The sequence below is a fragment of the Python bivittatus genome, unplaced genomic scaffold (assembly GCF_059951505.1).
Source record: "Python bivittatus isolate LINGU-HERP-01145 unplaced genomic scaffold, Pbiv_v1 ctg000840_np1212, whole genome shotgun sequence".
NCBI classification, from domain to species: domain Eukaryota; kingdom Metazoa; phylum Chordata; class Lepidosauria; order Squamata; family Pythonidae; genus Python; species Python bivittatus.
Window position 1 is genome coordinate 26,980,380 of NW_028277113.1, and position 72,089 is coordinate 27,052,468.

The window sequence follows — 72,089 nt, forward strand, 5'->3', positions numbered from 1 at the left end:
AAAATTATAAGAAAATGCTCCTGTGCTGATTTGATATAATTGTTTTTAAAAGGATGCATCAAGTATTCAGTGAGTCTCACCTGTCTGCATTAAGGTGCTACTAAACTTCCTGTCCTCGGAAACACTCCTTGCCAAGTCTCTGAGTGTCCATATAGCTGGGTCACTAGTAATAATGCCTTATACTTTATTTATAAGAGGCATCTCTTGATCTGTAACATTTCATAAAGAGCAAGCCCCTGCCCAGAGACAGTCACTGAGGGAAGGAATAACAGAAATGATGAAAAACAGAGTTGGAATTTTAAACGTTTCAGTTGACTGCATTCTACATTAACCTTCAGAACACCTCAGTCTTGTAGCATCGGAGAGCTACTGTTTGTCTGTCTGCCTTTCTTTTTCTACTTCCCCTCCCCTTTTGTTCTCCCTCACAAATGATACAAGTGATTGGTATAAATTTTAAGGTCATTTCATTTTGTGCTTTGTAACAAACATTTTGATTTGATTCTGTCATTTTTTGGTTTGTTTTAGAATGCACGGGCTTCAGTGTATATACTGATCCCAGTCATCAGCATGAATGTGCAATTTTAGCATTATTCTGTGCTATATTAGCAAAAAGAAAAGAAAAAAGAAAAGAAAAGAAAAGGGGCGGAGAATCAAGGTGAGGTGCAATAGTCACCAAAGATCAGAGCATGGTGTGGAACCAACTGTTTCCATGGTTACTACAGAACTAGATGTCAATGGCAGTGGCTTTTCCAGGTGCGAATCGTGGTGTGTGTATGCATGATTTTGTAGTGATCATGGTCTGGAAAACAGATTCAACCTTCTATTTTTTTTCATCCAGGGCTGCCCTGATAAAAACTATTAACTCCCATACTATTACCCTAACTCATCTGCAAAGTTACTTAATTAACTCATAAAGCAAAAGCCAGTGTGTATTAATAAAAAATTGTCTAGTTACTGAGTGACATCATTTGGTCATTGGTAACTGCACAAATTAAAGCATAAGTGGCATTGGTACCTCAAACTGCAGGGTTCAGTTCAAGATCTAAATTTGGTTGGGAAATTGCACATATGTTTGATGAAGATGGGGTAAGCAAGGTGACTTGGACTAGAGTAGATACCCCTGGTAATATTAAACTGATACAGGAGGCTACTGAAGTGCAACAATGTGTACTTAACAAACATAGGTTTGCAAATATATGTGGCTTGGATCAGCACACAGCACAGTAGTACAGTTGTGTAACTGTAAACCCTGGATGACCTGCACGTTGTAGAAGCTCCATGAATCATAACTAATGTTGCTCTTGCTCTTTATGAAATATTTAGTGGCTGGGATCATCACTTATGGCAGTGTTGTCCAAACTTGGCCACTTTAAGATGAGTGGACTTCAACTCCCAGAATTCCCCAGCCAGCATGGCTGGCTGGGGAATTCTGGGAGTTGAAGTCCACTCGTCTTAAAGTGGCCAAGTTTGGACAACACTGCCTTATGGTAACCCATGGACTGTTTTAAACACGGGTATTGAACAAGCCATAATAGCCTCCTCTAGAAAGGCAAAGTAGCTATGAATTTTCTTCCTGCTGTATCTCAGGCCTGCTTTCTGCAAATTATGTAATGATTTCTACTTGTGAAAACTCTGTTGTGCCATGAAATCTACAATACATACAATGAGAATTGCATTTAAAGATTCCCACAGCATCCTTCAAATCAACATTTTTAGGATAATTTATATGTATTCCTGCCTCAAAGTAATATCTGGCATAAAGTTTTGTGAGGTGAGATATTTCCAGTAAAGTTTTATTGAGAATTGAGTTTAAATAGAACTCAATTCTATTTCTTTTCCTGCACGCTCTCAGCCATAATTTATTTGCTGCTGACTGGAAACAATAGTCCGCTCTTTTTAAAAAGGCTACTGTTTTAGAGGAGTTAATAAATGTTTCACCAAATAATTAATGACCATGTGTTATTTAATGAAAGAGGACACTGCTCTATGAGCACATAAGTCTTCTCTTGTGCAGCATTTTTTTTTTTTAACATTTATGACAAATACCTTGAGGCAACGTTGTACCAACATGCTCCAGTAAGCCACCCTATTAAAATCAGCTATAAGCCATTATCAACACCTGTACTATAAACCAGCTGGACTGCATGGACAGCATAGTAATACAGATAAAATTGTGCACTCCTGCTGCATTTTACTGTATCATTTTTGAAAGATATGGAATTTATTACGGTGTTCTTTTCTATTTTCCCAATACTGAGTGGGAACAAGCAACCTTCAGCATTCAAGTTTATATCATAAATATGTGATCAGAAGGGCCTAGGCAATTTAGATGCAGATGCATCATGGCTTCATGGTGGATATAAACTTAGTTAAGCACATTTTTGTTCTTAAACACTGTTTTTCAAGCTTTTGGATCCCACAGTTTATTGAACAGAAGGCCCAGTCTTGCATGTATTCATTTCCTTTCCATTTATTAATCTATCTCTGCATTTGTGCAAGTATGAATTTCACCTCAGGGGTTCCCTTTATAAAAATAGGTTCATCTGTAAGATGTTTAATATTTTTTTTCCTCAAAAATAAAGATAATTTCCTTTCTATCCCATCATAATCCCCACCCCCACCCCAATCCTTGGAATATGATCCTGCACCTTACATATACCATCATGTTTTTGATTGTTTATGTGTTTGCTCAGCCCACAATTATCTATTTATTTTACTAACATTTATCAGAATTTATGTTTGATCTTGAACTGGTGCAGTGATTTCAATGGGTAATGTGCAATATGCTATTCACACTGGAAAATTAAAAGCATACCAAAGTATTATGGATTATGACTGTGATCTTCCAAAATTGTATTAAACAGCCTGAAAGTTTCCTTTCCCAAATTAATAATTGCTTTCTCTATTGCTTGCTTTTCACTGATAGAAGAAAGACACCAATTATATTGCGCATCAAAAATGAATACAAAACTGAAACAATCTTCAGATTTGTTCTTCAAAACAAAGAATCTTCAATCCTGAAACAAGGATGACTACTAGGAGTTATGCCATATATCAAAGGTCACATGTATTGATGGGTTTCTCATAAGTTCATTTAAATAATTCTCAAATGAAACTCTGACTAAGCCTCCCTCCATGCCAACATTTTCAAAGAAAGAATTAATGAGAAATTGTATTTCATCTAATGAGAATTCATTAGTTTGTACATTTTAGGCTAAGTTTTAGGAATTTTTTTCAGGGCAAATTTATATATAATCAAAGAGTTAGAAGGCATTTCATGTAATGAAGCATGAAATAATGTTGGCTCTCGTACATTGCAGTCCATTATTGTAAAGAAACAGACGGTGCATAATGACAGAGTCATCTGTGGAAGAGATTTCAGCTGTCACACACAAAAATGAAGTGATTTTTTTTATGCTGTGCCTGCCATAAATTTGGAAAACCTAAAAAAACAAAACAGAACAAAACAGAACAACCCTTGAAGTATTTTTAAAAAAAATCAAAATACCAGGAAGCAACTTGTCTTTTATCTTAAAAAAATAAACAAACCAGAGTTCACCTATCACAGTCAAACAAAAACAAAAACAAACCAACAGATGAAGAATGTATGCAACTACTAGGAAGAAAAGTACCTCCTTTCATAAGCGGATGCATTTACGTGGTCAAATGAAATGTTGCTATAATACTATTGGATTCAAAGCCTCTGAGATTTGAAAAGGCCCATGACTTTCTAGACTTAGTATTAGCTTATTAGCCTGCCACTCAACTGATGAGAAGAATGCAATATGAAGTTTCCTCATTCAAGTCTATCTAAAACAGAATTATTATTACAAAGGTAACTGCTTTTTCATAAAAACATCCTTATAACAAGAAGGGATGGTTTTGTCCATTTTTCCCTTAACAGAGACATTATGAAGCTAGAACCTGCTCCCTCACCAAGTGTCTTGGCAGAGCCTTTGACTTGAACTTCTGGTACAAGTCAGACCATCTTGGCATCTGGATCTTTGCTTGTGACATCTATCATAGAGTGAATTCTGTGCAGAGACTTAGAAATAAGAAACCAGAAATACCTATATGCCCCTAGGGTGGCTCATTTTAAGTTCATTCTCTCTCCTTCCTGCACTGGTTTCCAGTCTTTGTTTTAGGAGTCTGCATGGACATTTGAATGCATTTTATATGCATTTTTTCTACACACATTTTATTTAAATTTATCACAGTCAGTCTAATATATACTGCTGTTTTGTATACTTTCCCACATATACATATATTTCAATTACAATTTTCACCCATATAAATAAGTTTGGATTCCTTATTTCATTGGACAACTTTACTACACAGTTTTGAGACAAGCAAACTTTGAAGGCAACATTCTCGCACACATATTGCTTTGGGAAATTTAATTTAAATTATTTATCAGCATGGAGTGGAGTTGTTAAGAAAACTTTACACCTCAAATGTAATGAATTATTCTATACTTCTTAATGGAGAAAAGCAAGTTTCCCGAAAAGGGTCAGGTACAATGCAAAATAAACTTTTCTTTCCAGATATTATTTGAAAATAAGTACTCCACATTGTGAAGTTAATTACTAATATGATTAATTACCAAACAACTGAAATATTTCCTATCCCCATCATCTGATTATAATGGGAATGCTTCTATCCATTTTACTGGTATAGTTGATCTTTTAAATCACCGGTATTTCTTGGCTGGGATATTATCTGATTAATATATTGAGGAAAGTTCCATTTTTAACTATATTAAATATATTGAGCCAGTTCCATTATTAAAACTGGACAAGAAAGTGGAATGTTAAGGAAGTATGATTACTCTGAAGAATATAGTTAAACCTAACCATCAACTTCAAAATTACAATTAAAATGTTTCATGTTCTCCATAGACAAGCAGAATGAAATAAACTACCATTTTTGAATACAAAAATGGAATAAAGATTTAAACAGTCCGTAGAAGTCATTAGAATTCCTTTTGACACCTTTTTGCCTTGGTGCTTGCAAACAATGTCACCCAAAGTTCTATCCTATCTTTGAAATCTATTCTTAAGTTTCCACTATATCTGATTAACATTCTATAAATTATTTGAATGCAAGTCACCCATTATATTCAGTTCCACTCAATACAGCTCTGGAAAATAGTTTTACTACCCAGCATACCTACTAAGGACTGGTTGATAGCAGGATGCAAAGTTCTAGTCTGTCTGCCAACGATGATCTCCTCTGCTGAAACATTTTCTCATCACAGCACAGAACCCACAGTCTGAGCAGCAGACCTTTCCCTCTTTTAGCAGATAGCACCAAACTGGATTACAGGAAAAAGTGAAGCAATGTAACAGTAAAGATGAGCTATGAAGATTTTTGACTTTAAACACAGAGTTTTCTTTTTCAGGATAATATGTTTCTTCAGTAACGTTGTACTGTCAAGGGAAGAAAGGGTTGTGACACCTACGGAACTAGATGGTGAGGAACTCTAAGCTATTCAGTCTTTATTCTCTTCAAATTATCTCCTTCGTTTGCTGTAGAATAAACAACTGGTATTACCTGGATTAGGTGCCTGGAAAAAAGCATTCAGATGTTAAGATTAGGACTATATTTCTCCTCACCAGGGGTTTCTCCATATTTTCCATCACACAAGTAAATTTGCTCACCAAGTAGAAGTCTGGTAGAATTAGCTATAAATAAATCTAATATAATCTAGGCTTGCATTTCAGAGGATTGTTTGTTTTAGGAGTTAAGAACTAGAACTTTCCCACCCCTGAATTTGCTGATTTCATTTATAAATAATGAATCTACATCTTTCTTCAGCCTCTGCTTGAATATTTAAATGCTGCCATGGGTCCATTTTCCATGAACTCTTGGCGTATCATCAGAAACTTGCTTCCCTGTTTTCTTTCTTTTCGTGTCTCATAAAATCTTGATGTTTAATCCATGCATTTTGTTACTTACATAAATATTTCATATAGAACATGGCACACTTTACTCTTCTGTCCTTGTCAATCAGTGGCTTAGGCTTTGTTATCAGTGGCAAAAGTCAGATTTATCAAATTGCTTTTACTTATTAAGCTTATTGTTAGCAATACAACTTTTCTTAATTTGTATTTTATCTGTTAAAATAATACGAGTTTGTATAAATATTCTCTGAGATTAAAATAATCACAAACCAACTTTCTTCCTTCCTTTTTACAAAATTATAGGTTGGCATGGGTTCATGCATTCACCTGTATGAAGACAGTGCCCTGACATTCCATGTAGAAACTCATATGTTCATTTGTCTGATTTACACATAATTCTTCTTTCACACAGAGCATGTCTAAACTCTGAACATTACTTAATTTAAAATATGGGTTATAAAGTACTCCTTTTTCCTTTAAGGGGTTGTAAATAGGAGCTACAGTACATTTGACCCAATGTGCTCTGAAACATCTTTTGGGAATCAGATCTGAAACCTTGTATGACCCTAAGAAATAGAATCAATGATTCTCTCTTTTGGGTAGAAATGTTTTATATATTTTATATAAACTGGCTTAAAACTGCTGATTACAAATACAATTGAAATTTTATTTATGTGATCAAAGAAAGTAATTCCTGCAACACTAGCCAGCAAAGGGCATCTGGCAACTAACAGCTGTTCTGAAGTAGCCTTACTGAAAATGGCAGGACAAATGTGGTTATAATACTGATGCCATGCTTGAATGCCATCCTGATGTCATCTTGAATAATAATCGATTAATGCAAAGTTTCTACACCAAGATATATTTCTTATTTACATATTAAATTTAGATCCTGCTTTTTTCCTAGAGGGTCTACAAGGTTATTTCCCTTCCTTTTATCACAATAACAGTCTTGTGGGGAAGGTTGGGCAGATAGAACATGGCTGGCCTGAAGTTTCCAAATAAATTTCCATAGCTGAAGGGGGACTTCAACCTGGATCTCCCTAGTCCTAATCTAACACCTTAATCATTATACAATACTGGCTACTAAAATAAATAAATGGAATAAAAGTCAGTCTGATGCACTGCACAAATGTAGTTCACATCTGTATTATACTCCTTCTTGTACATCCTCTATATGTCTTTTCAGAAATAAATCCCACTCAGTTTAATTAGCTTTACTATTGTGTTATTTAGGCTTACATCCTTAACAAATTACAAAGCTACATTACAAAACCTTTATCCAAAAACCCTCCTATAATTTAAATGGTTTCTCTACTGTCAAATAAAAACTGAACTATACTCTAAAAGTTAAAAATGAAAACAAGAAACATACAGCAAAAGGCTGAAGTTGAATGACCATGTCTATTTCAAATTTATATGTAGATTTACCTATATGCAGAAGTAATAGGTATAAATATATGCAGTGGCATTTATTTTTAAAGAAGTATAAAATCATGAGTGCTGAGCATGAATTTATCATTTCCACTTCATACAATATTAATTGATGATCACAATGACTTTAGATTTCTTTTTAATATCCATTTCATAATCACTTGAATATAAATGAATTATATGACAGTCTGCATTCTTAATGCTAAATTTCAAACAGTTTCAGAGTTAAACTATTTTATACACATATTTGGAAGGATATTTGAAAGTGGCTAGATTGAAATGTAAATAAGAATGTTGCCTTCATAAAATGAAAATATATCTGAAGTTCATGAAACAGAGTCTTGGAAAAGTTCAGATCAGCTAGCGGAAATAACTGATTTAGCCATAAATCAAAGTAGAAACCTTGAATGACTCTGAGACGTTCGACGCAGAATATGAAAAGCTTTGTGATGGAAAAATATGCAACTGTGACAAAGTACACAGAAAACAGACTGTGTGGTACAGAAATCTATCTCATATATTTTTTTACAAATGATAATGTAAGCTTCACAAATGTTTAAACATTACAGTTTTAATGAACTTCCATTTTCCCAAGGGTACAGTGGGGCAAAAAAGTATTTAGTCAGCCACCAATTGTGCAAGTTCTCCCACTTAAAAAGATGAGAGAGGCCTGTAATTTTCATCATAGGTATACCTCAACTATGAGAGACAAAATGGGGGAAAAAATCCAGAAAATCACATTGTCTGATTTTTAAAGAATTTATTTGCAAATCATGGTGGAAAATAAGTATTTGGTCAATATCAAAAGTTCATCTCAATATTTTGTTATATATCCTTTGTTGGCAATGACAGAGGTCAAACGTTTTCTGTAAGTCTTCACAAGGTTTTCACACACTGTTGCTGGTATTTTGGCCCATTCCTCCATGCAGATCTCCTCTAGAGCAGTGAGGTTTTGGGGCTGTTGCTGGGCAACACGGACTTTCAACTCCCTCCAAAGGTTTTCCATGGAGTTGAGATGTGGAGACTGGCTAGGCCACTCCAGGACCTTGAAATGCTTCTTACGAAGCCACTCCTTTGTTGCCCAGGTGGTGTGTTTGGGATCATTGTCATGCTGAAAGACCCAGCCACGTTTCATCTTCAATGCCCTTGCTGATGGAAGGAGGTGTTCACTCAAAATCTCACGATACATGGCCCCATTCATTCTTTCCTTTACACAGATCAGTCGTCCTGGTCCCTTTGCAGAAACACAGCCCCAAAGCATGATGTTTCCACCCCCATGCTTCACAGTAGGTATGGTGTTCTTTGGATGCAACTTAGCATTCTCTCTCCTCCAAACACGACGAGTTGAGTTTAGACCAAAACATTCTACTTTGGTTTCATCTGACCATCTGACATTCTCCCAATCCTCTTCTGGATCATCCAAATGCTCTCTAGCAAACTTCAGACGGGCCCGGACATGTACTGGCTTAAGCAGGGGGACACATCTGGCACTGCAGGATTTGAGTCCCTGGCGGCGTAGTGTGTTACTGATGGTAGCCTTTGTTACTTTGGTCCCAGCTCTCTGCAGGTCATTCACTAGGTCCCCCCGTGTGGTTCTGGGATTTTTGCTCACTGTTCTTGTGATCATTTTGACCCCACAGGGTGAGATCTTGCGTGGAGCCCCAGATCGAGGGAGATTATCAGTGGTCTTGTATGTCTTCCATTTTCTAATTATTGCTCCCACAGTTGATTTCTTCACACCAAGCTGCTTGCCTATTGCAGATTCAGTCTTCCCAGCCTGGTGCAGGTCTACAATTTTGTTTCTGGTGTCCTTCAACAGCTCTTTGACCTTGGGCATAGTGGAGTTTGGAGTGTGACTGTTTGAGGTTGTGGACAGGTGTCTTTTATACTGATAACAAGGTCAAACAGGTGCCATTACTACAGGTAACGAGTGGAGGACAGAGGAGCCTCCTAAAGAAGTAGTTACAGGTCTGTGAGAGCCAGACATCTTGCTTGTTTGTAGGTGACCAAATACTTATTTTCCACCATGATTTGCAAATAAATTCTTTAAAAATCAGACAATGTGATTTTCTGGATTTTTCCCCCCATTTTGTCTCTCATAGTTGAGGTATACCTATGATGAAAATTACAGGCCTCTCTCATCTTTTTAAGTGGGAGAACTTGCACAATTGGTGGCTGACTAAATACTTTTTTGCCCCACTGTATGTAACTAATGTTATCTGTAAACATTGTAATATTTCTCCTTATCTTTCTTTACTCTGGTTTGTCAAGAATGAAAGAAATGATTGGTGAGTATCCATTGTTGAGACATTCCTAACCAGCATTATACTATTGCTGAGGGCATTACAAGTGTCATGGTCACAAGCTCCACTTTGACCTCCTTGAACAAAGGTACAATATACTGTTCATCTTGCTGTTTTTCTTCTGGGACTTAAAAAAATAGAGAAGAAAATAAGAAAAATTCCCAAGGACCAGTGAAAATATTGTCTGAAAGCCCAACCCATTTCAGATAAGATCCTTTGCATATTGCAAAAACATATTGAAGAATTCACTTACCAAATCTATTTTATTCAATAACATATGTTCATTGGCACATGGAATTATACCAAATCTATAATATCCTCTAGACTGTTAATTGTTTCATTTTTGCTCCATTTGTAATGACTAAAGAGATCTCTATTTCATTTTTGGTTATATAAGTAATGTGTGTCTAACCATGTTCCTGATGGTAAAGTGACATTTTAGATAGTGGACATATAGCTAGAATGCTACTTGCTATACCATAGAAGGCTTTAAGCAACTCATGGTTAGGTTTCCTCCCAATGGTTTACATTACCGTACTATGTTCAGTGTAAAACGTTTGTAAAACAGGCATGGCTTCAAAGATAAAGTATGAATTACAATGATTGCAAATATAATTTAGAAAACTATTTTAACATACATAAGAATATTCATTCAAATGATTTATTTCCTGCATACAGTCTGTCATATGAGTGCCTAAATGTTGGGTATGTAAAATTTGCAAAGGGCTGCATAAAACATTTTGATTTCCATATTTTATGTCTCTAATAAAATACAGTAAAAGGCACATTTTCTACAGACTGTTATAATATATTTGGGGGAAAAAAGCAGCATGGTAGTATTTTCTTAAAGTTTCAAGTACAGTATAGATTAGATTTGACACACATTTTTCATGCAATCAAGGCAGCTGTCTAAAAACCTTGGCAGCAGAGCTGAAGGGAAATATGATATATACCACTCATAGAACTCAAGATGGGAAGGTGGAAAAGTAATAATGTATTATTCAACCACGGTATAGGAGTTAACCAAGACCTTGTTAAAATAGCACTCATATCTTCCTTTCAGAGTAATGAAAAGTGTTGGTGTAACAAATATCTCCATATGGAGAAGAAAAGTGTACTAAGGGTCCAAATTCAAATGCAATGTAATCTCCATATTTATCCTCAACCTGCCTTGCCCCCAGTGAGGTCAAATATGAACACCAGCTCATTATAAATTATCTATAGAAACAACAGTAAAAACACTCATTAAGACCATTTTTCTTAATGAGTCAATGACTACAGCAAACAAGATACAGAATCAAGAAACAATTGAATAATCTCTTTGGGATACAGCATATTACTAGAAGGTATGTTTACATGGTTAGATATATATTAAAATATCAAACTAATAAATAATCTATCTATGACTGTTTTGAATTTTAGGTGGATCCAGTATAGAAACCAGTACAGTTAAGTGAAGCAATTCCAAGCAGTATTTGGTTATAAAAGGGCGTCTCAGAACTACATCTTCTCTCTTAAAACAAATTTTATGCCAATTATCTGATCAACACTGGTGGCTATTTGAGACAACAACAATAGATTGGACCACTCACTTCATTCACTGAATCCAAACCAGGAGATTCAACATTCAGTGGTGTGGATGGATTTTAAGAAAGAAATCATTGGCATGGTAGGCTGAGCCAGAATGATACTATAGCATGTCTATAGAAGACCTTTCCCTTCTCTTTTTTTGGATCTTGAGCTAGAAATAAAGCTGCAATTATACCTGCCTTCAGTGAAAATCGCAGGCACAACTGGAACCACAATGAGGCAAAGGATTATGATCAACCAACAGTGTCCATCAAGATCTGGATCAGGTTTCTTATGAATAATGTATAAAATTGCAAGAAACACTGTATAAGTGCTCCAATTCCATATTTGCCACTACAAGGTCACGAAGATTATTTTGTAAATGTGCATGGAACTTTTGCTTTTACCTTGCTGATTTTAATCTGACATAGTTTCATCTTTTTCTCCCTAAGTAGACTCTCCCTTCCTCCAGTTTTTGCTTTACTGTACTTACCGTATCCTTTCATTTACCCCCTCATCTCTCCAAATTCTTATTGGGATTTTATCATCTTGCTTGGAATATTGTCATCATAGGACTGTTTGTTTGATGAATCAATTGCACACTCCGTGAGTTTTGGTTGCTGGAGGCTATACATCTTATTATATATGTCATCCTTCATTTCTAGCATTATATTTTCCCTATCCATTTCAAAAATAACTACAGCATTAGGTTTTTGATGTATTGTGAAAAGAAGGGCATATGTAGGTGGAAAATACCCATGTGCATCCTTACCTCTTCTTTTTCAAGGGCTGTATCCATGAGTTGTGGCATACCAGGCTTTGAAAGGACTCCATAGTTTTGAGCATGGGTTGCTGGAGGAGGAGGAGCATTTGGGACACTGTCAGAAGAACCAGTCACAGCAAAGGCTATATGAAAGAATGGAACATCAGAGAAGATGTCAGTGGTGGACAGCGATAGTGGAGAACAGGCTGCAGTGTAGCAGGAGGCAAGGAAGATGCATCAGCAGAGTCAGGGAGGTAGCAGCAACAGTATATCAGCCAGAAAAAAGGTGGCATGTAGCAACAAGAATAGATTGGCCTGGAAAAGACATTAGGCAGTTGTTTGACATGGAGTTTACTTCATGAAAGCTAGAACACTGGTTGCTAAGTTGTTAAAAAGACCCTGAATATTGGCCCCTCAAACCAAACAAGTCTAGTAGAAGGAGACAGAAGCCAGGACTGTAGGAAGAGTATAGTAAGTTATAGTAAGTTTATAAGAAATTAGAATAAGTGTATAGATATTAGAAATAAGATAATAGTGAATACCAAGATAGGTATCTATATCTATATATCTATCCTCTCTCTGTCTCTCTCTCTCTGCATAAACCTTGTAAGTGTTAAGGAAGAGCACTAGAGGTAGAGTTTAATAATTACTTAGGATGAAGCCTATGCAGACTCTTGATTTTGTATATAAAGACTTTATTTTGTATAAAACTTTGCTGATAAACCTCCAAGATTTCCTTGCATCTGCTGCCTGTGCCTGGTGCTATCCTAAACCAAACATACAACATGTATATCTAGAAAAAAGCTCATTTTCTAAATTCATTTGTAGCAAGATCCAGGAACATCTTGACATGCTGGAGCAATGGGCAGAAGCAACAAGATGAACTTCAACAAGGACAATTGTAAAATACTTCATTTGGCTATGAAAACTCAAAGGCATGTTAAGTATGGGATGGGGAAGACTGGGCAGCAGCACATATGAAAAGGATCTGAATGTCTTCATAAATCACAAGCTCATCATGAGCCAAAATGTAATGCAATTATGAAAAAGCAAATGCAATCCTAGGCTGTATCCACAGAAATATAGCGTCAAGAGTAAGGGAAGTCTTGCTTCCTCTCTGTTCTGCATTGGTTATGCTACACTTAGAATATTGTATCTCTTTTTGGGTATCATATTTTAGGAAGAACATTGACAAATTTTTAGGTGCTTGTTTAAAGGTTTGCAACAGTCTAGAAGAAAAATCTAATGGGAACAGTTGGGAGCATTATGTGTGTTTAGCTGGAGAAGAGAGACTGGAAGCCAGACAACAGTTGTCTTCATCTGTGGTTCCAGGACACAGGAAGAAAAAAACTCAGTGGGTTTAAACTGCTAGTACGTTTCAGTTCAACATCATGAAAAAACATCTAACATTAAAACGTTATTCAACAATGGGACAGACTGGAGGTATTTAAACAGATGCTGGTGTTTCATCTATCGGGGATACTGTTATAGTGTTTGCTGCATTGGATATGAAATTGGGCTGGATGATCTTTAATGCTTACTATGATTCTACAGCATTATAGTTTTGCTCAGTTCCTATTTTCCCAGCCTTAAGTTCATGCTATTTCCACAATGTGTGTATGTTTTAAATAAATGCATACAAAGGTATGTGCAGCTTCATGAGCATTTATTTGATTCCACATTGATTGTATATATTTTTGAATATCTGCATTCCAAACACTTCTGCATACTTAAATATATGCATTTTTCTTTGTGTATATACATTTTTATACACACTGTTTTCTAATGTATGCATTTTCCCAACAGTTTTCTTTGAAATGTATACATATTTTGAGATATAAACAATCTAACAAAATTTGGGGAAAAAAACGAAGGTACAATTGGTACAGAAATCTGTTCTAGTTTGTATATAGCTTCAGAACATCTGAATTTGAAAGTTAATTACAATTCCAATGTGAATGCAGAAAGGGGGATTTTTCCCTCCCAGAATTGACCTGTTTATAAACCCAAAGCTTTTGAGCTAGCATCTGGCACAGTTGGGCACTGACACCTCTCATTCTGCAAATAAAACATTGGCAATGCAGCCAACGAAGATAAATTATCTTTTGCTCATGTCACCTCTGTATACATGATTCATCTTGTCATTCCACCTATTCCCCTCCCAACAATTTGATGTAGCTGGGCTATCAAAGACAGTACTGAAAAATGAAATCTAACTATATTAGAAGCATTTGATAGTGGGGTTTGAGTGCTAATACAAAATTTATGGCAGTGAAAATCCTTGGTAAGATTTTGAAATATCAGCTAAGAGAGTGTTCTTAACAGGACAAATAAGGCGTAAAGTAATAGAATCTTACTTCAGAATTCCAGCCACCTGTGTCCCAGTCTGTCTCCTGAGTGGGCATACTGGTGATAGAAATACCACCAGTGATAAATTTACAATAATGCAATTCAAGGGAAGAGCTTGACTAGTGAATGACCTGTGTAGGATGTCATCTCAGCTAAATTCCCCATACTGCCAAAGCTCCCTTACAGTTTAAACTAAGAGTGGGTGACCTATGACCCCAGGGCCATGCACCACTGACAAGTCTCTTTATGCAGCCACCAATCATGACTGCTGAAAACTGAAAGCACAATTTCCCACTAAGGAGTGAAACAGATGAAACCTGTAGCAAAAGCGCTATAACAGGAACATACAGTTAAGAAATAACCCCACAAACCTATTCTCTAACCCTGAGCTCTGCCTCATGTGTGTACCCCTCCCTTAACCTGCAGGCCTAAACTCTCCCCAAATTAAATGAAAGGTATTTCCATTTTGCAAATAAAGCACTGGTGATACATCTAGCGAAGACTGATTGTATTGTGCTCATAGGACCTCTGAATACTTTATTTATCTGATCATTTCTTCCCCATGTAAAAGATGCCCTAGTTTAGAGGAATACCTGGGTAGCAAGATAAATTACCCCCACCCCGCAAATTTAATTCTTCCCTAGGAAGCCTGCTTTGTTCCTCTGTCCTAGGAAGGTTCCGGAGGGGTGTGTGTGTGTTCACAGTTTTCCCAAAACTGATTCCACTGAGCCTGCATCTCAGTTTGATTTCTTGTTGGATCACAAATAATGTGTCAGAAGCCCATGTGTTCAAACATCCACCCCACTAAAAGCAATGCAGAGAAATGTCTACCCTAAGCTACATTTGGATGTGTGCCTGATTACATTACCTCCAGCAAATTATATTTACACATGCAGAAAACAACTTCTGAGCACAAATGTCCTTATCTGGACAGATAAAAGAAAATGGAAGTTTGTGAATGAAGAAAACGGCAAATGAAAGGATAATAGGAAAAATGGCAAAACGGAGTTGAAGTTTCCCTTTTGCTTCCCATTTTTCCAGATCATGTGCAAAAATGTAGTAACTTCATTTTTCCCCTACCTAAATTATTTTAAAGCATTATCTGGAAGCATTATAAACAAAAAGTTTAAGTTCCATGAATGGCAAATCAAAAGCAGTAATAAGAACCTGATGCCTGATTTTAATTAGCTTCATCGCTTTCATCAGTTTTACATAGCAGAAGTATCTTTCAAAAAGTGCTTGAAGAATTCTCAGACTGATCCTACTGTCAGCTTAGAACTATGCAGCTGCTTCTTAAGCCAAATTACACTTTTCCACACACATAAAGGGATAGCAAATTTGTTATTTCATCATTTACTCATTTTACTGTTTAATTCTTTAACGTTTGGTTTGATGTGTATTTTTGCTCCATATGAAAATGTATATTGAAAAGCATGAACATTTGTATACATACATACGTGTATGCCCATGCACACATAGTCACAAATGTTCAGGCATGCACACTTCTTATAAGTAATTTTTCTTTACCATAATACATTCTATTCACATTGGGTTTTAAAACCTCTTTCTGCACATACTTTAAAGTATAAATCACATGGAAACATTCTGAAAGTGCAGATTTTGTACTCCAGTGTTTTCTGGTTGCGTATAGGTTTGGTAAGTGTGACTGGATGAATTCACATACAAGAAATGGAAGAAAATTCTCCACCATCACTAGTCATAAAAAAGAAAGGCTCTTTTGGGTCTAGGGAGTTGAGCTGAACTCCTGGTAACTTCATGGAAAGGTCAGTGTAGATTTTCTGGCAATCACAAAGAGGTGGTTATTTATTTGGTTCCCCAGTCTAGCCTGCAGCCCATTCCTTATTGTACCTATGCCGATTCATACAGTCTAATTTTCATGAATTTCCTATATGTATGTAATTTATTTTCCAAATTATGAGTCCTTTTAAATTTTTTAATACATGTCAAATTGAACTATTGAATTTTCATACCAAAGTCATCACCATAAATCTAATTAAACTGTTTGTTTAAAAACAGGAACAAAGAGCAGAGAACTTCAGACAATCTTGTGAAATAAGAACATTAAAAAACTATTATGAAGCAAAAAGAAAATGCATCACAGTTTAGCCTGGACACTGGCCTTTCTTCTCATATCTCATTTATCAAAAACAGTTCATGCATAAAACTGCCACTGTAGAAACAATCAATTAATTTCTGATTTATTGGCCATCCGCCATCTTCCCCCAACTAACAGGCAAAACTGGTAATGTAAGATAACACTATTAACTGAGTTTAAACAAGGTTTGTATTCCTGTATTGAGCTGCTATATGACAATTATACTTCTCATATGCATAGTATGGCATTTTGATATGAAATAATAATGCAATTAATCATACTAAATATAGAAATTATAACCTTGCAATTAATATTTTATGCAGAAAAATAGCACATGCATACGTGTGTGTGTGTGTACATATATATATATATATATATATAGAGAGAGAGAGAGAGAGAGAGAGAGAGAGAGAGAGAGAGAATGAGAGAGAGAGAGAGAGAGAGAGCGAGCAACTAAATTCTCATCAAGGGGCAATACATGTAAAAACAGGCTTTGACCATCAGTTCCATGTATAACATTCATGCATTAAATTATGAGAGATTCCATCCACTTTCTCTTGAAGGTGTCCACAGATAACATATGGATGTTGGAGGCAAGGCTGGGGTGCTAAATGACATTAGAGATAAGTCTATTACAATCCAAAATTTTGTTTTCATTTTTCCTAACTAATATACAACTAAGTAGCTGACCCTCATACCTTCTTTTTTTTCCAGCAGTATACTATATGGCAGGGTTCCTCAACCTCAGCAACTTTAAGATGGGTGGACTTCAACTCCCAGAATTCCCCAGCCAGCATCAGGTCCTCACAGCAACCCTTTCCCCCAAGTCTCTCTCCCTGGGAGTTGAAGTCCACCCATCTTAAAGTTGCTGAGGTTGAGGAACCCTGCTATATGTATCTTGACACTGTCACCCCAATGAATTGCAGACAGTTTACTTATTGTTATCTTGGAGGTCTTTCACCTTGGACTTCACTTTTCTATTCCAGCTCTTGCTTTTCTGTTTCAAGGATTGTTTTCGTTTTCCATTTTGATAGATTTTCAGAAATGTAGTTTCTGTGGCTGAGAAAAAAGTGAAGGGAAAAAAACATTTTGGTCAAAGAAACAGACTTGAACAAGAAAAATATTTTAAAACCCAGAATTATTACAAAAACACCCCCACAACTTGTGACCACCCATGCAATTGTTAGAGGTTACAGGTAAAATTGATAGCAAGAGTGTCTCCTTTTGTACTCAACTGGATTTTGAGTAGAATTGCAAAAGGCTATGCTGCTAATTTAGGGTTCTTCACAGGAAGAAAAAAAGAAGAATATGTCCATGGCATATAGAAAAAACTCTGAAACATTAACCTTAATATTTTCTCTATTTTGGTTGCAAAAACCCACTCACTTCTACATTTAATTAACAAGGAGGGCAACCTGCAGACCATCTTTGTCTCCTGAACTCAGTTTCCAATTCCAAGGATTGTGTCTGTGAAATTACAGAAACATTGACTTTGTTTTAAACAAAAGCAAATTAAGGTTTGGAAGACATGATTGAGATGCTTACTGCATTTGTTTTGTGTAATCCATATCAAACAGAAAAAAATACAGATATTCATTATGTCCATTCCAGTGACATCACCATCACTGCTGTTGCTTCTATGGCTTTCAGAAGCTTTAACAGGAATAGATGAAATGTTGATGGCTGAAAAAAGGAAAGATAAGTAACTATAGCCCATTTTACTCAACGTTCAAAATGTTATGGTGTGCCTTATTGACAGGATCTAATGTAGCAACAACATTCATTTATGAAGTAAACCTCTTGGGGAAACCCTGGAAGGTTTTATGGCCATTGTTATGGTTTAATTTTTCTGTAGCAAAAACTGAGTAATAGAGTGAAAATCCAAGTAAACTCTTTTCTCAATTAATGTAGTCTGGGGATAAGAATGCCCTTTAGAGGACAGAATAAAGGCATGATGTTCTGTAATCTTTAGACTTGGTAGGCTTCACAATGTTAATCCATGTTCTACAGAAAAAAGCCAATAAACAAATTCAATACATAAATAATAAAGTACAACATAACTGAAGAGTAAATTTATATATTTTTAAGGCTACCTGGGAGGAGGTTATGTCAAGGTTACAACTAATTATTTTCTACAATTCTAGAAAGAGCCATAGTCCAGAGAAATTGATTTTGTAGCTAAAATCTGATAACAAGTGCTTATCAAATGCCCTGAAAACATTAGAAACAAGAAAAAGGAAGAATCTTATCAGGAAATGGAAGAAAGAGTCATTAGCAGAATCAGTTAATGTGAATACTACTATTTTTTAAAAATGATACGACAAAATATATTATTTAAACGTCTAGAAACTGATCACTGAATTTAAATTCAGAGTTTTATTTAAGGTAATCAAATTTATGTTTGTATTAAATAAGTTGATAAGATATCAGTCTTATGTTTGTCTCAAGCTAAAGTAAAGATAAAGCATGTAAGAATTAAAAAGAGTTTAATTAGATAGATGTTTCCTTTTCTTAAGTGCACAGATGGCACATGCTGTATATTTGTATCATTATATGTTTTTGAAGATGGACGGTGCAAAATTTGGATCATGAGACTTTTCTGAGAAAGACAAGACAGAACTGTCAATCAGTGGAATACTGATACCATTACTGCATGGAATGGTTTCTTCCCTTTTACTGGAGGTTTTCAAACAGAGACTGGATAGTCATCTGTTGGGGATGGTATAGTGCAGTGTTGTCCAAACTTGGCCACTTTAAGATGAGTGGAGTTCAACTCCCAGAATTCCCCAGCCAGCATGGCTGGCTGGGGAATTCTGGGAGTTGAACTCCACTCATCTTAAAGTGGCCAAGTTTGGACAACACTGGTGTAGTGAATCCTGCAGTGGACAGGCGGTTGGGTCTGATGACCTGTTATGTCTCTTCCAACTCTTTGATTCTATGATTCTCCCCCTGTATCCATCCCTCCCTCCCTCCACCTATTGAATGTGGGAATGAGTTTTGAAGTATAAATTAAATCTACATCAACTGGATTCGTGCTGTGGCTAGTTTGCTCCACTGATTTCAGTAAAACTATATATGGTGTGACTAACAACCTGTAATTACTAGACTAAAGTAGCTTGTATTTCCATGACTCATAGAATTGGGGTCAAAGGAAGGAACATGTTGTAAATAAAGAAAATAGAGTGCGTCTTATTAACTCTTGTGTGAATAGTGGGAAGTTCTTCAGAAGCTTATAGAAACCATGTCCTAGAGAAAAGTGTGACTTTCATAAAAGTAGTTTACAAATAAGTAGTTAGTGAAAATGAGAAACATGAAGAGTCACAAAATGATTGCTAAGCCAAAAGATCAACTTTAGTTCCAAACAACACACACCAACTTTTAGAGTAGGAAGATTCATAAAGAGGTAGGAAGGTGCAGAGTGTGTTGAGCGGCTGCAGGTATTATCCGGAACTGTGGCAAACTGAGCAAGGTTGTGTGGAACACTACACATCACCACTGACATGATTTGCTTTAGTTGATGTTATTAGTGGCATATACTGGGAAGGATTACTGTTTCTGCTGTCTTGTGATGTCAGGAGCTTTCCTATGACTGGCTATTTTCAGAGAAGAATTTTCTTCCTTCAAGAAATCTTGAGTTCAAGTGACTATATGAATACATTCATTTAGTTTTCTTTTGCAACAATACAGAAGTACAGGTAGTCCTTGTTTAGTGACCACATTTGGGACCGGCAACTCAATCGTTAAGCAAAGTGGGCGCTAAGTGAAACTGCACTGTGCTTATCATCTTACTTTGGCTTTCCTTTCCTTTCCTTTCTTTTTTTAATCCGCCCTCAATCGTGACCAATTCTGCAGCGACTGCCTGGATGAGTTCCTGCAGTTTTCAAGGCAAGGTGTTTCGGAAGTGGTTTGCCAGTGCCTCCTTCCTAGAGCAGAGCCAAGCTGGCGAGTGCAGGAGGCGGGGTTTCCATTGCTTCGCACCTTTTTTGGGCGTGCGCGGCTTCTCCATTACCGGCAACTGCTCCCGTCTCCTTTGCAAGGTGCCGCCAGCATTTTTCCTCCCACTGGGGTGAGAGTACCCATTTATCTACTCACGTAAGTTTTCAAGCTGCTGGGTTGACAGGAGCTGGGGAGGAAGCAGGAGCTCACTCTGCTGCGTGGTGCTGGGCTTCAACCGCTGAAGTGTCGACCATTTCTGGCCGGCAACTGGCCGGATTTGGATACACCATAGAGATATGGTGTGGTTATCACAATTGCTCTGGGAATATACTATTTTATCAGCGTCATTAAGCTGCTGTGCCACCGCGTCCCCATACTTCCTTTGTTTTACAGACCTGCAAAAGTTGTAAATGTGAGGATTGGTCATAAAGTTACTTTTTCATCACCTTTGTAACTGTGAATGGTCGCTGTACAAGGCAGTTGCTAAACGAGGACTACCTGTAACCTTCTGTCTTGCCTTCTTCTGTTGTTGTTTTTTCCCACTTTAGCCTACAACCCTGGGATCCCCTGGTGTTCTTCTATATAACTGCTAACTAGGTCCAACCCTACTTAGTTTTTTCCAAGATAGGCTAATCCTAGGTAATAAAATATTATAATAATTCCACAAAAGCCTGAAAAAAAAGTTTCAGGTGCTTTAAGGAGTTGACCCATTAAGTTAATGCAGTTCTCAAAAGTATCCACAGCTTTTCTTTGAGGCTGATGCAGAAGTCTGAAAAGAGCTGTTTTAATGAATAGCAGGGAGGTGCTATGCACATGAGGTCTGAAACTATTGTTCTGAATAATTTTCAAACTGTGCACTGCCCTTTTCATTATTGCAGATTTGTTTATTAACTACTTTTTCATGACTTCCTGGTAAAAAGTCCATTGCTTTTTCTTTTTTGTCCCAAAAAGCGTATCAGTCTGATGTGGCCTAAAGACTTCCTACTTCAAATGATTACGAAGTCTTGTTAAAGAAAACAGATGAATGCCTCTGGCTACCTTGCACAACTAGCTGAGGAACAGCTGTTTGAATTTAAAGAGCTCAACAAGAAAAAAAAATCAATATAAAACTAATGGTGTTCAAAAGAGCAGGATTCCAACTGCGCAGATTTCAGATGAGAGAAGAACAGTCATATATGCTATGTATTGCTATATTATTTTGCAACAAAATGGCTATGCTTCTAGAGGGCACATTAAGTTGTTATCCATGAAATCTTGATACCATTCAGGGGTAGTTTTATTTCACCCCACTCTATAACAACTCTTCCCATCTCCACAATTTAAAAAAAAAAATCAGACAAATGGTAAGTCTTAATTGTAAACTCACCTATTAGTTCAATTAAATTAAGTTGCTGGCAACTGTGCTATTAAGAAGATATGGAATCTGGTTTCTGGATTATTTCATTCAAATTTGGGGGGCTGCAATCTATTGGAGATACCTGCTGGTAGGAGGGTGTGAGAGGTACTACATCAGTTAGAAAATAGTTGCAAATCTCTGTGTTCCCACAATATCAGCAGTACTGGTGAGCAAAATTGGTTTATTTCTGACTTAGCTGCAAAGTAATTGAAACTGCTGCAAATTTAAGATTTCCCCCCCCCCACGGGGGTGAGATACTGTGGCTCTATTTCCTCATTACAAGGAACTTTCTGCACCAATTCTTGAGCTTCCAATAGGCTTTGTAGCTCCCTCTCTGTTTTGTCAGTTTCTCCATTTCCAGCATGAGACAACCCAGTATCCCGTGCTATAAGTTTCTGAAGTTTTTTTTTCTTGTGTACAATGGGGTGGGGGGGTGGGTTTAGAGTTGCTGGCTGTGCAGCAACTTGGGATACAGCAGTGATTTTCATTTATTTTTCTCAGAATGTAGAGTCAGCAGAAGTGAAGACTGACAGATTGCCTTCATAATGCTTTTGAGGAATTACAGAGCAAAAACAATGCTGGTATGAAAATCAGTTTTACGACTTTTTAAAAAGATACCTAGAGACATCTAGACTCCAAAAGGCAAATAGAAGTTCTTTATTAGTATTTTTGCAGGTAGTTCTTCCATATAAAGAGTATTTTTTATTAATAAATGCCAAGCATCTGACATGTCTGGCAAATTTATTTGGAAAAAAAAATATTTTAGTGACATGAACAGGATTTATTTACAGTATCTATTTTTAGATTACATATTTAGGAAAATATATGAAGGTTACACTAAAAGATGTATAAACTCCCAATTTCATTTCATTCTTTAGAAATTTATTAATATACCTCTGTTTGTAAGGGAAACATCTTGGGATCTGGCTTCTGGGCCTTCCTCTAAACCTCTCACAGTTCTTTCCATTTTAGCCTCATGAGGTTTTCCATACTGAAAGATAAGAGTTAGATTAATTACTGAAAATTAGGCTTCCATGAATGTAAAGTAGCATATTGATGTATGCTCCTGAATAAAATACAAATAGATCCTTACATGAATGTAGATGATTGGGTATCTCAGTGGGACTTCAGTTTCCACGTATCTGTGTTCAGGATACTGAATCATAAGAAAACTGAATGATACTGAATCATAAGAAAACTATGACACTAATGTAACTATAGTTATGCTATAGCGCTCTACACAGGGCTACCCTTGAAGAGTTTCCGGAAACTTCAGCTGGTGCAAAAGGTAGCAGTGCGAGCAGTTATGTATGCTTCTGGTAGAACACATGTTACACCTCTGCTTTGCAAGCTGCATTGACTACCAGTTTGTTTCTGGGTCCAATTCAAGGTGCTGATGTTGATCTTTAAAGCGCTTCATGGCATGGGGCCAGGTTACTTGAGGGACCACCTCTCCCTGATTTCATTGGCCTGTCCCACCAGATCCAGCAGAGAGGGCATGTTACAGGTTCCATCGTCTAGCACGTAGTTTCTAGACATTTGGCAGGCCCCAGCGGCAGGCCTCTTTTGCCGTGGAACCCATGTGGTGGAATCTTCTCCCCCCCGAGGTGAGATTGGCCTCATTACTTCTGCGTTTCCATAGATCCCTCAAGACCTGGCTATGCCAGCAGGAGTGGGGACTCCAGGGGACGGGTAAACTGGTGCGGAGGCGCCATTATTATTAACAACCCTTTGTCTACTATTCTCTGTTTTAGCTTTGTTTTTTATAGTTTTTACTTTTTTAAAAAAATAACTAATAATGATAATGGTTTTAGGTATTTATTAATTGTTTTAGCTTGTTGTACGCTGCCCAGAGTCATTTGTTTTGTGAGATGGGTGGCTATTTAATTAGACAAATAAATAAGTAAATAAAATGGTACACAAAGAATTACTCATTTACTTTATTTCTGAACTTTCTGGTGTTCAAGAGGTCCATTTTTTTTTTACTGTGTAATGTTAATTGTTATAAGTCACACTGAGTATTGGAATAAACAGGCAGCATATAAATTCGATAAATAAGAAATTTTTTAAAAATCATTAGATTTAAAGAGGCTGTTGAAAAATCCAAAGTTAATATTTGGCACAGAACTCATTAGGCATATGTTGAAAGTATCTTTTTTTTTTCTTAATTTGCTCAGAGTTTAACACCTATTCTTTGGTGATAAAGTACTTTATTTTTGGTAAATAGTAGGTTATAATTTATTAATTATACTGAGTATATACCATAAGCCAGGTATAAAAGTATTGTATCTAAACAGTAGTAAAATCCATGCTGCTTTAAAAGGAGGGTGGGCTTGCCCCTCATGAACCCCACTAGTCTAGAAGCAAAATTGATGCACAGAGATATGCAGGAACAGAGGCACACAGAAGATGTCTATAAGTCACAGAATTCCCAACACTTGAGCCCCGAGAGAAAGGATGCAGATCTTGAGAAACCTACAAAGAGTTTGAGATCCAAAATATTCCTTCTGTCTGCATGCATTCCAGCCAAAGCTGAGGAGCAAAGAGTTGCTAGGCAACACCACTCTCTGGTTGATTATTGCAATAGTGATCAGAAAAACATGCATTTTTGGTCTTCTCCTTTGCTTCATGAGAAACTACGTGCTAATAAAATGTTATCATCCAGAACCTGAAGTATATTATGTTTCTGTACTCCTGACAATGACATATAAATAGTTATACTTTTCTATTTTTTATTTATAGTGAAATATAAACAACTATGTCATAAAGAAAGATGATAATTATAAAGTAAAAAAACCCCTAAATATATTTTAGAGTTTAAAATAAACTAAATGTGACAAAAAACTAATTAAGAGAAAAAAGATCGATATAGTAACACAGATAACAATATAAAATTAATTCAATCCTTAAGCTTATTCATTAAATCTAGACCACATAGAAACATATTGCACTATCTTCTCATTTTTAGAATACAGAAAAATATTTCGAAAAGAGATAACGAACTCTTATTCTGGATCCATTCCGTAAAAATCAGGAGAGTAAGTTTCTTTCATTATTGTAAAATTATCCTCTTTGCTGTGCCCCAGGCTTGATAGAGCCAAAGTTGTTCGTGAGATGATAAATTCAATTTTTAGGAATATAGATCCACGTCACATTAAGATCCTTAGCTATAATATTACTTTTTAAAATTGTATTGTTATATGTAATGATTTGAAACCAAAACAAAGCTATAGCTGGGCAAGTCCAGATCATATGAATTAAAAAACCTTCAAATTCTTCATGTCTTCTGACTGCTAGTTAGTGTTCATGGATGCACTCTACCAGCCTTCTGCCTATCTGTCCTACATAGTGTACAACCATGTACAACTCCTTAATCTCACAACACATGGACAGACTTAACCATAGTTTCAACTGGGAAACTGTCAGCATCTTAGACCAAGCTAAATCCAAAAATGCGAGGGAATTCTTGGAAGCTTGGTATTCAGACAAGGCAGCCATCAGCAGGCACATAGAGATAAACAACATCTACACACTATTCAAAAGAGACAATAGAAAGGAAAACAAAAGACCAGAACATCTCCTCACCAGTAATCATCACCCAGATAAGCAGAGATTAACACCAAGATTACCATCAGACATACAATCAAGCAATAAACAATACATTAATCAAGGAACTACCAGAGGGAAAAAATAAAACAATCAAAACCCCCAACCCCACCAACACTGGCAGGGCATGCCACAGTGTATAAACACAGAACAAACCCCATTCCATTCTAGCACTGAAGATGTTACCTAGCATGGTAATGAAATGTTTGCAGGAAAACAACCAAGCTCAGAGAACCCCAAGGACTCCACAGTTCAACCCTGAGCTACGTACATTTGCTTCTATTGGTTTGATTATAGATCTCCAACAATATAGGTAAGAATAAATCTATAAAGGTTCTGTACCATTCAGCTGGAAGTTCACCCAGTCTGGGGGCTTTCCCTGATTTCATAGATTACAGTGTCTCTGTGATTTCTTGTAATGTCTGTGGTTGTGCCAATTTATTTTTATCTTCCTGGGAATTTTCTCCATGTCAATATTTCCCAAGAAATTAATAATTTGCTGTTTGGTTTTAGTAGTTTCTAATTGATATAACTCAGTATAAAAAATACAAAACTGATGATTAATAATTCTGTCTCAGTAAATAATGGTCCATCATTGACCTAAAGTCCAGATATAAAATGTTGTGGGTTTTTCTCATTCATGCAATAAGCCAATAATTTTAGTTTCCTCACCTAATGCCCAATATTTCTAGTTAATACATTTCTCAGTGTAGAAGTCCCAGCTTAAACTTTGCAGCTATAAATGCTTGATATGATCCATTTGTGGGGCTTCTAGCACATAACAAGAATGAATCTTTAATCATCCTTTCCAACAGCATAAGATTAGAGTATCTGAGTCTCTCTCTCTCTTTCTTTTTTTTTTGCTGAGATAAAGGCAATAATGGATCTCCTGATGGATGCCTTAAATGTATCCCAGAGAATTAATATATTAATAGAGTCCCAATTTATTTTTTTTAAAGACCAAATTTCCTTCTTAATATATTCCACAAAAAGATAATCTCTTAGGGGAGAAATATTCAAGTTCATCTAGAATTGGCTGATTTTTAATTGGCAGAGCCATTGGAGCATGGTCAGAATTTGAAGTGGAGCCTATTGAAGAGTTCATAACTTCATCCAGTAAAGCAGAAGAAATTGAAAAACAATATAATCAGAAACAATTCCAATGTACGTGTGAAAACAGGATATTCTCTACATGTTGATTAAAAACACCACCACCACCAAATTAACTTAAATCCCAAACTATATTATTGTACTGCCTTTGAATTTGGAGAAATAGAAGTTATTTTTGAAACACTTCAATCTGAGAATCTTGACTTAAAATCTCTAGCACAGGTTATAAACTGATAATTTGCAGAATATAGTTTAAAGAAACAGCTGTGAAATATTCTTAATGGATCTATAAAAGTTCATTAAAACAATAGTGACAATAGCTATCTTTATAGTAAAAAGTAAAGTCTCAGTGTTCATATTCCATATCAACTTTAAGATTGCTGTGAAATGTAATGGCTACCCATAGGCTTTATTTTATTTGATTATATGCCACTGAGTCTGTGTCAACAGATAGATTTTCTCCAGAACACTCTGTCCCCAACCTGGTCCTTCCAATGGTACACCCATCATCACTGCAATTATTTCCATCCACCTTGCTGCTGGTCATCCTCTTTTACTCTTTCCTTCTACCTTCCCCAGCATCAGAGCCTTCTCCAGAGAACCTGGTCCTTGCATAATGTGTTCAAAATATAATAATTTGAGCCTGGTCATTTGTGCCTCAACTGAACATTCTGAGTTTGATTTATCCTATCGTACATTTGTTTTTCTTTCTATCCTGCTTCTTCAAAGGCCCAGTTTCACTTCTATAGTGTCACAGGGAAAACAACTGCCTGCATGATTCTGATCTCTGTAGGCATAGACACATCATGACATCTGAATATATTTTCTGAGGCCTGTATTGCCACTCTACCAGGTGATAGTGTGAAACTGCCATTTCCTTTACTGTTGATAGTTGTTTCTAAAAGGCAGAAACTATCCACTACTTCAGTGGTTTCACTGTCAGTTCTAAGGCTGGTTGCTGTACCTGTTGTCATTAGTTTAGTCTTCTTTATATTTAATCTTGGCCCTATTTTTTCAATGTGCTCCTTGACTTTTATTACTAGAATTTCCAGATATTTGCATTTTCAGCTCTCAGGGTAGTGTCATCAGCATAGTGCAGGTTATTTATGTTTCCTCCTTCAGTTTTAAAGGCACACTAATCTTTTAATCCAGCTTCCCTTAATATATATTCAGCATATAGTTTGAATAAATAAGGGGGGAGTATATAGCCTTGTCTCTTTCCTTTGTTTATTTGCAGCCATTTTAACCATGTTCTGTCCAGACTATGGCTTCCTGATGTGTCTATAGGTTTTATATGAGGAGAATGAGATGTTCTGATATTCCCATTTTCTTAAAAAACATTCCATAGCTTGATACAGTTGACATAATTAAAGGCTTATAATCAATGAAGCACATTTTGACTGCTTTTTTGGCTTTTTCAATTATCCAGCATGTATCAGCAATAATAGACCTTGTTCCTCAGTATTTTCTAAAACCAGCTTGAACACCTGGCATCTCTTTTTCCATATACAAGCTCTTTCTGTAAAGCTCTTATCTGCATTGTAAAAACATAAAGATTATTTTGCTAACACATGACATCAAGGATATTGTATGAATGACACTCTATTAAGTCTCCTTTCTTTAGTATTGGTATGTAGACTGACTTCTTCTAATCTGCTGGCCATCGTATGACTAGATTTGCTGAAATAATTTGGTTATAATCTACAGATTCTTCTTTGGCTGGTTGCCCTATTTCTTTATTTCAGTATCCACTACAGGTAGTCCTCACTTAAGGACCATTCATTCAGTGACTGTTCAAAGTTATGGCAGTGCTGAATGAAGGGACTTGGCTGGTCCCCAAAGTTACAGCCATTGCAGTGCCCCCATGGTCACGTGATCAAAATTCAGGTGCTTGGCCTGCCCACACTTATGACCGCAGGGGCGCTTCAACTCCTATCTCTCATCTATGCCCTTTTGGCCCCCTGAACTTCACAGCCCCTGCTGCCCTAGCTGACCTTCATTGTTTTCTTGCTTCGTGCCGGCTTGGCCCTTTGCGAGGCAAGTGCTGGCCGCACGAGGCTTTGTTCCCCTGGTTGCGCATGGTGGTTTCCTCGCGAGACCTGGGGAACATGGCCTCATGTGGCCAGCAACTGCCTTGAAAAAGGCCAGGGCAGGCATGCCTCATCAGCAGCAGGGGCAAGAAGACTGCTTGGGCAGCAGAGTGCAGGGTGGCAGGGGCTTTGGAGTGCAGGGTAGCGAGGGTGACAGCAGCTGGGACTGGCTGGGACAGCTGAGGCTTCCTGGGTGGCTGTGGCTTTGCACCATGCTGTTGGGGTGGCTGGGGCTTCCCAAGGCAGCTGCAGCTTCATATCACTCTGTGCTGCTTGGCCGGGCTGGGGCAGCTATGGCTTCATGCTGCACTGTGGCTTGGGGCTACTTGCAGCCCCAGAGCTGCAGTGCACCAAGAAGCCCCTGAACCGCAGTGTGGCAAGCAGCCCCAGAGTTGTGCAGTTCTGGGGCTTCTTGCTACCCCACAAGGCAGGGTGCATGGCATCCAAAAGGGGAGAGATGGGGGGAATAGGAGGTTGGGGGGAGTTGAAAGGGAGGCAGTCCCTTACCTTGGAAGAACTGAGGCTTGGTGCTAGGAGGGACCAAGCCTGGAATGGCTTGGATTGGGGTGGGTCCTTGGCTAACCACTGGTGGAATTTGGTTAATGGCGGCAACGGGGAGTGCCGGGGTTGTCATTGCTAATTGATGTGGTCATGTGATATTCGGCTTACAAGCACATTGCTTAGTGATGGAAATTCCAATCCCAATTACTGTCGTAATTCAAGGACTACCTAAGGTAATTAGTCCAATCTAGCTCTTATGCCTCAAAAAAACAAAAACAAAAACAAAAAAACCCTCCAGCTCTTATGCCTCAATAATGGAAGGAAGGAAGGAAGGAAGGAAGGAAGGAAGGAAGGAAGGGAGGGAGGGAGGGAGGGAGGGAGGAAGGAGGAAGGAGGAAGGAGGAAGGAGAAAGGAGAAAGGAGAAAGGAGAAAGGAGAAAGGAGAAAGGAGAAAGGAGAAAGGAGAAAGGAGAAAGGAGAAAGGAAGAAACCTCTGTTCATTATGTAAGCTGTTCTTGCATTATAATTGTATCTGGTTGTTATTTTTCCAGGTTGTAACACGTTTGTCTTTTTTAAATTTAAGTTTACATTCCAGTTGATTATTTGAAAGTGGCATATCTCCATGTAGACAAATAGGCAGCCATGAAAATCAGAAGTGACCTATAAATAGTAATACTGCTCACATTAATAGTGTAAAAGCTCTGATGAGAAACTTGATGTGTTAACTTTCAGTGTTTAATTTCTAAAAAGAAAGGTTCTGGAGCCTAACTGGGAGTCATGCCAACTGGACTAGACATGCCGCTTTTGAGCCTTTGAATGCCTGGGCTATATTTAGACCGCACCCAGTGATATTTCCTTCTTAATTATGTATAGTCAGGGTGATAGGCTGCTACTACTTAGAGAAGGAATTGATTTTATATATAATTACTTATCTTTTCTTTGGGATTAATATAATATTATGTGAGTAGACTTTCCAAAGCTTTCTAGAAAGCCCCCAATTTTTTGCAATGGATATTGGGGTGGAAAGTAGTACACTAGAATGTTCCAGCCACAGATTATAGGATATAATCCTTCCCCTCTCCCCTATTTCACACTGCCAACATTAAGTTAAGCATTGATTAAGTTTTAGCATTGGAAAAACATTCTGAAAATTAGCATCTTCTGTAATGGAATACTATTTATGTTGTTTTAATATACTGAATAGAACCATGTTTTCACAGCATATCCAACACCATAAATTCACATATTAACTTGATTCAGCTTGATTGATAATCATCCACAACTCATCAGAGAAGTAATAGAACCCTCTGGCACTAATTCCAACTCATATTTCTTTAAAAAATCGATCAATAATATGCTTGTTTTGGTAGCTGATTGGATTATGGCAGAACCAACAGGGTGGGAGTAGTAATAGGTTATACAAACTCAAAACTCTGTATAAATAAAAAAAAATGTTTTAGGCAATAAAATTTATTCAAATTTAATATTAAACCTCTAAAGGGCAGCTGCTTTGGAGCATTCTGAACCAAAAGATTTGAATGAGATTTCAGCTCTTAATTTCTGTCAATGACATTCTTATTTCATTAGGAAATCCCCCCCCCCCAGCAAAATTCATTCATTCCCACATGTACTTCAAGGTTTCACAGCAGATGCTTGATTTACATTTGAGAGTATTATGCCACGCTTCTGTTTAACACAACACTTCAGTATACTTGAAACAGGATAGTATAACTAGAGCTTGTTGCCTCCTCTTTATAAGTAATGTGAAAGTTAAATCATGTATTAGATTTAACTAAGATTTTTCAACATGGTCTTATTCCAGCAATATGGACCGTTGACAGGCATTGCAGAGATAGAGCTGCTATTGCAGTTGTTTTTTCTTATTAAACAACTGATGGGTGTATCTTTCTCCTTTCTCTTTGGGCAGCATAGTGCCGTAGGCAAAAAGGATAACAGGTTTGAATCAGCAGAAATCTGATTTGCAGCCAAGTAAGGATTTTAACAATGAACTAAAAAGGGCAGAAGAATGAAGGTAGCAGAACATTCAATACAAAATAGATAAATAGAGATATTGAAAAGAGTAAGGCTACATAGCATTCATTCATTGGACAAAGGGCGATACTGCTCTTGAGTCTGGGCCACACTTCCAAAGGGGTCAAGAACAAGGAAAAATGAGGAATGACCACAACAAAATAAATTAAATATTATAGATGGATGGATGAATGGATGGATAGATAAACCCTATCTCTAATATTAATGGATATGTCATCTGAAAACCAATTGATGGTTGTTTTTTTAACCAGTAGGTGACACTTAGAAGAAGTGGAAACAAAGCCAAGTGGATCTATCAAATGCTTTCCTTAACTTGCATTTTGTTAAAACTGCAACTTGTTGACCTTATTACTGAGATAAATCAGGGCCTAGCTATGGGGGCACAATATTTTATGCTATTCTACTTTTCTGCTAAGTGTTGAATTGTACTTTAATGTGCCCTAAGTGCCCTATTTTAGTCCAATTTAACTATTACCTTGGAAAGGCTTATTTACAAGTCTTTTTAATTTTACAAAAGAAAAAAATGAACAGTCAAATGATTCAGAAAAAGCATATCCCATTGTCACCCAATTAACTTTCTTAAAACTAAGGAGCTGAGCCAGATCAACTTGTGCTGAAAATTAATCAGGAGAAATAATGCCCAGTTTAATCTCTTCAATGGCTTTCTTTCTATAGAGGCATTAGTGTAGGATTACCATGTCTGGGTTGAAAAAATTCAGGCAAACACTGGATGGCAGAAAAGGCAAACAGAAAACTCTTAACTCTTTGCTGCCATCTAATATTCATTTGGATTGTTTCCAGCCCATATCTGATACTTCTAAAACAGCTAATTCTTTCAAAGCTGAAATAGTTCTACATTCTTTCTAGCTTGATTGGAAATGTAAAAAAAAAAAAATGTTTCAGGGTCTACTATAAATGAACAAATCTAAATGTTCTTTATTCTATATAATTAAGCAGGTGTAGATATATGTTTACGTTTATAGCAGGTGTGAACACTTATCTGAACACTGTACACTGAATTTCAATGCATGATTGCAGGGTTCTGTGTTTACCTTCTATTTGTCATGTGAAGCAGAAAATTACTTTTAAATGTTCACCCTACCAAGAATTTAAGGCCTCCAAATGGTGGGCCTTTTGCACCCCCTACTGATTCTTTTCCATGTCTTGTTTTTTCAGAATCAGTAATGTTCACAATACCTACAGTTGTGCCGCCCAAAATCCTATAGAAAGCTTTCCAAGCTAGTCATACTAGTTGAGGCCTTTCTAGTTCAGAGAAGAATAACAAAATATTTCATTAAAAAACAACATTTGAACATAGTACTGAAAGATAGGGTTCAAATTGTTTTATATACCCAAGTACTTACATGGAGATATTCATTCATTCATTCATTCATTCATTCATTCATTCATTCATTCATTCATTCATTCATTCAATTTATATAGCTGCCTGTCTCAGACCAGTAACTCTGGGCAGCTAACAATAAAAACAATCAACATTAAAAACAGTACAAAAATTAACTATAATATAAATGCAGCCAAGAGATCTTAAAAACTGTTGGTATCAACACAACCATGAAATGTGCCCTTCACACACTTGGAGCCCCAGGCCTGGGCACAAAGCCAGGTCTTCAAGGTCTTCCAAAAAGCCAAAAGGGTCGGGGCCATCCTAATCTCAGGAGGAAAGATGTTCCAGAGGGCAGGTGCCACAGCAGAAAAGGCACATCTCCTGGTCCCCGCCAGCCGACATTCCTTGGCTGATGGGACCTGGAGCATGCCCAACCTGCTGGACTGGATTGGACGGGTAGAAACAACTGAGAAAAGATGGTCCCTAAGGTAACCCAGTCCCAAGCCATGAAGGGCTTTATTGGTGACAACCAGCACCTTGAATTGCACCTGGAAACACACTGGCAACCAGTGCGGCTCCCAAAGCAGTGGTGTTACATGTGCCGAGTAGTCGACACTATTTACAACCCAGGCAGCTACATTCTGTACCAGCTGAAGCTTCTGAATGCTCTTCAAGGGCAGCTCCATGTAGAGTGTGTTGCAATAGTCCAGACAGGAGGTCACAAGGGGATGAGTGACAGTGAGTAGAGCCTCCTGGTCCAGGAATGGGTGCAACTGATGCACAACCCGAAGATGTGCAAAGGCCTCCTAGCCACGGCTGCCACCTGCTCTTCCAGCAGGAGCCATGAGTCCAAGAGGATCCCAGACTGTGCACCAGGTCTGTCTGGGGCAGTACCACCCCATCCAGAACCAAAGATGGAAGAACCTTGGTACTGGGAGGCCAAAACACCCAAAGCCACTCAGTCTTGCTTGGGTTGAGCCAAAGCTCATTGCACCCCATCCAGGCCCCTACAGCCTGCATGCAGTGAGACAGGATATTCATGGCATCACTCAGGCAGCCCAGGGAAGAGATACAAGCTGGGTATCATCAGCATACTGATGATACCTCACCCCGAACTGTCGGATCACCTCACCCAGTGTAGTAGGAATTCAGAATTTCAGGAATCATGGCACATATTCAGATACCTTCTTTCAAGGATCTTTGGAATCCTCCCATAGTATACAGAAACTTTCCAAATTTGGCTAATATATTAGAATTTTCAGTTGTTAATCTAATGTGGGGATGAACAATTTGCATATCTCTAGTAAGACTCTAGGGTAGCCTCCAATGTCTCTTCCTAAGATGACTGGGTAATGACTAATCTGTGTTATTTTTATCATTGTTTGGGACTGCACAGTAACAGTTTCAGTTAGGAATTAAATATTAAATGAACCCCCCTCCCATAATAAAGAATCTCCCTTATTTTTACACATCTTTTTGACCAACACTGAAGAATCTCTAAACACACAATGTTTTCTATTCTCTTGCCACAGATGAAACTGCAATCATTAATAATACAGTCCAGTTTGTAACTTTGTGTGTGTGAGATAAATGAGGACTTTGAGATGAGTCAGCACTGGATACAGTGCATGAAACATGATTTTGGCTGCATTGAATTACTACAACCCGACCCTCAATAATGTCCATGGTCTTACCATCGTGCATGGTAGTGTCATGACTGGCTCACAGAAAGTTTGCTTGCGTTAACGGATAAAGACTGGACATTGACTTCCCTCAGGTAAATCAAGTATATCTCTCTTAGCAGCATTTACACACACAGTCCCTTTGGACAGCAGGGTAATATCAACTGTAGGAAAACTGTAAACCATATTAACAACAGAGAATGACACAGCTGCCAGTTCCAATAGTTATTTGTAGAAAGCAGAATGTGTAATTAAGTGGCTATTGTGATATGCACTGTTTGAATTGAGGCCTCATGTTGCAATGTTTTTATCTACAAAGAAGCAATACTTTAATAGAGGATAAAGGAAAGCTGATCACACAGCTGAGTGATCAGAATTGGGCATGTAACTTCACATTCATGGCTGACATCGTGGAACACCAACAGACCTCAACAAGGAGTTGCAAAAGGAAAAGACAAAAACTTCTCAGCACTTTATGTATCCAGGTAAGGATGCAGTCATGGACGTAATCAAAAACAGACATAGAGGATCAACAGTAGAACATGGAGCAAAATGCCAGAATTTATTTCATAGAAGCTGAAGCCCTAGAACCTAAACTTAGACATCTTTAAGATGCAAGTTGGAAGGGAAACTCTAGATTGGAACCTGAAACTGAAAAATGACAAAGACAAAAAACTGTTTGCAGCAGTATGAAACTGCTGGAATTCTGCAGAAGAATTTCTGATCATTAGGAAGCTAAGGAATTAGCACAGGAAATATCACTCTTTGGAACTGCTAAAGCATACATACATTATGTATGTACAATGTCAATCATGCAATTCTCTTTTGGGTAAGCAGTGTTATGTAGAATACAGAAAAGCTGTAAGAAATACAGTAGCAAGGCAAAGAAATTAAAGGTATGCAATTAAAACAAACATAAAAGAAACACAGCTAAATCAAGTTTACACCAAACCATCGTTGCTTCTACAGCATTCAAACACTGCTTCATATGTGGCTTTTTGTTCTTTAAGACTCTCACTTTTCTCTTTTTCAGGATCTCATCAACTCCACCCAACCACAACTTTCTTGGTCTTCCCTCCTCCAGTCCATTCACTGTTTCTTCATGTTTTCATTTTGCAATTCGGTCCTCGTTCTTTATTCTCTCAATACGACCAAACTGCTTCAATGTACTTCTTTGATACTGGTTCCTTACGTTTGTATTTAGCAGCCATTCATTCTGGTCCCTATCTCTTTTTGCTTTATCACACACATCTTTTAGTATTCCATTTCCACTGCAAACAACTTACTTTTGTGTTTCTTCTGTCATACCCAACTCTCATTTCTATATAGCAAGCAGGCAGAAGTCTGCTCTTATACAGCTACTGTCATTTCTTTTTTATTCCTCACAACAAACCATCTACAAGCCACTACATTTCCACCAACATTTCCACATTTTAAAATTTCTCCATCCATTTGCATCTCTTAGTAAGCATTCAATCAAGGTATACAAATTCATCTACCTGATCTAGTTTTTTGACATTTATATATAACTTGCAGTTGCTTATTCCATTATCTCTGTCAACCATAACTACCTTGGTTTTTGATGTATTAATTTTCAGATCCCTACTCCTCATTACAAGTGAACATTCAATGCAAATCCTTCAGGTTCTCCGCCAACAACATAACATCATCTGCATATAACACACTTTAACCTCATCAACAGCATTCTATATTTATTTAGCAAATGGAGAGGAGATCGCATGTTGAGCTCCATGTTTAATGTTGAATTATTTACTAAGCATTTCAAATTCTCATGCATGCTTAGCTTCCATACTGTTCTGTTCTTATTGCATTCAGAAGGCAATGTTCAACTCCATAAGCAAAAGGATCCATACACTTTTTCTAAATTCACAAACATAATACAAATTTCCTGTAATGGTATGTGGGAATGACCTTGGGAGACAGGAAGAAGAGTCTACAGAAGGAATAGGGGCATGGCAAATGTCTCAGAAGGGACCCCCACCTAGTTTCTTGGACTGTAAAGGTTGGGGGAAGGGGAGAAATGTATTTTGAGACTTGCCATTCTATTAATGTAACCTTACAATAAAGTTACAGCTAGTAGTTCTGGGTGTGCTTTTTGTCTGGACTATCTTGCAAGGCTGACACTTCCTTTCTCACACTGAGCATTTCGAAGAAGAAGAAGAAGAAGAAGAAGAAGAAGAAGAAGAAGAAGAAGAAGAAGAAGAAGAAGAAGAAGAAGAAGAAGAAGAAGAAGAAGATCTATCCACCACTTGCCTGGCATAAAGGTACACTGTACTTCCCAACTTTTGCTTGTCACTTTTGCCAAATATCTTCCTAGGCATACTTACAAACTAATCCCCTTACAGTTACCACATTTAATTTTGCCACCTTCCCTTTTGCATAGGGGAACTCTCTTTTTTTGCCAGAAATATGACTCTTTCCCAGAAATATGACATTTTCATCCTATGCATTTTCACCTGCTTCTCCTCCAGGCCACAACTAACCATTGGCATAATTAGAACATCATCTGCTTCTGATGTTTTACTGGTTCTTTTACCCAAATTTTAAAAAGCCACTTTTTCCAGTACTGAAGGCTCAATAAGGGTGGGGTGTTTTTTTTTTTTGGCTCATCAATTAAGAAAAATAAATGCTCCCATCATAACCAAAACAGCTGAGAGCAAAAAATAAACGATCATATAATTGATAAAAAAATCATCAAACTATTAGTATTTATTTAAACTTAATATAAAACTGTAGTATAATTGATCAGCTGTAATTACCTGCATTGAAATGGCACTGAAGAATATTATGAAGTTAAACATTTGCTGGTCAACTAGGTCCCTGCATATAGCAGGCTTATAAACTAAAGCACTATTAGGCCAGCATCCTAGCTGGAGAAATTCCAGGAACTAATAAAACTTATTTGTGATATTGAAATATTCAACAGCTCACCAGCCTAGTTGCTAGGGAACACTGTATTTAATAAGGCCCTCTACAAACTCAGGTCTTTTGCATCAAAGTTCAAACAGCTAGCAACAGACTAAAAAAACCCCAATATAATTAGTTCAAATATAATTTAAGTTTTAATTGAAGCTTTGGTATTGTCTGTGTCATTGCTGTTCCAATGCTAAGGGCAGTGTGCAAAAATCAATGAGCAACAAATTTATAAACATTTGTTCATAACAATAAATACATACACCTATTTTAACTTTAGCTTGTAACTATAATAACTCGAGTCCCAGTTTCTTTTTTTATCTTCCCTCCTTTATTCTAAAAGTGGGCATTACTGTCCTACTACTAATATTTTATAAACTCTTCTGAATGCTTTTTTGAATAAAGCACAGAGTAGAAATTCTCCAAACAAACACAGAAGTGAATATCCTTTACCAGACCACTGGCAAGATGTCCATGTTAAAACAAAATCTAAGTGCAACTTGCACAGACTAGATAGACTTTGTAAATGCTAAGTGGGTCCCGACTTCCAAAACATCTGACACTTAGATATGGAGAAATCACCCAGTAATTTGACACTCCATTCATTCATTCATTCATTTTCTTCCATCACAATCAAAAGATTCTACTGTATTACTGTCTCTTACAAATAATATGAATACAGATACAATTGTTCCTAAAGCACAGTGCCTGAAGCCATTCTATGGAACCAGTATGATAACTCAATGCAGAACATATATTTGTTCATCAATTTATTCAGAGACAATCTGGACACAGATGTAGTATTTTCAAAATATTATGCCAGATATATCCTCCTTAAAACAAATTTCGGAAACATTACCTATCATGTCCATGTAATCTAGTTGCATTTGCTATAAGATTCACTGGAATACAAAATGTTACATCATCCACTAAAAACAATTATTTGATATTATATATAATTTAGTTGTAATAGTCAACTAAAAAGACATTAAAAAATAAAGTGATATAATAATGAATAAATTAATTTTAGGATTCTTTTTTTCTGGGAAAAAAGCATTAAGGTTTCAAAAAGCATTTACAAGTCTACACTGCTGACAAGTGGACACTAAGAGAACCTGCATATTTCTGTGGCAACAGTGAAACATTTCTCACTTTTCACAGGTGGGCATATGGCAGCACAGATGACAACACACTCTAATGTATTTATTCCAAATCCAAATATATTCAGGAAGATATACTGCTACTTTCATTCTTGTGCAAGTGTCAAATCCAATTCATTAATTCCACAAGGAAATCACTGCATAAGTCATCATACAACTCATTAGACTTTGCTCATGTGCATTAAGTATTTGAAACTTGAGCACATTCCTTGGAAAAGCTATATACCTAACTTTATTTGCAGGATACTAGCAATATTCTGTTTTGCTTTAGAGTGCCAGACTTTATACAGTATTGCACATACACAGTTTGTCAAGTTTTCAGTTACCTATATTCATTCTTCTGTACCCCATCCTCCTGTTTAGATTTTTAATGCGCCCAAAAGCATTGGGTAACTTCATGTGCTGCATAATTGTATTCCTTATTCATCTTCGTATGGTGTTTTTTTCAACACGCATCCATGACATGGATGCAAATAGCCAAACATGAAGCATATGAAAGTGGTCTAAGTCAATATTGGGGTTAATTTAAGAGATAAAGTAAAGCTTCCTTCAAGACAAGCTCAACTCCTGGTTACTTCAGAAACATGTCTGTAGTTTTCTTGGCAACAAAAGTTGTTTGCCCTCACCTTTTTCAGGATGTAGTTTGGACTTCTCCATCAAGCCAACAAACCTTGTATTTTCTGATAGTCTCCCACCCAAGTACTAACTAGGTTCAATCTTGCTTTGCTTGTCAGAAGCAGCCAAAGGCAGCCAGGTGCTGCTATTTACCTGGACTGATTTAGATATGCCCCAAGTTAAATCAGAAGGCAGGTAGGCTGAAGGCAAAATAGAAATAGAAAATAATACTGGGAAAAATACTGAAACTGGGAAAATATACTAATCCTCACTTCAACACAATCCATAATTTTGGGGGAAGATAGATAGATAGATAGATAGATAGATAGATAGATAGATAGATAGATAGATAGATAGATGAAAACAAAACAAATTACCTTTTGAATCATACCTGCTTTAAAGTTCACTGTTTCGGCCTTTTCCTCATATTTCCATTTCTACAGAGATTTTTCTGATTTCTCTTTTTCTATCTCTTTTTTCAGGGACAAGCAGACCCTGCAGTGTTAAAAAGAAGTTGCAAAACACTTGTTAAACAGATTATGATATCTCAGGAACAATGAACAATCTGTGGTAGTTGTTATGTGAATAGGAGAGGAATGGTATTTTCAAAAGTAGTTAGGAGCTGAACGTTGAATTTCTTGGTGAGCCAAACTCTGGTTTCTGCCAGACTGCATCTGAAGCTGAAGCAGACATGTTTATTTATTTAACAAACTTATTTAGCAATACACAACTGAAATGACTCACAGATCATGGAAGCTCCATCCGTATAAGGTAGAAACATGGAAGCATGTATAAATCTATGCTTGTACAACTGGAATTATTCTGGTTGTATTATAAACAAGATAGTTGGACTGTTCCAAACAGCATTAAAAAAGTTAACATTTGTATCTGGACATTATTCCAGAGGAAAAACATATTTTTCCTCAGAAATCACAAAATGATTTGGTGCTTTTCCTGAACTTATATAATTTTAAAATCTAGGTTTTTTGAAAAAAAAAAAAATCATTGAAACCTTCAAAGTTCTGATCAAATGCTGTGCTTAAGCACATTTTTAAAAAATACATTACCAAAAATACATACCAAAAGCACAAATGTTACTGCAATCACGTTTATCCAGTAGTTAATAAAATACTTTTAATATTAGTAGTAATACCATTAGTAAGATGCTATCAATAATATGATTTGAAAATATTGCCAAAGCATCTCTATTTCATAGCAGTTAAAAAAGAATTTCTGGAAGCAGTTTAGAAAGATATGGTACATATCTGGTACATATGGTTCCAGATTATTGTCAATTACCCACTTGCAGACATAATATGGACTTTTAAGGGGAAAAGAAAAATATATCTCAGGAAATTTGGAACAGAGACTGTTTTCCATCCTACTGTATTCAATATACTCTGTACTTTGATTCCAAAATGGACTGTTAAGAGATCCATCTCAAAGTATTTCTTCAGAAAATATTGATTGAATAAAATATTTGAATATTTCCACTTACTTTTGTTACTTCTGTGATATTTTCTCATTTTACTGAGGTGGAAATGAAACATTGATATAAGTATAGTTTCATCTATAGCCTCCACATGACTTCTGATTTTCCAGGAAATTTGAAGCATATTTGCATCAAGAATTGAGAATTTCCAAGTCAGTTCTTATACTTTGTTTATCTTCTAAACATTTTTCAGAAGCATAAACTTCCTAAAACAAAAATATGCTTATGCATCATTTGCCAGGAAACCAGTGACATAGATACAATTGGTAGCATAGTAGTGGAAAACTCAAATGATTTCTTAAGCATTTGTTTCTATGTAGTTTGGCGATAAGCAAATTAACTTTAGATTAATACTAAAACATAATTCAATATTTTTCCATATTATAAAAGGGCAGGAGTAAAAATAATAAGAGCTCAAATTACTTTAAGAATAGTTGATGTAGATCTCCCCCCCCCATGTAATCTTATATCTTTTCATCAGATGCCAATCCCACTGAATTCCTTGAAGCATACTATTAGGTCATAGGGACTACAGTTGCAATTAATTTAAAATTTCAGTTCACCTTTGCAATTAAACAGATTTTTGTATCTGGTTATCTGACAGTTATTTTGTACCTCAAAATTCTTCTTATTCTGCACATGTTTAACTGGCTGTTTCTCTAAAGACCTGAAGAGATCCTCATTCATCCAGTACATATTAGAAGAATCAAAGTTCTTTTCCCAAATATACTTTTCTTCATATCCATTAAGTAAATCCTCATTGTTTTTTTCTTTTCCCCAGGGTACTTAGTTCTTTCAATGTAGCTTCCAGCTTGAGCTTCAATTACTGTCCCTCTTCATGAGCTTTATTTCTTTCAGCTCTAACTTTACGCCATTACTCGTGCCAGTTAGCTGTACGGTTTGACCACCAACACATAGTCTTCTCCATTTGGGTAGCCTTTGCTTTGGTTTCTTCAAGCTCTCAAAGTCATAGGTATTCACAAATTTCCCAATCACTATTGTCACAGATATAAATAATGGGATGGCTGGAAGGAGAAGGAAGGACTCCTGATGATATTATATTTGAGTTGCAAGTACCCCATGTTCTGGTATAGTCTCTTGATTGAATTTTATAAGGAACCTTTGCTTGCTTTCTCAGAATTGCTTGTCTTCCATTTTGCTGCAGATTAAGTCAAAATTAACTTGTTCTTGCAGGAGCATTAATTGCATCATTAATTAAACAGATTTTTAAAATTATTTTATATTTAAGGCTAGAATTTTCACGGAAGGCAAAAAATGGAGCATAAACCTAAGGAGGAAGTTCAAGGCTTTATTGGGACAACAACCATTGGGTTCCAGCTTACAGAAGAAGTGGAATAGAGAACAATGAAAGGTAAACACTTTTATAAGAATTTTTAATTATAGAGCAGGAAATTTTAAGGCTTTGATTTGCCATCTGGATTTTAGGACCATAGAAGGAAGCTGAATCCGTTCTGGTTGTGTAAAGATAGCCATTTTATTGTTTAAAAAAAACTACGCCTTTTAGAGGTGGCAGCAGTGCTGGACTTAACAATTGTCTCTTGTTAACAAGTGGAGGAATGTTGATGGGATTAGGTGCATGCCCTCAGTTATGGAACATTTGCAGTTTTGCCCAGTTATATTATTGCCTCTTTCTTATTAGGTTTGACTTAGACAATTGCACCAGGCTGGATCTCTGCTCCCCATAATCATTTTCACTCTACTTTTGTTAATATGAGCCATATTTCTTTCTTTTCAGCAAGAAAAGGATGATGGGTATGATGGGATTATGCAAATGGTGATGCTGAACCTGATCTCCATCATATCCACAGGGCATGGGGAGATGTCTTAAAAGTAAATCTCTTTTTAGTTCATCCATAACACAACCATCACTAATTTAATTCCTATAATTAAGATTATGACCTTTGTTATAACAAATTTAATTAAAGAAGGCAATAATATCAATAAAATGATAATTGCTTAACATAATTGTATTCTTTTTCAATCACCTATAGGAATTTGATCTCTCTCCTCAATCTTCTTGCTTCAAGTTTCAGATGGAACAAACTTTTTAAAGATCTAGCGTTATAAAACATGGGGAGTCCTTGGGGATTTCTGAGCTTGGTTGTTTTCTTGCAAATGGTTCAGAGAGCCCCAAGGACTCCACAGTTCAACCCTGAGCTACACATATTTGCTTCTATTTTAAAACATATTGTTGTCAGCCATGAGCAAAAAGAATGATTTAATAGCAGGGTGCGTATGGTATCTGTAACATCAAACAAGACCTGGACCTTTCTCAAAACCAGATTCCTTGTGGAGCTCTCATGGAATGAATTGGGATTGGGGGGGGGCGAATATTTTAGGAGGAAATATGGTCTTGCCTATCTTAGATTAGGAACACTATGCATGAAGGCTATCCAAATGGTATTACTCCAAAATATTTCATCTCTAGACTTCCTCTATATTCTCAGTTTATCAATGACAAGGAAAGTAAGGTAGTGTATCTAAAGAGATGTATTCCATTTAAATAATCACCCATGTGATGACACAAATTTAGGATTATTTATTGAGAGAAAAAAAGTTCCACAATCAAACCAAAAGCCAGAGGAAGTAAGATATTATTTGTTATCCCTAAAACAACCAAGTCTTAATCCAAAACATAAATAAAATTCATCTACACAGCTTGGTTCTCCCATGGAGTTTAATGGATTCCACAGTTGAGTTCAGTTGACAGCATTCACAGCTTGAAGACTATCCACATGATTTTGTGCATAGAATTTGATGGTCTTGATTCTTATTAATGTTCCACTTGACTACAGTATGAGGAATTATAAATTCAGAATCCCACACATACATAAACATATTTACACAGGATAAGTATACTTGTACAAATTATATTTTCTCAAATAAGTAGTTGTTAAGTACATTGTGTAATGTCAATAATTAACACATTAATTGAATTTAATAATTAATTTACAATAATGTAGAATAAAGAATCAAAGTATCCAAAACAAAAATAGTCAGTGGACTTAGGTTTTAAAAAATGATAAATATAATTAAGTTCTTGAGATGTAGCCAATTTAGTAAAATCTCTCTCTCTGTCTCTTTCTCTCTCTGGTTTGTTTGTTTCTTGGATTCCTCAGTAGGTTGGAATCCAAGAAACCCTTCTTTTTTAAGGGTTGGTTGTTTATCTTTCTAGGCTAGAGATGCAATGAATTTGAAGGTGTGTTAACACATAGGATTTGGTCATGCCCTCTGGCTGGTCAAAGATATTTATTTATTTATTTGATTAATTAATTAATTAATTAATTTATTTATTTATATTCATCAAATTTGTCACTGTCCATCTCGTGAAACGATTCTGGGTGGTTTACAACAAGACAAAAATTCATTAAAATACAACATAAAAACAATCCTAAAAATAAATAAATTCCAAGAAGATAGAAAATTGGCAAATAATTCCAGGGAGCATTGTCAGGGGGCTAACCACCCCGAGGGGCAGGAAGAGCCCATATCACCCCATGCACACTGACAGAGCCAGGTCTTTAAATCTTTTCAGAAAGCCAGGAGGGAAGGGGCCTGCTGCACCTCTGGGGGGAGATTATTCCAAAGGGCTGGGGCAATGGCAGAGAAGGCTCTCTCCCTGGGCCCTGCCAGCCAACATTCCCTTGCTGATGGGATCTGCAACATGCCATCTCCGCCTGACCAGGTGGGATGGGCTGATGTAATGGGGACAAGATGGTTCCCCAGGTAACCTGGACCCATGCCATGTAGGGCTTTAAATGGGATAACCAACACCTTGAATTGGACTTGGAAGCAAACTGGCACCCAGTGCAGCTCCTGCAGCAAAGGTGTTACACGTGCCATCCTAGGGGCACCTAATATCATCTGCGTGGCTGCATTTTGAACCAGCTGTAGCTTACAGATACTTTTCAAGGGTAGCCCCATGTAGAGTGCATTGCAATAGTCTAACTGAGAGATGACTAGGGCATGAGTGACTGACCAGAGAGCCTCCTGATCCAAGAAGGGGTGTAACTGGCACATCACCCGAAGGTGGGCAAAGGCCTTTCTGGCCACGACTGCCACCTGCTCTTTGAGTAGTAGTCATGAGTCCAGGAGGACCCCCAGATTATGTACCAGGTCTGTTTGGGGCAGTGCGACCCCATCCAAAACCAAAGATGGTAAGTTCTTGTATACAGAGGGGCCTCCAATCCACAGCCACTCTGTCTTACCAGGGTTCAGCTGAAGCCTGTTGTTCCCCATCCAGACCCCCACAACCTCCAGGCACTGCAAAAGGGTGGTCACAACATTAAAGTTAAGTCACCTGGGATGGAGATGTATAACTGGGTATCATCTGCATATTAACAATTTAATATTGTTAATAGGGTTTTAGTAAGGGAGTTGAGAGTTAAAGATGTTAGTATGATGTTAAACTATATTCCTAAAATTTGGAATTTATTTATTTTTTAAAAAAAACATTAGATCTATCATGTTTGGATTGTTCCAGAAAACATTATCTTTCTGCAAAGATACTTATATAGCAGATACTAAAGGAAGACTTAATGAAATGTACGCATTCAGTTTTGAATAGACTCTTTTTTGATGCGCTGGAAAGATTGGACAATATGATTCCATGACATTCAGTTTTAACTTATTCTATTATTTTTAAGCACATAAAGTTGTTTGTTGTATTTTATTTAGCTATTGTTTTTCTTTTTCTGTACTACATATGTCTTGTATTTTTGTTGCATTAAAGCAACCACATTAAAAAAAAACCCAATGTCTTATGTCTTACAATCTTATAATCAGCATTTAATGTTATTTTTTCTGTATCCTGTTTCAGCAAGAGAAAAACAAAACTATACAGAAGATGCTCCGCCCAGGGTCCACAGGATCCAAACTCTTAATCAGAATAATGAAAGTGGGATCATGCTGCTGCCCCTTTCGTAAATGCAATTCCATGGAGCAAGTACCAGAGGGCTGGAACTTGTGCCGTGATGGCGCAATGCTGCTTTCGTCATTTGCTCCCCTGGGCTCCCCTGCCCTGGTGCAGGTACCACTGCACACAACAATCTACCCTGAGCTCCTAATTTCTACACTAATCTATGACTACCTTTTAAAATGACTGTTTAGTGCAGTGTTGTCCAAACTTGGCCACTTTAAGATGAGTGGACTTCAACTCCCAGAATTCCCCAGCCTGCTTGGCTGGCTGGGTAATTCTGGGAGTTCAACTCCACTCATCTTAAAGTGGCCAAGTTTAGACAATACTGGTTTAGTGAGTCTTTTTTTAGTTAAAAAAAAAAAGATGCAACACTTCCAACAATGAAATCTATATGCCACTTAAATGACAGTTGCAAAATACCCAACTCATTTTTGGTTTAACCATCTATAGGTAAACAATAATATAATTACAAAAATAAATAGTAGTACAAGTCATTTGTCATTCTTACCTTTTCTGCGTAAGCAACTCAAGATTGCGTCCACAGTGGTATGAGGGGGTCTCTCATTCAGACATCAAACAGCCTAAAAAATGTTTAACTTTAGCAAAGCGGATCCATATCTTGTCTTATACAGGAGGACCTCATTTAACAACCACTCATTCAGTAACCATTCGAACTTACCACAGTACTGAATGAGTGGTAGTTATGGCCAATCCTCATATTTACGGCCGTTGCAGTGTCCCTGCAGTCATGTGATCATGATTTGTAACCTTCTCTGCCAGCTTCCAACAAGTAAAGTCAATGGGGAAGCCAACAGGAAGTTGCAAGTCATGGTCATGTAAGGTCCTCGCTTAACGACCTGTGCAGTCCTCACCTAATGATGGCAACCAGGGCTGTTGGAACTGCCATTGCTAAGTGGTGCAGTCATACTAAGTGGTGCAGTCACTCATGTCAATTCTGAGTGAGATGAGCAGTGGCCAAATTTGAAATCTAAATAAATATAAATAAAATAAACTTATGACCATGTTGCTTAATGAGAGTTTCTGGTCCCAGTTAGCATTGTTAAGTGAGGACTACCTATATCAATTTTTAAATCAGTATTTACACTGAAGTTAATTAAGTATTTTCTATTTTTGATTAACTTAAATCTAATTAAAAATTTCTGCCCATTCCAGTAACATTTTAAGTATTTCCATGCTGCTTCATTTTTTAGCATTATCTTTATACTCCCAATTTGCTCAGAAGACCAGGCAGTTTCATAAGCTGCTATATTTTCCTCAATATTCCCTTGCTTTCTTTGCTGCTGAGTAAGAAAGCTAAAAAGGATGCTACTACGTTTAATTTATAAGGCAATGAATGTCTGGAAAAGATTGTTGCTTAAAAGAAGGAACCTAGTAGCTGAACAATACAAATTTCAGGCAAACACCCAGTGAGAAACTAGAATTTATGAATAGGTTTTCCATTAAGTACAGTATATGCCCTGTCCTTTTTAATGAAATTGGCATTTTCTTTTACCTCTGGCATCATTCACATCTGTGATTTATCTTCAGCAGATTCTTTTCTTCCATGTGCTTTTGAGGTACATTACAGAATACAGTGCTAAAAATGTGCCCCACCATAAATTTGGCAATGGTTCTTGATCAGCCTATTGATGACACTGATACTGACTTGGTAGACATGTGGGCAGCTAAAGTGGGGAGGGAAAGACGAAGCCAATAATGAAACGTGTATGACTTTGTCACACAAATGCCCTTCTTATTTACTTGAGTCAGACATCAGATGCTATTACATAAACCTGGTGTTTTCTTGCTAACATTGCCACACACACGCCCTCAATGTGGCATCATCATGGTTTGCTGCAGACACTGCTGTGTAGCCATGAACTATGAACAGGAATAAGCAGATATGTCAGTACCACAACATTCTTTTTCTATAGTGGATAGTGCCATTTTTCTCCTGCTGAGTGCTTTAAGAAATGGGTTGGAGGTCTACCCCAGAAAGAAAGAGCCCAATCCATTTAGAATGTACTGCACCTTTAAGGAAACTGTGCCATTATTGTGAGAGGAAAAAGAAGGACTGGGAGATTCACTTATTGAGGCTAGCAGTGAAATTCCTATTGCATCTGGGCCTGTAAGCTATTCCCTAATGACGAACGTAAAGCTGTACAAAGTTCACAATTACCGCTGGGACTTTTTTTGTTGCTGAATCCCTCAGAAGAGAGGGAAATCTACCCTTAGAGCTGCTGGTGAGAGATTTGGCAGCAAGTTTGTTTAAAATCATAGCTGAAAAGGATCCCACTTAGAAAAACCCTGGAGGATCAACTTTTGAATTTAAGACCAGCCGCTGTGTTTTAGCAGGGGCTGTCTACTTAAGGACAACCTGCAGAGGAACTTCTGAAGAAAGGAACTTCAGATATGCAGTAAGTCAGTTGACTGGTATGGACTGAATGCCTAATGGCCTGTACATCCAGTCTAGAAAAAGAAAATCTCAGTATTGGCAAAGCACTTAAAAGGCAAACTTGGCTACAGAAAGAGACAAATCTCGAGACAATTTATTTAATCACACTTGACTTCAAAAGCAGTTAATAAAAATCTTGAATCTGCTCAGATGGTAAGCCAATAAAATTCCACTAGCGCATTGTTTCTTGCATATTGTTTTTGCTAGATGCATCGCCATATATAAAAGGGCAGATTTGGCAAGTTCTGTGACAAAGAAATGCTCCCTTGGTTATGCCTCCTTCTTAACCTACTTATTATTTACATTATTTTGCAGGTAGAAATTTGGGAAAAGAATTTACTACCAGATAAGAGATTGCTTTTATGAAAGAACTCTACACTGAGAGACTTTTTCACTTCTTCATTTGAGTGAAACAGATACCCATGAAGGTGTTCCTTCAATTTTGGGAATAGGTGGAAGTTGCATGGTGCCAATCTGGACTGTATGCTGGAGTTCCAACTTCACAATTACCTCTTGGTGGCTTATGAGGTGTGAGGCCTAGCATTTCCATGTTGCTGTAAAATTTATTTCTTGTGTTTTCAAACTCTGCTTACTCGTTATTTCAAAATTTTGAATGTTGCAGTGTAGTGCTTTGAGTTGATAGTAGTGCCAGGTTCAGAAAAATCCATATAACTAACACCATCAGTATTTCAAAAAACTGTAAATATCAGGTGAATATGATAATATTTGTAATGATATTCTATAGCATGACAATCATTACTGGCAAATTTCTTGAAGGTTTCATCTCTGCTATCACCGTGCAAGGAAACCATCTTGCATGGTGAAGAACATTCTCCAATACTGAAGAACATGACTAATGTGACCCACACATTCCCGTGACATGCCAAGCTTGACAGCAATCTCCCTTTGAATGATCCACCAATTGTCCTTAATCAGTTGGTTAACCTCTCTCATGTGAAACTCATTGGTTGCTCTCACAGGTTGACCACTTCGCACTTGATCACACAAATCAGTTCTTTCTGGTTCACTTTAATTACTTACTTATTTTATTTATTTATTTAGGCAGGCCCAGTGATGCTCAGTAGACATCAACACAGTTTGGCAGTGAATTTCAGTTGGAGGGACTTCTTCAGCAGTCAGAAATTCAATCATGGTACATTGCTTAAAGCACACTGATGAGAACTTACTGCAGACTTCCATATCGTGAGGAATAGCAAGACAATCTTTTCTTACAGTATCTTCCCACCAATGAAAGTGAAATAAGATGTTAAAGAATCCATCAGAGCTTCTAGTGTATCAGTACTGCCATCTGTTGGAGATTTATAACATTGGAGGCATTCGTTTTCTTTGTGTGCCTCTGTATTACACACACATGTAAATTAACTCTGCATGCCTCAAAAATGATCCAGAAGTCCTGTGGATATTTTGCAAGCACATTACCTCTTTACTAATCGTAATTCAGGTTCTGATGTGTACTGGAGAAATAGAATGCTGCTGATTTAAGAGTCAGCTTATTAAAGTTAATGCAATTTCACTTACATCAGCCACAACTTTTTTTCAGGTATTCCTGGAAGCCTGAAAAAAAGATGGTGTGCTTTGATGAACAACAGGAAAGGTTTTGTGCTCATGTTTGCAGGAGGTTCAAAGCAATTGTGAATCACATCCAAGCAGGAGCTCAAATACCATATACTGTATATAAAAGAGGTAGGGCTTCAATCACAATGCCACACCCCCAATGTATTTGCCATCAGTGTGTGTATGCACACACACAAAAAGGCAAATAGACATTCCTTTTTTATAGTCTGGGCACCACAGAAGGATAGAAGATGCAACATCTTACCATATGTTTATAGAATAAAGCAATACATTGAGGCTTTATATCTGGAACCAGAATTCTACTGAAATCTGACCAGTTTATGCCATTTGGTCTTCAAACAAGACTAACTTTCTTGTTTCGGTTTGAATTAAATGTAATGAATTGGATTTTTCAGAATAATGTACCACATGTTATATTGCCAACAAGCTCACTAGTAACTAAGAGCCTTTTAGCACTATACGTATAATGCACCTGGAGTCTGTGCTGTATTTTTCTTTTGGAGCACTAGATCATTACACTCTTTAAAAAACTCTATAGCATCATACCAATTAAAAACAGCACTCAGGGAATTGAATGACGTTAAGAAGGTCCAGCCTGTTAGCTAGACATGAATATTTGAACTAAGTTCTAGAATTACTTCTGAGAAACTTATGCCCTAGTTGTTTGGTTAATGGTCCTCCAAAATCAGCTTGCTAACAACAACAAAAATCACAAATATTCAATTATAATTCACTAGCCATCTGAGGCTACTGAAGTACAAAACCTGTTGCCAGCCTTTTTTTAAAAAACTGCTTCTAAGTAGCTCTCATTGTTTATTAGAATATTATGAAAATGTGTCAGGCATATAGGTTAACACTAGCATACTGAGAATATTTAAGATCTATATTAATAAATAAGTCTTTTCTGGATAAGAACATTGCTAAAACCTCACAGGCAGTAGGGCTTATCTGAAATAAAGCTGTAGTAAATCTCTCGGGCTTATCTCAAAGTTGTAAATTCAGTTCATGTTATACACACACAGCTCACAGGGGAAAACCTGTCCAAAGAAGCAGGCAAAAAGGAGAGACTTTGAAAACAAACTGAGTCAAATTCCATGGAAATGTCTTTGTAGCTGAGAGTTTTAAGTCAGGAATCAACAGAGGCCTTCACAAATTGGCATTGTTCCACCAATCCTAGTAAACCCAGGTGGCTCCGTAAATATCAGGGAAAAGCTAAATCACTCACCAGTTCTACGGTCTTTGCCGCAGTCATCATCTCTACTCACTCAGAGATGATTAGTTCTCCATGCCTCCCCCAGAAGTATTCCCATCATGTAGACAGACATAATTTTGCTACATATGTAAATAATAATTACAAGTAAATCTTGTGGGGTAATATTGTGAAGCTGAATGTTGTAATACTGGAGAAACAGTTATATTCTCTCACACCTAAATATGCATTTGTGTAAAATATTGTGTATGTCATCAGAAAAACACCTTTTCCAGTGTATTGTTATAGCCAAGGAAAATATTATTATTTATCTATCCATGTTCATTGCAGTAGGTAGCAATTTTCTTTTTTTTTATAATAACTTTATTAAATTTTAAAAGAATTATAAAAATTAACAAGAACTAATATTAAGAAAAAGAAAAAGAAAAAGAAAAAAGAGATTTAAAAAAGTGATAGTAAAGATCAACAGTGCAGAAAAGAAAAGAAGAGACAAAAGAAAGAATTGACTTCTGATCCTCCTTACCTCCTTGTAAGTAACAATATACGTCAAATTCTTGCTCTAAATTTACCACATAACTTCCATTATTTCTATTAACCCATATTATTTCTAATCATCAAATCCATATAGCATAATTTTGCTTTTTTTCTGTTTTCCGCAAAAAGTCCAAAAAAGATTTCCAGTTAGCATTAAAATTACACAATGTCTTATCTCGAATCAAAGCTGTCAATTTTGCTATCTCAGCCAACTCTATCAGCTTCACTATCCATTCTTCCATTATAGGTAATGTCATATCCTTCCACCTCTGCATATAAAAGTCTTGTAACTGTTATCACATATAAGAACAAAGTTCCATAAGTTTTTCCAACTGTTTATCCATCAAGCCCCAAAGGAAAATCTCTGGTTTTGACTGAATATTAATCTTTAAAATCTTCTGTATGAAAATATGTATCCCATTCCAAAAAATTATTTTGCTTTTTTACAAGTCCACCAGAAATGATAAAATGTCCCTTCTTGTTGTTCACATTTTCAACATACATTTGAAGTACCTTTGTACATTTTAGATACATTTTCCGGTGACGTGTACCAATGATACATTATATTATAAAAGTTCTCTTTAAGTTTATAACACAATGTGAATTTCAGTCTTATCTGCCACATATTTCCCATTGTTCCATCTCTATGTTGCAGCCAAAGTTTTTAGACCATTTTATCATACAGTCCTTAACTTGTTCATCTGTCTTTAGTTTCGATAAAAGTTTATACATCTTTGCAATAACATGTTCATCATTAGTACATAATTCTGCTTCAAATTCAGTCTTATATTCAAAACTGTAAGTCCTTTTATCTATCTTAAAGCTTTCTTGTAACTGTACATAGGAAAACAATTGACACATGTATCCTTCTGATGTCAATTCCTCTCTTGTCTTTAATTTAAAGTCCCTTTGAAGCAGGTAGCAATTTTCAAGAAAAAATTGAAATGATCATGAGGATATGTTCTTGCTCTGGAAAGCTTACAGTTTAACTGCTGGTGCAGTGAAGGCAACGAAGGTAGGGTCAGAGAAATGAAGCACCATTTTAATTACTGATTTATGAGAATGGGCTTCTTTATAGTAAGGCAGTTTTCCCAATCTGGGGCTTTTGAGATGAGCTGAATTGTAACTGCTGTCACCCCCAGTCAACATGGACACTGGTCATGATGGCCAAAGTAATGGAAATTTTCATTCAGAATTTTTAGAAAATTGCAGGATGGGGAAGGCTGCAGTCAATTCTGGAAAAAAGAAACTATTTAGGCACCAGACCTGGTTATACTGCTGGAACTGCTCTGACCTTGAATTAAATTGGGGTGACTTTTGGCCAGTCACTCTCTCAGCCCATGTCACTCCCAGGTTTGTTGTTGTGGGGAAAATAAGAGGCAGGAGTATTATAGTTACACACACACACACACACACACACTTGTTTACAAGTATATATATACTTGTATATAATCTAATAATCATATGAATAATCATAAGAATAAGAATAAATTATTCTCCTTGTAGATGCACATTTGCCATAGCATAGTGTATGAAATTGTTGAATTAAGAAATGTTTATACACAAAATAACTTAGTGTTTTATGTTTACAATGGCTATTTTCTAATAAAAAACTTGTGTGTCAATTAATGTACTTACAGGGGGAAAAAAAATCAGTTGCACAATAGTATCTGTCTCAAGTCAAACCACATTCAGAAAATTATTTCCTGAAACACGACTGCATTTGTTTTAATATTTGAACATATTAAAGTCAGGCTTGCTTTCAAAAGAAACCACTTGAGGTTGAGTATCAACCATAGCTTACGTTAAAAAACTAGTAAGGGAAAGGATGCAGAACATAGTTTCTGGAATTCTTTCTAATCCCTTTACTAGCAGTGAGCACATGGGGTGTGTGTGTTATTTCTTTATACAAAGTAACAAGTTGTGTACATGTGTATTTCTGTTTTCCATCCATGTTGCACCTATTTGTGTGCATGCTTGCACTGGGAAGCACAGGAAGAGTTGTATGCATTCTACTGTGGGTCATGTGGCCAGGAGGGAGGGGCCTTGGATTGGAGCAGTCAGCACATTCCAAGCAGCTGCTTGATGGCCTCTCTTATAGATATGCAATGGAAGTATTTTTTTCTGGATTATTTTTCTCTTCAGCCATACTATAGTCTGGATCCACCTCATTGTCCATATTCTTTAGCCAGGTCCGTCTCTTGCACCAACTTTAGTCACGGTCCATTCTGAGTTAGCCTGCTGATGGGCAGCCAGACAAAATTCTGAGCCCTTTCACATCATTCTTTTCTTTTCTTTTCTTTTCTTTTCTTTTCTTTTCTTTTCTTTTCTTTTCTTTTCTTTTCTTTCTTTTCTTTTCTTTTTTCTCTTCTCTTCATTCATTCATTCATTCATTCATTCATTCATTCTTTCATTCATTCATTCCACAGGGTTGGAAAGAATACAAAGGTAGTATTCTTTGGGAGAGGCATGTCTATAAATGAACTATAGGGAATTTATGTGGGCAAAACATATTACTGAATTAAACTAATGCTGACATTATCTGGAATCAGGAACCTATCAACATTAAAAGGAAACTTTAGAAATCTACTAGAACTTGACCATTCTCCATTTATTAAAAATCTAGCATAGAATTGATCTATGTATTATTTAGTTTGCTAAATGAGGCCCCAAACTAGTTTTTGCTTCCTAGAAGTGTTCCATCACCATTTGGTAAAACTAACTAAGAAGTGTAGGAAGCCAAGCTTTGGTGTCCATCCAATCCATGTTCCAATCACAAATAGAGCCTACGTGAAAGTCCCAGAAAGCGAAAGCTGCAATGGTATACGTGCTAATTTGGAAGTGAGCCGACTGAACCTGAATAGTATTTTTCCCCCCCACCAAATGAATGATTGTGTAACTTGGATGCATGGTTCTTTGGACTGTGTCTGTACTGTTGGGTTAATGCACAGAGTTGTTTTTCTTTTTAAAATTTCCCTTAGCATCTCAAATTCACTGTTAAAAAATTAGCTTGAAATTCATACTTGATCCTTTTTCTTACACATGTCCACAGGACGCTGTTCAGTCATACATCATAATGTTTAGTTTTTAGTACAATATAACAAAAAGAACATTTATCATAGGTCTTTTGAGAAACAGTTTAAAAATAACTACTCTTCTATATCTCTATCTATAACAGTGTTGTCCAAACTTGGCCACTTTAAGATGAGTGGCTGGGGAATTCTGGGAGTTGAAGTCCACTCATCTTAAAGTGGCCAAGTTTGCACAACACTGATCGATATTGTATACTCATACCAAATTATATTGGGTAAATTGTTCTAAAATTATTTACAGTTTCTCTGTCTTTTGGAGCTCTTCTGTAAGAGATGTTCTTGGATTGTGGCTGAAGACCACCACCACTAAGTATTTGATATTTTAAAGTTTTATAGCACTAGATTTCTGGTTTGATTTATGTTTCAAACTTTCAGCCTAGCTTAGAGAATTTAGCACAGTGTTATTGGAAGAAACCAGCAGTATAGCTCTATTGGCAGTAGAAGTAATTTAAACGTCTATGGGGTAAAAGAATTAGATTAGTAAAAAACATGCTTAGATAATAGAAAGCAAAAGTAAATTTACAAAATGAGCAGTCAAAATTCAACTCAAATTGTTTGCTAGGAAATGGGTTTTCTTAATTTTTCCATTTATATAGCCATAGGTGCTGCCTTCTAGTGTTCCAACAAAACTAAGCTTTCACTTCTATGATCTGATTCTACCTATCCTTGATAAATCATGTTTATTACTATTACTGAATGTATCCTGTGCATATAAACATTCATAGGATTGGTCTTACACCCTTGTGAGTCTAGTGGTTTACTAGTAATTACTATCTCATGAGCCATTAAGCTGTCCAGAAAGTCTATATCTCTCACTTGGTTATCTTCTAAGTTTTCTCCCCAAAATATCTTTATTTCCTCCCCCTGCCCACTCCACAAATACCTCTATTGCTAAATAATTTTTACTTCCTTAGATTTAGATTGGCAGTCTTTGGTACAGATTTATTACAATTATAGATTATTACAATTATATATTTACATCTATATCTTCTACATATACAGGAATTCTCGGTGGTCTACAACTACAGATAAAATATAAACTCCCACATTTCCAAGGTTGAGAGAGAAAAAAAATAAATAAATAGGAACATTGATGAATTCCATATTCCTCCAAACAGATTTTACTTGCCAAAAGCATTTTCTCTAATTCATATCCTTCAAATTTCCTTTGGGTTTAAAACTTATCTAAAACTTCTTGCTTTCATTTTTCAATTAGATGTCAAGTTTGATGGACAGAAGCCAGGAAACAAGCGAACAAAAACCAACCAACTTTTAAATGAAACAGATTTCATAAATAACTGGCAGACACTTAATAATTGACATCTGGTACTCCATTTAATCAAATAATGTTTTCCATATGGTAGTGGGAAACTTGTGGTCCTTCAGATGTTGCTGAAGTACAGATCTTCCAGGCAGGATACCAATAGCAAGAGATACTTACAGTACATCAGGAACAACTGGAAGGCAGCAGTTCGTCATTCTTACGCACATGTAATAAAACAATGGATGGAGTGGTGGTGAAATTAGAATAAGTGACTGGTGGGTATGGTTGACCGGTAGGTGAGAAACTGAAGGCCAGTTAGAAGAATGAAAGGCAGTCTAAAGGAATTAGAAGAATGAGGGGAGATTAAAAAATATATATTCAAAATTCGCTCTCAAATATGTAGAATATTTTAAAGGGGTTAGGGTAGCATCTAAAGAGGTAATCAGTTACAGTGGGTTTGGATATTAGGTATCTCCTCAGAGTGAGGATATTCCTATACAGGACTTTAGCACCACTCCACTTTCCACAGATCTTCAGTTGCTTTACCTTTATATTAGCACCTTCCCTGGATTCAGATAATGAGTACCACACATACCTTCTACCCCATAAATATCACAAAAGCCAATGCAGAACAGGCATCGGAATAAATTAACATTAAATTAATTAACTTCCGATGGTTTCATTTCTCAGGTAAGGCAGCATTCTTCAATAGCTCACCCAGCATGGATGTTTATATGCCCTAATTTCTGGTTAAAGAGACCTACCTTGGCTTTGACTTTACCTAATTACTCCCAGAGAGTCTCAGCCTGAAGATTTAAGTCCTCGTAGAACAAAATGGTGGTGGTGCTTCAGGTTCTACCTCATCTTTCCAAGAATTCCTGGCATACTTTCCCTTAATTTGAATTGTTAAAAATTTGGAAAGTTAGCTAAGAACCAGTTTGGTGTAGTGCTTAAGGCACCAGGCTAGAAATCAAGAGACTGTGAGTTTTAGTCCTGCCTTAGGCACAAAGCCATCTGGGTGACCTTGGGCCAATTACTCTCTCTCTCAGCCTTAGGAAGGAGGCAGTGGTAAATCACTTCCGAAAATCTTGCCAAGAAAACTGTTGTCAGGAGCCAGCACTGACTCAGAGGCACTCCCCCCTCCAAAAAAGGCTAAAAGGCTGCATATGGATAAATGGTAACAAAATGTGAGGATGTGAATGTCATAAAGGGCATCTGAGGTTAGACTACAAATATATAACTATACCCAATAGTTCCACTCACTATTTTGCATGATTTAATTGTGTCATATTGCATGGACAGAACTGTTCATTCTGTAATGTTTTGAAAAATTTCCCTGTTGCATCAAATTACAGCCAAGCTGCTATTATGACACACCAATGATAAATTTTGCTTAGCAACTTTTGCCTGCTGCAGTGATAATTTATCACAAAAGCCAAGAAAGAAAGGAAGAAAGAAATGCACATTCTACTCATATACTACTGAATGTTAGCTTTTTTACTACACAGTTTTTTTAAAAAATTGCCAAACATGAGGAACTATATATCTTTTCTTTTTTAGAGAATAGCCGATACCTAGAGTCATGTTTCCAAAGAGGCACTGGGATAATATTACCTCTTGCACATTTTAAGGTACAAAATGGTTAGAAGCTACTTCCAGCACTGATGCTAAGGCTCCAATATAAATAATACTGAATGAAGACAGTAAATTACCTAAATGGCTACAATTTTTTTCTACTTATGGAAAAAAAACAATCCAGAGGCAGGTAGATAACTAGACAGAAATGCACGCACACAAACACGTAAAGAAGACAAAACTTTAAACAAGAAAGCAGACTTCGAGTACATAATAGAAAAAGCATGAATAATATATTTTTGTCATATATCCTTAAATAATTACAATGCAAGTTAATGTATTAGACCTTTTAAAAATTATAAAACGGCAAACTATGTTATTAACAAAGAGAACTGAAATCTAATTCATTTCAATTTAATACTACACTCAAAATTATCTCCCCGACTTATCTTTTACCACATGGAATCTCTGTTCTTTTGCAATTAACCAAACCACCATTTTTCAAAAGGATATAGAAATAATAATAAAAAAATATTCCTTATCCTGTAGGTCCAAGAAAGCTTATTCTTGCTTCTCCGTGCTAAAAGATACAACATTTCCTGCATCTTTTTCTCATATCAGCTTTGGGAGCTGTCCAAAAAACTTATTTCCAGCATTAAAGCCATTTCATATGAAGTGGAAAAGTGATTTCTGTTGGTTTGACCTTATCAGAACTAATACCACAACACATTTCTTTTAATATTAGGCCAATATAAAACCTTTGTTTTCCTTCTCTAAAATAAGACTCTATTCATATCACTTTGCTCTCTTTCATTCAGAAAAAGCATGAGTAAATCCCTATCTCTGGAAAGAGAAGAAATCTGAATAACGTTGGAAACCCTAACTTCCTTGTCCTGCTTATACTAAGTGCCTTCATTTTCAGTATCTTCACACCTCTCAACTATCACTTCCCTGCACTTCCTAGAGTTGGATTTGCACAGATTCTTTGAGTTTACCCAGTGGCATCTGCAACAAACTGCAATCATGCCAAAGGGACAACATTCACATAATTACATCAACATGCAAATGCTGCTATTTGATCTAAAAATCAAAACAGGATATATATCAGATATTGAAAAAGGGCCAAATCCCCAAGGAAGAGTATATATGCAGAATTGTAGAGACGCTGAAGCTCAGAATGATCTGAGGTTGGCAAAGAATCCTAAGAAGAATGGAGATATGTTCAAAATAAAAGGAAAAGATAAGAATTGGAATGCTGACTTCAGTAAAGATGGGGAAATGTTAAAAGGTATCAAAGAAAACAGAGCCATTTACAAAGAAAAGCAGAACAATTACAGGTACTTTTTCACACTGACGTATCACATGTTGGATGTGTTTCTAAAATAAAGAAGACAAGCATAAAGCTCGAATGAACTTATTTGTTCATTCAGACTCCTTTATGCATCACTAAGACTCCCATAAAGCTCTGGGAACATCCTGTAGCAAAGACATGCAAAAATTTAGGACATTCATAACTTTATCACCAACTACAGCTCGAAGTTGAAATCAATATCTAGCAACTCTGGATAGTTATTAGACCTTTAATTTCAATGTCCTCCCAACTGTATGCTGATATAGAGTACTTCTTGCATTAAGGAGATGATTTGAAGATATAACTTCTATTTTGAGTAAAATTCCCTACCTTATTACATTTGAACTTGCGAAAGTAAGTGTGGCCACTTCAACCCTCAAGCACCTAACATGGTGTCTGTAGGCACCAAGAGACCTGTGGATGCCTGCAAAGACCTCCTGTGAGGAAATGTTCTAATAGTTCCACCAATAGGAGATGCTAGTATTGGATGATATTGAAATCAATTTGGGGCTATACTAGATGAGTCTTTCCTTTTGGATAATAAAGAAGTCATTATCCTCTTCTGGCTGCTGTCCCTGATCATTCATGATGCCTCTCTTAGTACTTCCCAGGCTCTGTGCACTGCTTGCTTAGATTTTTTTGTAAAGTTCATTTGGAATTTAAAAGAAATGGAGTTCCCGTGCTGCAGAACAAAGGCAAGATCAGGCATGATCTTTATTTCCAATAAAGCCTTGAGCCTCACATTTATTCTACAAGTATTTTTACAGAATAAAAATTGGGGGGGGGGGGGGGCTACAGTCCAGTGTTTTGATTGGCAGTATGCAATTGGCAGAAAAAAGACTGAGGGAAGCTAAAGGGGTAGAAACCATCTTAGGAGTCTAGAGTGGGTGGTTTGCCTTCTGATAAATAAACATTTTGTGACTGGTCATGGCTCCTATGGCAGTTATTCTGGGTCAGATCTCAAAATTTCAAATCTGCCCACCAGCTCAAAACAGTTTGGGAACATGGGCATTTGCAGGATCTTGCTGCTTTCCTCAAAATGATCAAGATTGTGTCTCACCATTGGGCAACAAGGTCTGCCCGTTTTATATGTGTTTACAACATCATGGCACAGACATAAAAGTTGTGAGGCTTCTGTAATGATGCTGCTTTCATCATTCGGCTCCTGTTGTGCCCCCTGTGGGCACCACTGCTTAGGGACCCCTGACTCCACAAGTTAGATTGAAACTATACTTTCCCAAATGTAGATGAAACTTTTCCAAACTGACATTTTTGGTTTTGCACGCAAATGATTTTTGCATATTTTGCATGGGAAAATGGAAGGAAGGGAGGGAGGGAGGGAGGGAAAAGAGGAAAAGGAACTGAAGCTAATTTCATGATACTTGATGTAGGACTGGCAACTTTTCATGACCAGATAGTACACTTTTTTCAAATCCAAAGGGGAGCAAGGGATGTGAAGTGACAGGGTTGGGGACAAATTTAGGCTCTTTTAGTTATGTTAGTTATCTGCTTTTAAAAGAATGTAAGTATATTTAAACTTAATGCAAGACTCCATCCACCACTTGGCTTCTCCCCTCTCTATCTATGAACTCATTCACCATAAATAAATGACAAAGAAATAAAAACAATAAAAAAATAACACTGACACCACACAGCAGATAAAATTATACCAAAATCAGCAGTATTCAATTCTTAATCACTCTAAAATGATTTCCTAAATCCCTTTAAAATAAAAAGGTCTCCATTGGAGAGGGCATTACATAAACAGGTATCGTTACTGTAAAAAGGGCCCATTGAACAAAAAGGGCATTTCCAATGAATTCTGTTTCGATCAGTTCTAAAATGAGCTGTTTTACATAGGCATCGACAATGCAACCCCCTCCCTTATGAATTTACATCCCAGCATCTGAGGCAATTCCATAATCATGGGTTTGCACTGTGACATCATGACTCATACGTCATCATCTCTCCATCCCTTGCAGATACCTATCTAGTGGAGACAGAGATACGAGAAGCTGTGCAAAGCTGCTGAAAAAGACGGATTGTGTTCTGTATGTTTTGTGTGTGGATGCCTAATCGATAGCATCAAAAACTCTGACTAGAAAGCCCTATAACTAAAATATGTCAAAAGTAGTACATAATCAGCATTCCACAGCTCTATTAAGTGTTCTTTGCAATGGGATTAGCTTAGAAAATATTTTAACAGTAAGAAGAATGTGCTTAGGTCTGAAGAATGTTTTTAGATCCAAAACATTTGGATTTTTTAAGCTTGCACTCTAAACATGTACTTATTTCAGTTCCCATGTTAATTTACTCTGCAAATTATTTATATTCAAGCCTTGCAATAATATACTAAAACCTATTGGAAATGAATCAGCTAAAATGGTAGGCTAATGGTATCAGCTGCATTAACAGAAGGCCATGTGTGCAGTAAAAATTATGGATAGGGTTATCTTTGCTTTGCAAAATCTTTTTTTTAAGCATCAACTCTCTGTTATCATTTTATGGCAATACTGTGTCCTGCCAAATGTTACAAGAATTATTTAACATTTGGCAGGACATAGTATTGCCATAAAATGATCAGATGCATTATAATGATGTAATAAACTGAGATTTTCTTTCAGGAAATTTGAAAGAAAAAAAAATGCTTCTGATAGGGTTGTATGACAATGCTGGGGGAATAGTTTATTGCCCCATGGAAAGAGGTTTCTTACATAAAAAGAGTGGGTCTCACCAGTGTGCTCATCGTAATTGATGGACTCAAGTGTTATTGGCACAAAGCAGTTTTTTCTTAGTTTATAAATTCTGATTTATTTGGAACTAACAAATTAAGACCCCAGGTTTAAACATTACACTGAGCAAACAATTTACTCCCTAAACCTGGGATTGCCATTTTTAAAAATATATCCAGATTATACAACAGTTGCACAGAGACAAGTTATGATGGCACTGTATAAGAATGCTAGACATGATATTACAAACGTTTATGAACCTTATATTGTGATAGCCTACTTAGTTTAGGGAGAGTTTCTGTACTATACAGTATCATTCTTAAGAACTCAATATTTCCTTCCAGAAATTTGTAGTCCAAATTTTGGATGCTATATTTGGTGAATGATATTTGTATCATCCAGCATTACATTTTTGCTTATGAAAATATTCTCTAAATAGTCACATTGGCTAATTAGTCAACATTTCTTGCTGTCTTGACTGATCAGAATCACTCATAATAATGAATAAGTTTGCTTTATACAATATGCTATAATATATTGTGGTTTATATATCATGACTGAGTTCACACAAGAAGAAAAGCCAAAAGCAAGCATAGCACATTATGGCTTACTGTGAAATGAATACCCAGATACTTGTTTATATGTATTTGATTTCCAAAACCAGCTTAGAAAGTTAAATAATAGACTGAGCTGGAACTGGATCCCTCTGTAGCAATACTGAAGTTCAATTAAATGGCCTTTTTGATTTGAAGGTTGTGAGTTGTACAGTTTCAGCCAGCTCAGACAGGAGATTCATTGACCACAATGCATTAATGTGATATTCCTTCAAGCACAACTTGTAAATTGGTCTTGTATTTAAAGTCCCAACACTGACAGATGACCTTTAAAAATAAAAACAATTCCGATTGAGAATACACTATGGATAAATTAAATGAGGTTTTTAGCTCATAATACGTGATTATTTTCTTAATGGCTCCATACAATCCTTCAAGGGAACAACTAGTCTAAGAGGAATTCACAATTGGAATTTATTCAACTGATGAACTATGACTATCATTAAATTTAAATCCCTTTACGGGAACAGTTGATCACATTCCCTAGTAAAGTACAGGCCTCAAGGGAGAGAATATTTTATTTGCATTATAAAGCAGAAACAAAATGTAGGCTGTAGCTGTATGGATTATTTTGCTATGTAATTGCTATTTGTAAGACATTTTTTCTACAGTCAGCATTTACAGTATAGCTGAATGTTTTATTCTTCTACTGAACCGAATTTAAATATTTTAATTAGAAACATTACATCATTATGATCCTCATTTTTCTCTTAACAAATAATGATCAGAATACATAGCAGACAATGTTAGTTGCAACAATCAATATTCAACTGGAAAATGTAAATGGTTTGTGTAAAATTATTATCTTCATATAAAATATCTGGATCATGCTTCTGTTCATGTGAAAACTGCATTAGGCAACTATCGCTTATTCTGTTTGGTTTTCCATATTATTTTTCAAGCAGTTTTGCAAATTAATTACATTAAACAGTGCTGTCTTACTCAAAATTAGTTTTGTGAATGAGCTATTAAAGGTTTTGGGGGCAATCATGCTTTGGTGAACAGAAAGACGGTGTTCACAGAAAAGGATTTTTAATTCAAAAACAATATTCCTAAATTCCAGGAAATCTTGGCATTATTTATCAGCAATCTGGAATTTATCAACAATCCTTTTTCATTTGTTTCCTTCATTCTTGGAAACCCTGGTTATTTACGAACATGAAAACTAGTACCAGTGAGCTCTGCACTTTACACACAAGGAAAATGTGTTGCACCCAAATCCAGCTTCTGGCTTGTCACTTCATAGCAAGCTTGACGCTGAAGAATAATATCATAAGCTTACTTCAAACATGAGACTGGAAGAAGACTGACAAACCAAAAGTCCTGGTCAGATATAACATTATGGTTTTTCCCCTTTCCCTCTTCTATTGAGTTCCTGATTATTGATATCACCCCTGCCTCATAGGAATGAAAACCTAAGTCAAGTATTAGAGCAAACGCTCAGAGTTTTATCTGCAGCATCTGGCAGCTGGTAAATGCAGCCATGTGGTTATAAAGCTGCAGATTCCTTTTCCTCTGGGAGAACCCATTCTAGTCTATTTCTCAGGCTGGCCGCTCCTTGATCTGAGGTATTGCTAGACTCCCATGATGAAGACAAGTTGAAGGGTCTCTTGACTATTACAGCTCATTCCAATCATCCTGTCCCAAACAGCTGTGTGATCCTAAGAAAAGGAACTTTAAGATGCTGCTGACTGGCACTACATTTGTGCCCCTGAGTACTGTACAACTCTACTGTACATGCAAATGTATCAAAACAGGGAAATTAAAAACCAAAACCAAAACCTTTTAGAATAAGACGAGTAAACCATTTCTGCACTATTGTCAAGAAAACTGCATGGATGTATCAGTATAGTTACTAGGACCTGAACTTAAAATGAAGGCATCCTTTATCTTACCAAGTGTATGCTTTTGTGTAATATTATACAGATGTGCAAAAATGCATATTTAATACGAGTTATACATATAATTACATCTTCATTGTGTTTGTGATGTTTGATCAATGTCTACATGTGCACTGAAAGGTTTCCCTTCATGACACAGTTATTTTCTTTCTGACCAGTTCATATGTGCTGGGTAAGAGAGTGGGGGAAATATTAGTATGCAAGAATTAACTTTCACTGAAGTATCAGCTACTGGGCAAACATTTTCTTCCCTGCTCTGAGATGTCATCATGATGGTGGACTCCTTTTGCTGAAGACAGCATTTAAATGAAATGTCTACATTTCATCTCAGGGTTGCTGCTGATTTTAATAGCGAACAAACCATTCCATTCTTAAAGTGGGTACAAATACTTGGAGAACAGCTTGATCACTGCTCCAAGGTTTCTTCTAACAGATAATCCAACTAAATTCAAATGAGAAAGGTGACAAAAAGCCTGTTATTCCCCTTACATCTTTCCTCAAGCCTCACAGGGAGCTAGGAGATTTTAGAATGCTTTTCCTGAAAGATTGGGACTGGCTATGACATCATCTAACATTACTATAACAGGCAACAAGCTGGCTTTTTTATTCTTGTCTTAAGGGCCTAGCATCCATGGCCTGACCATGTCTTTCATTCCTTAAAGTGTCTGTCCACAACTTGTTTATTATTGCAGAATTTAAACCTGTGTGTTTTAATTAATCATTTTACTTTGTTTTACTGTTCTTATTTTTGGTTGATTGTAAGTTGCTGTTTGATTCCCCTGGATAGCAAGGGAGCTATACATATCTTAAGTAAATAACAAATCTACAACAGGGCTGTGCAGCATTTCAGACTTGATCTTCAAAAGGTTCTTCAGAGTGCAAAGGGACACAAACATAGCAACTGTCTGGAGCTCTAAAACATCTTTTGGAGATCAGCTCTGAAGGATGGCAGAGCCTCCTGGCTCATCTTCCAATTCAGGAACTGGCAGAGAATATATAGCGTTTAAAATATTATTCTGTTTGGCAATTGCTTCCACAGCTCACAATATTCCAATCTGAAAACCACTGAGAGTGTAAAGGAAGCCATCTCTTTAAGCAAGGTAGTATATAGGGGAAAAATGTGCACTATAAGCAATTAAAGTGAAGCAATTTCTAAAGGCAGAAACACATGGAGGCAGTAAATTATCTTCCAAATACCAGTGGGAGAAATACTGCCATTTTTTTTCCACTAATATAATTCCAAAAAATGTAGTTTTTCTTCAGGATGAAGGTGTTTACTGCAGTCATGTAGTATCTTAAGAGTTGAAGCAATATGGCACAACAGCTGTGCAGTTTGGAGGGAGATCAATTTGCTATGGAAACAGCTGCAATGTATACGTTATCCAAGTTCAGCTTTGATATTAGGTACAGTCAAAAGCTGGCAAAGTTTTTGAGGTACTTTTGAAATTCATTGTAAAGTAGACGTTCATTATGGTAATCAATTTCCTGTGTAAGTATTAGCAGTTCTTATACTTCTATTGTTGTATGGTTGTGTATTTTTTTTCAAAATGTTTTGCCTGTATATCTTTTTCTGTTTTATATATAACTGACAATCTGAAAGCATATATCAGTACATGTGATACTAAGCATTTTCACACTGCTGCAACAAATCCTGATGTACTTTTTATGCATCCAGGTTTCATACACTTACACACATTAAATGCCATAATTTAAATACATTCTTAACTGGAATTAAGAGAAGCAGCCCAGGATTGGTAGATTGGCAGTTCTTTGTGGAAAATGATGCCAAATTAAGGAAGGCACACAGAACCTGGTGTTTGGTGTTCTTGTCAATGCCTTAATAATAGCTTGACTCTGGGTCATGTGAACAGAAAGAGAAGGGCTTAGAATGGAACAGAAGGTAACAGTTTGAGCTGTTAATCAACTGCTTCTCTCCTAGGAATCCCCTGGGGGATTTTTTTCTGGAGCATTTTCCATAGCTCCAGGCCAAATCTGGCCTATTTCCACTTCACCTTAGAAGGAAGTATTGCACAGAGTATATCATAGGGCCCTGTCCTGGACTTCTGCTGTTCAACATTTTTATCAATAACTTGGATGAGGGAATTGAGGGGACACTTACAAAGTTTGCAGATGATGCAAAACTGGGAGAAGTGGCTAATACTTTAGATAAAAGAGAGAAGACTAAAAAAAGATCTAGACTGTCTTGAGCACTGGGCTGCAATGAATAGGATGAAATTTAACAGGGTGAAATGTAAAGTTCTGCATCTGGGTAGGGAAAATGAAAGACAGAAGTACAGGATGGAGGAAATCTGGCTTGGCAGTAGTACCCATAAAAACAATGTGGGTGTGCTTGTCCATCAGAAGTTAAAGAGTGTGGGATACAGCTGCTAAAAAAGGAAATGCTTTTTTTTGGGTGCACTAAGAGGAGCACAGAGTCCAAATCACAGGAAGTAATTGTTCCATTCCACTCTGCCCTGGTCAGACCTCATCTGGGGTACTATGTATAGTTCTGAGAACCATAATTCAAAAAAAGTGACAAATAATTGGAGCAAGTTGAGAGAAAGTCTACCAAGGTGGTGAAAGGTTTACAAATCAAGCCATATGGGGAACAGTTATAAGAACTGGGTATGGTTAGCCTACAGAAAAGACAGTTGAGGTAAAAATGATAGCAGTCTTAAAATATCTGAGGTACTATCACAGAGAAGAGAAAGTAGATTTATTTTCTATTGTCCCAGAGGCCAGGACTGCATGGAAAGAGGTTCAGACTACAAAGAAACAGCTACACATCAGTAGGAACCTCCTGACCGTACGAGCTGTCAGCCAGTGGAAAAGGGCTGCCAAATGAAATAATGAGTTCATCTTCACTAGAGGTCCTCAAACGTCAGCTCTATCCTCAGATTGCTGAGCTAGTAGGATCCCAAAAGTATAAAATATGCTAGAATACTTTAAACATTTGGAGAAACTAGATATATTAAAAACATGTCCCATCATTTTCTTCAACAAGAAATTTTGAGCTTTCTTACATCTGTAATCAATTGCTTTGCTTGTTAAAGCTTTATAGACTAATTGAATAGATGACAAAATATTCACTACTGTTCTATGTTCAGAATAGAATACTTATAAACAAAATTAAATGCTAATAAAAGCAAAATAAAAACAAAAAGAAAAGGGTTGATTTGGTTTCTTTTTTTAAGGATTAGCTTTGTATCACTGATACCTAATCTTGAGATGGAATCTGATATTGCAACACATGATGACCCAGATATTTTTTAAAATATATAGTTCATATTAGACAATAGTTATGCTATATTTAAGTGGAGCAATATATGCCTTTTGGTAACTATCTTATCTCATGGCTGCAGCCAGACTGTAAAAATAGCAGCAGCAGAAGCAGCAGCAGCAGCAGCAATAGCAACAATGTGATAGTTTAAACATCGTGATTTACCATTCGAAAAATTTTCAGTGAATCACTTTTGCCATTTTTTAAAATAATTTTATTGAATTTTAAAATAGAAACAGTAAAAACTAACAAAAACTAATATTAAAGGACAAAAATAAGAAAAATAAAGGACAATTAGAAAAAAGAATGATGAAGGTCAAAAGTGCAAAAAAACAAAGAAAGAAAAAGAAAGAAAAAGAAAAAATAATTGACTTCCAACCCTCCTCCCAACAGATATAAGTATACATCAATCTCATTAAGTTTACGACATAACTTCCATTATTACTATAAACCCATATTATTTCTAATCATCAAATCCATATAACATAATTTCATCTTTTCCTGTTTCCTGTAGAAAGTCCAAAAAAAGTTTCCAATTAACATTAAAATTGCACAATGTCTTTTCTCAAATCAAAGCCATCAATTTTACCTTCTTAGCCAACTCCATCAGCTTCACCATCCATTCTTCCATTGTAGGTAATGTCATATCCTTCCACCTTTGTACATATAAAAAACCTTACTGCAATTATACCATAATCATATAAGTTCACTTTGTAGGCCTTTTGTTTACTTTTAAAGAGCTTAATCTCTAATCCTTTCAAATAGTGTCCCATAAGTTGATTCCCCATCATTTTCTCCTTGTCTTCTCCCAGAAACAGCTCCCGTAGTTTCTCTTTGTTTCTTCCCAGGAACAGCCTCACTAATTCAACTCATTCCTTTTGCAAATCCAAGATAAAAAGTCTTTCCAAGTCACTCTTATTTTCCATTACTTGTATGTCCCCTTTGATCATGGTGGCATCAGTTGGTTTCATTTGTAAATCTATTCTGGCATCCTTTTGCATATCACTCTTATCCTTTGGCATTTTTAAATCCATTTTCAGATCCACAACATCTTTGTTCATACCACCTTCATAATCCAGCATTTTGTTTTGAACTCCAAATCCATATTCAAGTCAATCTCTACCTCCATTTCAAAATCAACCATCTCATCCAATCTTTCCTCTATCTTCTTTTCAAGGGACTTGAATTTAGCTCCTAATTCATCAAACACTGATTGGAGTAAACTTAAAGAAGTTATTTATCTTCTAACAGGTGCTCCAAAGAGCCTCTTCTAGCCATTTTTTTTCCCTCCAAAGCAAGCAACTGTAGGTATTGTATAAGTGAAAGTAAGCAGACAGTTCACGCTCTCTGGTGGCTTTCACACTGTAATTGCAGGCATGCACCAACAGGGAATACACAAAAATCTCAAATTACTATCTTCTTTTGTTTTGAAAATCCAGCCAATTAACAGGCATATCACAGAAAAACAAAAGGTTTTCCCATAGAAAAATCAAATCCATTTAATACAGACGAGTTTCATAAAATTAAACTTATAACAAATAAATCTTCCCCTTTCACCATAAGTAATTTTTATATTTTTTGTATACTCCTTATCTTCCAGCTTTTTCCGAGTTGTTCAAATTATAATAAAAATATAATTCTTCTTTTAAAGTTACAGTCCTAGAAATAATGAAAAAAACACCAAGAGAATTACTTATCTGTTGCAGAGGAAGGTTTCTTTTACATTAAAAAAAAGTTATATTCCAAAGTGGGTTAGAAATGGGGTGCAGCTGGCTCTAGTGTCTATATTTAGGCTGTAGCACAGCTGTGAACGAAGATGGATCCCCTGCCTCCCAGCCGCTCACTCGCAAGCCATTCATAGAAGCTTCCATTTCTATGATTAGTTTACGAGAATGGCCATCCTGGAAACCAAATGGGTTAATTTCTTGCTTCCTCCTTAATTCGGAGCAAGCTGGATGGCCAGCACTTGCTGCCAGTCACCGATCCAGCTGAGGTGCCATCTCTGCTCTTGTGGAGAGATGAATAAGCCGCCATTGTCCCCACAAGAAGCCAATACTTTTGCCAATTTTTTAGAGAACGACAAATATGTATTAGTGATTACTCTTTTGCTTTTGGAAGAAAAAGTAGGTTATTGCTGGAGATGAAACTATTGGAAATAACAATATATTCAATAAGCCAATCTCAATCATGATGCAATTTTATCATTTGAATGATTCTTTCAAAACTAAGAAGCCCTACTTCAATCAATCAATCAATCAATCAATCAATCAATCAATCAATATAAAAAAATGGTGGGGTCAGAATTAATTTAAAATTACTTGCAACAAACAATGGCACAACTAGATGAGGAAAAAAACACAAAGCTGTGGATACCTTCTAGAAAGATGCTCTGGATCACATGTCAACCTAATTTTTATAAGTGTTGCTAAAAATAAATAATTTAAGTGATATTAAAAACAATTTTTTAAAAAACATGGCTATTTATATTCTCTCTAATTATCTCAGGTGTAAGATGCCTGAATCAGGAATTCATACCTTACAGTCATAACTAGTATCCTACATCAGGGATACCAGCTGAAGCTTTAGTTCATTGTATACAAACAATTTTGAATTAACATGTGAATTTATATGGTTGGTTTTGCTCCTAACAGCCACTGATCTGCAGGATGAGTAGATACTGATAACAGATGTCCATGCCAGGAAAGAGCTGTAATTACATGATTTCTCCATATCAAATTTGCTATTTCCTAGTTCCAGGAAAAATGAAGAAATGTATGACAAAGAAGATCAATATAGATGTCAAAAGAATAAAAGGTCCTGACTGCTCAGTTTATAGAAGAAAAAGAAAATTAAACATGGAATAATATCAAAATGTGGACTTTACAGTAGAATTAACAATTTAATACAAACAATTACAATCCTCTAGAACTGCAAAATAGTCATTTGAATCGCAAATATTTTCCTCTGCAATTACAAAATAACAGTGGTTAGAGGTTGATATTGGGACAAGGGAGACCCAGGTTCAAGAACCAAATCTATTGAGAGTGGTTTCAGACCAGTCATTTTCTGCCTTCCCATCTTAGTTCACAGATTGTTGAAGAAAATTATGAAGGAGCCCTAGTATGAACACACTGAAGTTCCAAGACTATAAGAACACCCAAGTAAAGTATTCACGCAATGAGAAGTATGACAATTTATATTTTTGCCTATACAAAAACAAAGGAGGAGTGTGACAGACGTATAAAATTAAATCTCATGTGGAGAAAATAAACAGGGAGCTTTTTCTCCCCCTTTTATAATACTAGAACCCTGAGTCATCCAATGAGACTGAGTGAAGGAGGTGCAGGATGGCTAAAAAAAACCTTGTTTCTTCATATACAGTACTATGCATAGTTAAATTACGGAATTGGCCACCAAAAGATGTAGTAGTAGTAAAGGCCACTAAATGGGATATTTTTAAAAGGAAATTAGAGAATTTTATAGGAAACAAGGGCATCAAATGATTATTAATCATCAAAGGAATTATTAGTGTTATTATTATTATTGTTTTATTACCAAAAGTTATTACCTACAGTATGCTTTTCCAAGAAAGACAAACGGGAGGGTGTTAGTACTCTCAGATCCTGATCTGGTTGGTTGCAGTTGTTGGATTAGTCTTTTATTCAGTCCAGCATTCCTTTTCTGTGATTCTACAAATACGAGATAGAGTGTTTCTTCTCTGAATTCCAGACTATGTTTTAATGCAATAAAACTCATTATAATTCCACTGCAGTAATGGGGGTGGGAGGTGGGGGAATTCTAGAATCCTATTAACTTATGTTATTTATGTAAAAGATTTGTAAGTAACATTCAATACAATTCCATATTTATTATTTATTTATCAAATTTATAAGGCTATCCAACTCTATAGTGACTCTGGGAAGTGTGCAACACCAAAAACTATATGAAAACAATATAATGAAGAAAGAACAATGACAACCTGACCGAGCAATAAAACATACAACCTAACTTACTTACTCAGAAGTAAATCCATCAATTGGGTTAATTGCCAAATATGCTCAGCATTCCAGTCTTAATTGCTTGGCTTTTGAACAAAGTTTTTGACTTCAGATTAAGTTGTATTCCATTTTTTCCTCAAAAGATTCCTCAGCTGTGACACAAAGCCATTAAAATACTGAAGACTGAATGTTAATCCTGCCATCAGCTTGTTATTGTATTCCTTCCAGGAACATTCTGTACAACACATATTGACATTTTGAGAACTTCATGAATAAAATCATTCCACAATGCTCCTTTGCAATATTGTTAAAGTTCAACAGCTATCATGCTGGTATGCGTTTCCTAAACTTGTTAAGAACAACTGAAAGAAAATGCTGAGATTAATTTTGGAAATATACACAGATTTTTTTCCCCCCAGAATCAATCATCTTCTGGTGGAAATCCAATACATTCTACTCTTGCAAATTTAAATCAAGGGGCCAGTATCATTTTGACCCCTCTCAGAAACCAGATCCGTTGATTTTGTGCTAGACAAATAAAAACACTGCTGACCCATTTTGAAGACTGGAATTCATCAGCAGCAATAGATTACCTTGAAAAAAACAAATACATATGATCATGTAGAATAACGAAGGCTAGCTAGTTGTCAAGCCTTAACAAAATGTCTGTTATTTAGAACATGCTTGACAACATCTAGCACTATAGACATTTCTTATGTCCCAAACATTTTGTTTTTAAAAGTACTTTGTTATCCTGTAGAACGCACCAGGCATGCACACTGTGTAAAGACTTAAAATATTGAAAATGTTTTGCTGGTTACCTATGCATGTGTTTTATGCAGTGCTTTTCAGTCAGCTCAGTCTAGTCATCATCAGCTGTAAAAAATGTACATACATATTTTGGATGAGTATAATAAAGAAAATACAATGGCATATTTCTTTATTTGGAACAGAACCTTCAAGCAATTTGGGGGAATATAAAAATCAATGTTATCACCTCCTATGTTAACATGCATCAAACCAGACATCCCCAACCAGCCTTTTAATCCCAACAACTAGTTTTTGTTTTAATGCCCCAAGTGCTATCGTGGCCAATACCTTCTTAGCCAGACTTGGGAAGGACCATTGAGAGCAATCATGGACAGTCTTCTGGAAGTGGGGTAGTTCTTCTGGAACTTGCTAGAAGTTATCA

General features: G+C 36.5%; 1 protein-coding gene across 1 annotated transcript; it reads right to left on the reverse strand.

Moving 5' to 3' along the window:
• Positions 1-10,801: 10,801 nt before the first annotated feature.
• Positions 10,802-55,661, reverse strand: CCDC102B (coiled-coil domain containing 102B). The gene is given in 6 exon segments (XM_088130911.1): positions 10,802-10,858; positions 11,982-12,115; positions 39,256-39,359; positions 41,087-41,127; positions 41,129-41,381; positions 55,624-55,661. Coding segments are annotated over 6 exon segments (627 nt in total).
• Positions 55,662-72,089: the final 16,428 nt, after the last annotated feature.